General features: G+C 36.6%; 1 protein-coding gene and 1 non-coding gene across 7 annotated transcripts; both read left to right on the forward strand.

The window, feature by feature from the left end:
• The first annotated feature begins 20,663 nt into the window (after nucleotides 1–20,663).
• On the forward strand, nucleotides 20,664–20,770 carry LOC122274815. The gene has a single exon (XR_006228359.1). It is a non-coding gene; the product is annotated as a small nucleolar RNA R71 (small nucleolar RNA).
• A 12,141-nt stretch (nucleotides 20,771–32,911) lies between these two features.
• Nucleotides 32,912–38,291, forward strand: LOC122318394 (putative pentatricopeptide repeat-containing protein At1g12700, mitochondrial). 6 transcript variants are annotated; one of them, XM_043135690.1, is made up of 4 exons: nucleotides 32,912–36,561; nucleotides 36,798–36,870; nucleotides 36,964–37,100; nucleotides 37,766–38,291. In XM_043135690.1, the coding sequence occupies exon 1, from the start codon at nucleotides 33,324–33,326 to the stop codon at nucleotides 35,160–35,162; it is 1,839 nt and encodes a 612-aa protein (XP_042991624.1). In that variant the 5' UTR covers nucleotides 32,912–33,323; the 3' UTR covers nucleotides 35,163–36,561; nucleotides 36,798–36,870; nucleotides 36,964–37,100; nucleotides 37,766–38,291. The 6 variants fall into 6 exon arrangements, with proteins under 6 accessions (XP_042991624.1, XP_042991621.1, XP_042991622.1 ...); XM_043135687.1 differs by having other exon boundaries at nucleotides 32,912–36,870; XM_043135688.1 differs by having other exon boundaries at nucleotides 36,728–37,100.
• The last annotated feature ends 33,798 nt before the right edge of the window (nucleotides 38,292–72,089 follow it).

Here is a 72,089-nt window from a genome sequence, read left to right on the forward strand (position 1 = left end):
ACGCCCCCAAATCCCCATGCATAGACACAAGAAAATCGAGACGTTCGGATGATGACATCACGGGTCATCATCCTATCGACGAGTGTCAAGTGTGTGTAAAAGCAACAAATGTGCAAAAAGAAATAGGCAGCGGGTAACGAAAGTCATGACTAAGTACCAGAATTTTTCTTGTTTTAATACAAAGCTGTTTAAAACATACATAATAAAATATTACAAAATACAAATATTATTTCAAAGCCAAATACAAAACATAAACTCCACTCAGAACTCCTCGGGCTCAGCCTCCTCCTCCTCCTCGAACTCTGCACCAAAATCTACGGAACCAAAAATGGTACCGCAGGTAAGTAAAAACCAAACACCACTAGATAAAAACATATTAAACTCCACAATATGCATGAAAGAATACAATGCACATGCTTCATAAAATCATAATTTTTTCACGTACGCCAAAAATCCATTTGGCCCAAAAACATTACCATTAAAACCATTCATCGCCATTATCCCAGATAATGGCCCAAAATCGCTACCACCATTTTCCCAGAAAATGGATCAAAAGTCCCAACACTTCCTCGCCATTTTCTCAAAAAATGGCACGTATCCGAAAACCATAAAAACCATCCAATTATGCATGCACCATGATCTCCCCTAGGGATCATCCACACATCCTGGCTCTGTGCCACACCGCAGGTAACGACTACGCATGTGACACCTAAACGAGCGATGCCCAGACTCGTGCCCCGCGCGTACCTGGCCAGGCCATCCTCTAGTCCCCGCCACTCTAGGGACCACGGAGTCGACACGATAGCGTTACCGTATCGTGAGATCCGGTCATTGCCCTGCGACAATCCAGGGGATGTCACTCAGTATTATCCACTCCTGAATGACCAGAGGAGCTCCACTTAGATAATAACCCATTCCGGCTTGGGCTCGTGAGACACACACACCCAAAAACCATTTACGCCACTAAAATGGGATTTTCTCGATTAAAATAAAATGCACAAATATGCAATATGCAACGCACGCCTCATGGCACGAATAACCAACCAAATCACAAACAAACATAACCGAGCACTCCGTCCTCAAACTATCCGACCCCCGAACTCCTCAGACTCAGTCCGGAATCAGCCAACCAACAGATAAATATTTATTGAATGAGCAAAATATATTTAAATCTAAAAGTAGGGTTTGAAAAATACTTACAACGCTATATGGTATTTTTAGAAAGCTCGCGGCGTTGTAAACGGCGGAAGAAAAGCAACGTAACAATGAAATTTCACTGTGGCCGTGGGTTGTAAAATACTCACTTTTGAACGGGAACAAACCAAAACTCGGGATTGATAGGGAATAGCCTAAGGATGTGATGACCCGCTTTCGCGTGTATTTTCGCTGAAGGGTTGTTTTTATTTTAATTAATATTAGTTTATTTATTTTAATTTATTGTGTTTTAAAATTGGTTTTAAATTATTTGATGTTGTGTTTTATTTATTTTATTTTAGTCGTTTTACTGTTTTTAATCTCGTTTCGGCGGATTTGTTTTGTTTTCCCGGAATGAGGATTAGACCTCATCTTTTTTCCTACATCTCTTTTTTTCCTTTTTCCTTTTTTCTTTCTCTTTCTTTTTCTTCTTTCTTTTTCTTTTTCTTTCTTTTCTTTTTCTTCTTTTTTTTTTCTTTCTTCCCCGTGCACGTCGACCCCGTCTCTCTCTCTCTCCTCCTCTCCCACGCCGTAGCTGCTTTCTGCCCTCGACCCGCCGCCGTGCGGCACACCGCCCATACCGTTCGAATCCCCTCCCTCTGGCGCAACCCCCCACCAAATCTCAGCCCCATCCGGCCAGCCGTTTGGCCGGAAAACACCCTTAAAGCCCCCACGGTTTTTTGCTCGATCCGCCGCCGTCGCTCCACCTCCGGCCACCATTTCTTCACCACTTCATCACCGGTCCCTTGCCGTCCTAACCCACCTATTCTCGGCCTCCAATGGTCACCGGAACAGCTCCCACGAGCTAGCTTTCCTTTTTGGGAAATCCGGCCTCTCTCCGTCGTTTCTGCCGCCACCCACGGCCAACCACCACTTCCAATAGCTTCATAATCATCCTTAGACCATTCCCTATCAATCTCAAGCCCAGGTTTGTCCCCGTTCAAAAGTGGGTATTTTACAACCCACGGCCACAGTGAATTTTCACTGTTACGGTGCTTTTCCTCCGCCATTTGCAACGCCGAGTGTTTTCTAAAAATACCGTATAGCGCTGTAAGTATTTTCCAAACCCTATTTTCAGATTTAAATATATATTGCTCATTCAATAATTTTATCTGCTGGTTGGTTGATTCCGGACTGAGTCCGAGGAGTTCGGGGGTCGGATGGATGGAGGACGAAGTTGCTTGTTTTATTGAATTATGTTGGTTGATTATTTTTGTGCATTGATATGGCATTACATGGTGCATGCACATGTGTTTTTGTTTAAGTGTGAAAAGCCTGTGTATTGGCGTAAGTGGACTTACGGGTGCGTGTGTATCACGACCCCAAGCCGGGATGGGGTATTATCTCGGTGGAGCTCCTCTGGTTACTCGGGAGCGGAATAAACTGAGTGATGTCCCCTGGGTCGTAGCTGGGCGACGACTGGAGCGGGGCTAGGGGGTGTTTGGCTACGAACGCGCTGGGCGAGGAACCGGGCATCGCCCTACGCACCGACTCCGTGGCCCTTCACTGGTGAGGGCTAGAGGATGCTTGGCTACGAACACGCGGGGCGTGGAACTGGGCATCGCTCATTAGGTCTCACATGCGTGGTGGTACTCTGCGGTGTGGCACTGGAGCCAGGGTGTGCGGATGACCCCTAGGGGAGGTCATGGCGCATACGGATAAAATGGATTTTGGTTTGAGACGGTTATAGAGGCCAAATGTGACTTTTGGCGTGGTTTTTGGAAAAGAGGTGTTTTGGGCCAAATGGAATTTTTGGCGTGTGTGGAAAATTATGTTTTTGGGTTTTGTGCATTGGGCATGCTTCATGCATTTTGTTTGAGTTCTATGTCTTTTTATCTGGTGGTGTTTGGGTTTTACTTACCTGCGGTACCATTTTTGGTTCCGTAGATTTTGGTGCAGGTTTTGAGGATGAGGAGGAGGAGGCTGAGCCCGAGGATGCGGCTTCGCCGGGTTGCTGATGTTATGCTTTATAGTTTGGTTTAAAACTATATTAGTGTTTTGTAATATTTTATTTATGTATGTTTCAAACAGCTTGTATTACGTTAAGAAAAATTCTGGTACTTAGTTATATGGCATTCGTTATCCGCTGCGTGTTTCTTCGTGCACATATGTTGCCTTTGCACACACTTGGCACCCGTCGTTAGGGTGGTGACCCGGGTTGTCACCATCCAGACGTCTCAATTTTTCCGCGTCCGTGTGTGGGGATTTGAGGGTGTCACAGGTGGTATCAGAGCGGTTTGGCTCTGGGTAAAACCACATGTCCCGTAGGTAGTACCAGAATATTTTTTAAAGTTGTGTTTTTAAAAAAAAAAAATTATGTTAAGTAAAGTTATTTGATTTGTTTTATTTGTTTTATTTGTTTGAACTTGTTTGTTTGTTTTTATTTATTTTGTTACGTTTTTGCAAGTTGGTTTCTTTTCTTTTTTGTGATGTGGTGTTGGTCTGTGGTTCTGTTTTTGTTTGTTGTTGGTTTTATTTGTTTTTATTTTCTGAAAGGGGGTTAAAGGTTGTGGTGACAGCAAAAAATGGGGAGACCAAGGAAATCTACTCAGGAGCCACGAGACAATACCTCAAGGGATGACTCCATAGCCGAAGCAATACGGCAGATGACGGAGTTTATGCAACAGAATGTTAGGCCACAACAGACAGGGCCTTGGCCACAACAAGGACCTTGGCCGCAACAAGGGGGTCCCTGGCCACAACAAGGAGGGCCTTGTCCACAGTAAGGAGGGTTTTGGCCACAACCAGGAGGTCCTTGGCCACATCAGGGAGGGCCTTGGATATACCTGGGAGGGTCCAGTAGCATGGTGCAAGCCGGATGCACCTATGAGCGCTTCCTGGTGCATAGAACCCCACACTTCACTGGAGAAGAGGATCTACTTCGAGTTGGAAAATGGATCAAAGACCTAGAAAGAACATTTGAGGTATGTGGTTGCACCGGGGCGCAACAGGTACTCTATGCCAGCTATCTGTTGCAAGGCACCGCGTCTGATTGGTGGGATACCAAGAGGGTGATGCTGGAAACAGAATTGGGATCTTTCGCTGCGGTGACCTGGCAGCGCTTCAAGAAGGAGTTTAATGACCGCTTCTTTCCCGCATCGGTAAGGAAGCAAAAGGCAAGAGAGTTCTCAAATCTGGTCCAAGGGGGCGCGACAGTGGAACAGTACGCCCGGAGATTCATAGAACTTGGGCGATTTGCTCCTCACCTTATCGCCACAGAGGAGATGCGAGCTGGTCGTTTTCAGGAGGGACTACGCCATGACATACGCCGTATGGTGGTCAGCCATCGGATATCCACTTTTCAGGAATTAGTGGATGTGGCCACCCTTGTGGAGTGAGAAAATAATCTGAGTATGGGCTCCCTTCCAGGACATAAGAAGCGAAGTTTTTCTGGCGAAGGAAGCAGCTCGGGTTCGCCCCAGAAATTTGTTCAGCGGACCGGAACTCGACCTCAAACATCCTCAGGTGTTTGTATGGGAGGACAGGTGCCAATTTGTGAAGCTTGTAATAGAGCTCATGAGGGCGAGTGTCGGCTGAGTAGTGGACCCCAGTGTTACCGATGCGGCCAAGTGGGGCATATTGCTCAGGATTGCCCCGTCAGAGTTCAAGGAAGCCGTGGAGGTGGACACGATGGAAGAACCAACCTGAGACAAGCAGTGCAAGCCCGGGTTTATGCTGTCACACCCGAAAAGGTGGATGATGAGGCGCCAGCGACCCATGATGCTGGAGTAATTACAGGTATGGATTAATTTAATTTTAAGTTGGATTTAATTTTTGGTGTATTTGGTTTCTTCTTTGTTTTTTTTGGATTTCATGGGTTGATGTGTTGGTTCAGGAAGAGTTCGTTTGTATGAGTTTTATGCTTGCACTTTGTTCGATTCTGGTGCGTCACAGTCGTTTGTATCTTCCGCTTTTGCTCGGGTGTGTAATTTGGTCACGGAACCGTTACCAAAGTCTATGGTAGTGGCTCTACCCGATGGTGAAATGGTGTGGTGTTCCAAGGTTGCTTTGGGATGCCCGTTAAATTTTGATGGAAGGCTCTTGGATGCTGATTTGGTGGTGTTTAAGCTGTTGGGTTTTGATATCATCCTCGGGATGGATTGGCTATACCGATATTCTGCGAATATTAATTGCAGAAGTCGGATAATTAGCTTTCAGCTTCCAGATGGTGATTGTCTGGAATTTGCAGGGAGTAAGTTAAAAGAAAAGCCGATAATTATATCGGCAATTCAAGTAAGAAGAGAGATTGCATGGGGAGCGGATGCATTCTTGGTTCAGATGGTGTCCACGCCGTCCGAGGAGAAGTCTTTGGCAGACATTCTAGTTGTGGAAGAATTTCCCGATGTGTTTGCGGATGACTTGCCCGGACTACCCCCTGTGCGGGAAATGGAATTTGTTATAGACTTGGAACCTGGAGCGGCTCCTGTGCATAAAGCACCTTATCGCATGGCACCGGCTGAATTAAAAGAGTTGAAGACTCAGTTGCAAGAGCTGGTAGAGAAGGGATTTATTCAGCCTAGTACTTCACCGTGGGGTGCACCAATTTTGTTTGTTAAAAAGAAAGATGGAACCCTCCGTATGTGCATAGATTATCGGGAATTGAATAAGGTGACCATCAAAAATAAATATCCTCTCCCCGCGGATAGATGATTTATTTGATCAGCTTCAAGGAGCAGCCGTGTTCTCTAAAATTGATTTGAGGTCGGGATACTACTAGCTAAGGATCAGAGACAAGGATTTTGCCTAAAACTGCTTTCAGGTCGAGGTATGGGCATTATGAATTTAAGGTGATGCCGTTTGGGTTAGCTAATGCCCCTGCTGCTTTCATGGATTTAATGAATCGAGTATTTCGACCTTATCTGGATTCATTTGTGGTAGTATTCATCGATGATATTCTGATTTATTCCCGAGATGTGGAAGAGCATGTGTATCATCTTCGTCTAGTACTTGGGAAATTGAGAGAACACCAATTGTACGCCAAGCTCAGCAAGTGTGAATTCTGGTTGGAAGAAGTTAAATTTCTTGGGCATGTAATTTCCCGAGACGGAGTGGCTGTTGATCCTAGTAAGGTAGACGCCATTTTGTCATGGCAGCGCCCGACTACAGTGCGCGAGATCCGGAGTTTCTTGGGGCTGGCCGGATACTACCGAAGATTTGTGGAGGGATTTGCTCGCCTATCCGGACCTCTCACAGCTTTGACTCAGAAGAATACAGAATTTGTTTGGTCAGATAAGTGTGAGAGAAGCTTCCAAGAATTAAAGAACAGGTTGACGACAGCACCAGTGTTAGCGCTCCCAGAACCGCATAAGCCATTCGTAGTCTTCAGTGATGCGTCTAAGTTTGGTTTGGGTTGTGTCCTTATGCAGGAAGGACGGGTTGTTGCCTATGCATCTTTTCAGCTAAAGGACCATGAGAAGAATTATCCGACGCACGATTTAGAATTGGCTGCGATTGTTTTTGCTCTCAAGATCTGGCGGCACTTCTTGTATGGGGAAGCTTGTGAGGTATTTACTGATCACAAGAGCTTGAAGCATTTGTTTTCCCAGAAAAATCTGAACATGTGGTAGAGGCGGTGGCTAGAGCTAATCAGTGACTATCAGTGTGAGATCAAGTACCATCCGGGGAAGGCTAATATAATTGCTGATACTTTGAGCCGGAAGTCGCACTTAGAAGATGAAGCCGAGCCGTCAGAATTGGATTCGTTGCTTTGTGGGATGAGAAGGCTCCTTATTGAAAGTTCACAGCAAGAAAAGATTTTATCTTCAGTTATGGATATTCGGGTAACCGATTTTGAAGAATTGAAGACTCTTCAAAGGAAGGATCCGAAGCTGCTGAATATCAGAAAAAGAGTCAGAAAATCTCGAGGGCCGTTGCATTATAGCATGGATAACGATGGGATACTTCGGTTTCGAGATCGCAGAGTGGTCCCTAAAGATTCAGAATTCAAAGAGCGGATCATGGCAGAGGCTCATGCGGCCCCTTATTCAGTTCATCCCGGCAGTACAAAGATGTATCGGGACTTGAAGAAAAATTACTAGTGGGATGGAATGAAGAAGGATATTGCCTTATATGTTGAGAAATGCCACACATGCCGTCAAGTGAAGGCCGAGCATCAAAGACCTGCAGGTATGCTCCAACCCCTCCCTATTCCTGAGTGGAAATGGGATGACATCACGATGAACTTTGTAGTGGGTTTGCCGAGAACGCCTAGTGGAAAAGATTCTGTTTGGGTGATTGTAGACCGGTTAACGAAAAGTGCTCACTTCCTGCCTGTTAATAACACCGATTCCTTGGGCAAGTTGACACGCTTGTACGTGAAAGAAATAGTGCGGCTGCACGGCATACCAAAGAGTATAGTGTCGGATCGAGACCCGAGGTTCACGTCGCAGTTCTGGAAGAGTTTGCAGGCAGCTTTGGGTACTAAGTTGAAGTTCAGTACTGCATATCACCCGCAAATAGACGGACAATCAGAGCGCACCATTCAGACCCTTAAAGACATGTTGCGAGCATGTGTCATGGAATTTCAAGGGAGTTGGAAAAACCATTTGCCGCTCATCGAGTTTGCATATAATAACAGCTTCCATGCGACCATTCAGATGGCTCCCTATGAGGCTCTTTATGGGAGAAAGTGCAGGTCGCCCTTGTGTTGGGATGAAGTCGGGGAGAGTAAGATAATTGGACCCGAAATAATTCAAGAGATGCAAAGCCAAGTCCGGATCATCAGAGATAAAATGGCGGCAGCTCAGAGTCGCCAGAAAAGCTACGCTGATACCAGGAGGAGGGAGTTGTCTTTTGAAGTTGGTGACTGGGTTTATCTCAAAGTCTCTCCCATGAGAGGTGTTAAGCGTTTTGGTAAGAAGCGGAAGTTGGATCCGAGGTATGTCGGCCCTTTTCAGATTCTGGAGAAGGTAGGGTCCGTCGCCTATAGAGTTGCTCTGCCAGGATATTTTGGGGATATTCATGATGTCTTCCACGTATCATCCCTGAAGAAGAGCTTTGGACAGCAAGAGCCACGCTTCGTCGACCCAGAGGGTATTCAGTTGCAACCGGATCTCACTTATGAAGTTGTTCCGTCGCAGATCATGGATTGGAAGGAGCAACAGTTGAGGTCCAAGACGATACCTTTGGTTAAGGTGGCTTGGGGAGATCCGTTAGCTCAAGACTTCTCTTGAGAGCGAGTAGCGGACATGAGGGAGCAGTACCCGTACTTGTTTGGAGGATGAAGGTATGTATCCTAATCTTGGTCACAGATGGTTTATGTGTTTTTATGTGGCTTCTTTAAGTTGGTGGTTGATCTTGCAAATTTCGAGGACGAAATTTGTTTTTAAGGGGGGGAGGATGTGATGACCCGCTTTCGCGTGTATTTTCGCTGAAGGGTTGTTTTTATTTTAATTAATATTAGTTTATTTATTTTAATTTATTGCGTTTTAAAATTGATTTTAAATTATTTGATGTTGTGTTTTATTTATTTTATTTTAGTCGTTTTACTGTTTTTAATCTCGTTTCGGCGGATTTGTTTTGTTTTTCCGGAATGAGGATTAGACCTCATCTTTTTCCCTACATATCTTTTTTTTCCTTTTTCTTTTTTTCTTTTTCTCTTTCTTTTTCTTCTTTCTTTTTCTTTTTCTTTCTTTTCTTTTTCTTCTTTTTTTTTTCTTTCTTCCTCGTGCGCGTCGACCCCGTCTCTCTCTCTCTCTCTCCTCCTCTCCCACGCCGCAGCTGCTTTCTGCCCTCAACCCGACGTCGTCCGGCTGCCGTGCGGCACACTGCCCATACCATTCGAATCCCCTCCCTCCGGCGCAACCCCCCACCAAATCTCAGCCCCATCCGGCCAGCCGTTTGGCCGGAAAACACCCTTAAAGCCCCCACGGTTTTTGGCTCGATCCGCCACCGTCGCTGCACCTCCGGCCACCATTTCTTCACCACTTCATCACTGGTCCCTTGCCGTCCTAACCCACCTATTTTCGGCCTCCAATGGTCACCGGAACAGGTCCCACGAGCTAGCTTTCCTTTTTGGGAAATCTGGCCTCTCTCCGTCGTTTCTGCCGCCACCCACGGCCAACCACCACTTCCAATAGCTTCATAATCATCCTTAGACCATTCCCTATCAATCTCAAGCCCTGGTTTGTCCCCGTTCAAAAGTGGGTATTTTACAACCCACGGCCACAGTGAATTTTCACTGTTACGGTGCTTTTCCTCCGCCATTTGCAACGCCGAGTGTTTTCTAAAAATACCGTATAGCGCTGTAAGTATTTTCCAAACCCTATTTTCATATTTAAATATATATTGCTCATTCAATAATTTTATCTGCTGGTTGGTTGATTCCGGACTGAGTCCGAGGAGTTCGGGGGTCGGATGGATGGAGGACGGAGTTGCTTGTTTTATTGAATTATGTTGGTTGATTATTTTTGTGCATTGATATGGCATTACATGGTGCATGCACGTGTGTTTTTGTTTAAGTGTGAAAAGCCTGTGTATTGGCGTAAGTGGACTTACGGGTGCGTGTGTATCACGACCCCAAGCTGGGATGGGTTATTATCTCGGTGGAGCTCCTCTGGTCACTCGGGAGCGGAATAAACTGAGTGATGTCCCCTGGGTCGTCGTCGGGCGACGACGGGAGCGGGGGCTAGGGGGTGCTTGGCTACGAAAGCACCGGGCGCGGAACCGGGCATCGCCCTACGCACCGACTCCGTGGCCCTTCGCTGGTGAGGGCTAGAGGATGCTTGGCTACGAACACGCGGGGCGTGGAACTGGGCATCGCTCGTTAGGTGTCACATGCGTGGTGGTACTCTGCGGTGTGGCACTGGAGTCAGGGTGTGCGGATGACCCCTAGGGGAGGTCATGGCGCATACGGATAAAATGGATTTTGGTTTGAGACGGTTATAGAGGCAAAATGTGACTTTTGGCGTGGTTTTTGGAAAAGAGGTGTTTTGGGCCAAATGGGATTTTTTGCGTGTGTGGAAAATTATGTTTTTGGGTTTTGTGCATTGGGCATGCGTCATGCATTTTGTTTGAGTTCTATGTCTTTTTATCTGGTGGTGTTTGGGTTTTACTTACCTGCGGTACTATTTTTGGTTCCGTAGCTTTTGGTGCAGGTTTTGAGGATGAGGAGGAGGAGGCTGAGCCCGAGGATGCGGCTCCGCCGGGTTGCTGATGTTATGCTTTATAGTTTGGTTTAAAACTATATTAGTGTTTTGTAATATTTTATTTATATATGTTTCAAACAGCTTGTATTACGTTAAGAAAAATTCTGGTACTTAGTTATATGGCATTCGTTATCCGCTGCGTTTTTCTTCGTGCACATATGTTGCCTTTGCACACACTTGGCGCCCGTCATTAGGGTGGTGACCCGGGTTGTCACCATCAGGATGTCTCGATTTTCCCGCGTCCATGTGTGGGGATTTGGGGGCATCACAAAGGATGTTTATGAAGCTAGTGGAAGTGGAGTTTGGCATTGGGTGGCGGCGAAAATGGTGGTTGAAGGGCTGAAATACCCAAATCAGAAACTAGCTCATGGGAGCTATTCCGGCGACAGTTAGAGGCCAGAAATGGGTGGGTTATGACGGCAAGAAGTCGGTGATAAAGTGGTGAAGAGGTGGTGGCCGGAGGTGGAGCGATGGCGGCAGATCGGAACAAAAACCGTGTGGCTTGATGGGCTTTTTCCGGCTAAACGGCGGCTCCGTTGGCAATGGAAATTTGTGGGGTGGTTCATCGGAGGGAGGGGAAGAAAATGGTGGGGGTGGTGTGCCGCACAGTGGCCGGCAGCGGTGGGTCTGGGTGATAGGGGCGATCGGCATGAGAGAGAGAGAGAGAGAGAGAGAGAGAGAGAGAGAGAGAGAGAGAGAGAGAGAGAGAGAGAGAGAGAGAGAGAGAGAGAGAAGACGCACGGGGGGGATCGCATGGGAAGAAAGGGAAAAAGAAAGAAAAAGAAAAAGAAAAAAGAAAGAAAAGAGAAAAAAAGAGAAAAAGGAAAAAGAGAAAAGAAAAGATGGAGGGAATAAATGAGGTCCAATCCTCACTTCGGAAACCAAAACAGATCCGCCGAAAACGAGATTAAAAATCGTAAAACGACTAAATAAATAAAACACAACAGCAAATAAATAAAAACCAATTTAATACGCAATAATTTAAAATAAATAAACCACTATATTAATTAAATTAAAAACAACCCTTCAGTGAAAATACACGTAAAAGCGGATCATCACACTAAAGACTCTGGCCTCCACCCCTCCCAACAGTTGACGAAAACATCCATCGTCCTGACAATGTCACACCTTGAAACAGTAAAAGCAATTGGATGTAGAAGAGTTTTGCTACTTATCATATTCACACATCACAGTTATTTTTATTTTTTAAATTAATTTTTATTTTATTCTTCTTAAACTAATTGAGTTCTTCTACTCATCATCTATATACAACACATTTGGTAAGAGAAAAAAATAAAAAAAAATAAAAAAAGTATAGTGTGTAGGGATAATGAGTAGAGTTTTTGGATACAGAAAACTAAACTAAGAAATACCAAATTCAATACTTTAAGAATCAAATAACAAGGGGTGTAAAAAAAAATAGAAAACTGGTTGCACAGAACTAGACGGGATTGAACTGTGAGTTTGGTCCAATTTGTAAGCAGTCTAGTGCAATACCGATTTTCATATTTTGAAAACCGCTTTCAACCAAAAAAAAAGGGTATATATATTTATAATTTTTTATATTATATATAAATTATATGGTAAATTGTTAATTAATATAACATAAAATTCTAATTTTATTATCCAAGTCTATTAATCTTATAATATAAAATTAATATAACATGTGATATAACCTAAAATTAATCTTCTAATTTTAATATAACATTTGATATATCATATAAATTTTAATATTATAATATAAAATTAATATAACATTAAATTATTAATATTATAATTCAAGTATGTTAATCTTATAACATGTGATATAATATAAAATTAATCTTATAATTTTAATATAATATTTGATATAACATATAAATTTTAATATTATAATAAAAGATTAATATAACATTAAATTTTAATATTATAATTCAAGTCTATTAATCTTATAACATGTGATATAATATAAAATTAATCTTATAATTTTCATTGTAAGGCACTTCGTGCATAAGCGATTCAAGTAAAGCTAACAGGGACCTCAATTTTTAGCCCATAAGTAAAATGCTATTTTTTCATTTTAGACTTTTAATTTTCAATGCCACAAATTTTAATTGACTATCTAATTATATAGTTAATTTATAAAATCACTTAAAATGATATTGTTATGTGGCTAAGAAGGCAAAATATAAGATAAAAAATTGTTTGACAAGATAACACAAAAAAAGTAATTAAACTTGAATTTTTGAATTTTTTATGGGAAAAAGGAGTTAATTTTTTTTTTTTAATTTTAACTAGATATTTTTAGTTTTTGCTTGTTTAGTTTCAATTTTTCGAACTTTTTTAAGAACTAAATTTGGGCTTGTTTCAAACATGTGTGTGTGTGAGAGAGAGAGAGACAGAGAGAGAGAGTCACTAAAAGGCTAACAGCAAGAGAGAAATAGTGGCAAAAACTCGAAGGCTGTGTAAATCTAGCCCATGTGAAAATTATCTAAAATGTGGAAAAATCAAAGTCTACTTTAGCTCAATATAAGTCTTTCTTTGGTTTGGCAAGAGGGAAAGAGAGAAAGGGTAGAGAGATCGTGAGAGTTCATGTACACAGTACTCTATGTGTGTGGGTGGTCGGTGCAAAACTGCAAGTGCACAGTATCGTAATTTTATAATAAAGTGATAAGAAAAGATCGTCCTCAGGGATTGGTACCTTACTTTTGCTAAATACTAAAATTATACTAATCTTGATTTTATCTAGAGGAATCACTAAGATTTTTGTAGTTGTAAATTAAACTAAAATCAACTCAAAGAGAAATACGCAAAGGAAATAAAACTGACGTTCAAAGATCAAATTTATGGGAAAGAAAACTTCTAGGAAATCGATTTCACCTAATTCTTCACTATGCTTTTCTCATCCAGCTAATTTAATTTAATTCTTTTCGTCTATTAGCAAATCTCTAATTCATCCAAAAGCCTCTTTCGATAGTCAATTGGAAATGACTCTTGTTTATCAATTCACACAAGAATATGCAAATTAAATAATCAAGAAAGCAATAAGATCAATGATTTAATTACTACATAGGTTCATACAAGTCTTTCGATCTCTATATTTACCTATGCTGAAATATTCAAGATCTACCCTATGATTCCATCTTTCGATAGCAAATCACAAGATTAAATATCATCTAATCATTGGCCAGTTAATTAGAAGCAATAAACTCAGAATAAATCAAATAAACAAAGAGAAAATTGTCTTAAATTAGCATAGACAATCAAGCATAGTTCGGAAATAGGTTACATCATTTTCTTAGAATAAATAAAATTTAGCTCATGTTAGAAATGGAATTCAACATAAATGAATTCACCATAATTGTTCTGAGAATATTGGAAGAAAATAAACGCTGAAAAATACTCCTCACAGCCGCAACTCGTCTTCAAAAACTCAAAAAAATGATTCAATGCTTTTCTCCCGTCTGTGTTCGTGTATGATTCCAACGTACATGCAATATATGGAATTCCCTCTCCAAAACAGATGAATTAAATCCTTCTAGCTGTATTTTTCTGTCCCAAAAAGTGTTCTTTTGTCAAAAGGCACGGCTATAGAGTGAAAAATTCCTTTTATATGGTGTGACGGCGAAAAACCCTTGATCTGTCAAATTACAATGTTCGCTCGAGCAGGGTGTCGAGCACACATCGAGCGTTCGACTCTGCCTGATTTCACTCGAGCGGCCAAAAACCTCTGCTTGAGCCATCTTTGTTTTCCTGCAACCCGCTCGAGCTCACTGTCGAACGGCAATCGAGCATTTGAATCTGCCTGAATTCGCTCGAGCGACCAAAAGCCTCCGCTCAAGCGATCTTGTAAAATCTGCAATACGAAATTTTGCAAGTCATCAATTACCCCCAAACTTACAACTTTGTTTGTCCTCAAACAAAAAGAAAAGCAAATGATAGTTTAGGCAATATCAACTCAACACCAAAGAGAAGTATCATCACTTACTAAGCTTTTATGAATTTAGATTTCATCACTAATATCTTACTCTTTTAACATCAAAGATAACAAGAAAATCAATCAAAAATTTTGCAATTTGTCAAGCAAGAGTTAGGCGTTTACTTCAACCTAAAGCTGAGACATTGAGTGTGTGTGTGCTATAGTCAATTTAACCTCAAACCACCTGCAAACTTAGATAAAAGTAGAACAACCAAAATCAGAAGAATTCTCTTAAAACTTAACCCCATAAGTCTAATTTTCAGAAATCCTCTCCACTAATGTAGTCAACACCAAAATCAGATATCAAAAGGTCTTTAATAAGGTTGTAATGATAGGCCACAGGGTGAGGGTTAAGAAAGAACTGGATATGAAAAATCAAAGCAAACTGGAAAAATACTTAGTGAAGAGAACACTAAAAGAGATACCCACATGATTTAAATCATAGCTCTTTCTTGGCAATATGCTCATACTTGTGACATTATTGTTGTTGTAATCACTGAAGCAATACCAACAATTCCTTTAACAAAATCTGAGGTGATACATACTCCGCTTAGTGACTTCTTTTTCTTTTGTTTTTGTTTTTGTTTTTTTTTTTTCACTTTTACTATCTTTCTTCTCCTTTCTTCTTCTTCTTCTTTAATCAAACAGAGCAAACATAATACGGTTCATCATGAAACCAATTTTCTCTTTTAAATGTAACTCTCCACCAAAATATTTTCTCAAACTATCAAAGGTAGATTCATTGTTTTTCAGGCTTAGAGCGGGCATGGTTTATGTAGTTCAAAGAATAAATAAAGGCTTATGAAGGCTCAAGGGGGTTGACTATGGAAACACACCATGTAATGATGGCATGATATTTAGGACGGCTGGGAAAGCTTTTTGGTTATGCCAAAGAAATGCCTAGATCATTTCTCTAATATTTGGTCTCAACTAGGATTTCGCCTCAATGACCCATCAACGGATTCTAGAGCAAAGCAAAATCGAACTTCCCTCTTTCAATTAATTCAACTTCTTCTCTTCATAAACAAAATGGAATAAGAGAAAAACGACTATGTGCTCAATTATGTTCAAGGTCAAAGATTTAAACCAAAATACCCACAAAACTCCACTTGACATAAAAGAAATTTTTGAAAATTTTTCTCAAAACTATCTTCAATCACAAATTTCATAGTCATAGAGAATTCAATCTTACTCCAATACATGCTTGGTAAGAGAATCAAACAACCCATCAACAACCCAAGACTTAGAAAATAAGAGGATCAAATGACTATAGGAGTTTACACCCCCAAACTTAAACTAAATAATGTCCTCATTGTAATGCAAAAGTAAAAAGGATTGAAGAAATAAAAAGAACTTCCCTGGTTGCATGATGAATCTTCTGAAGTTTAAAATTTTTCAGCTCTTTATTCATGCTAAATAAACCTGCATCAAAAACCAATTTATTAAAACTAAATAAATAAAGATAATAAAATAAATGAAAGAATGAAAGAAAGATCTATGGGTTGCCTCCCATAAGCGCTTGTTTTAAAGTCTACAGCCAGACTTTTCAATCATCATCAATTAGGATCTCCAAGATGAATAAATGCATAGTTCCTCTCCATTTGTTCTCCATAGTAGTGCTTCAGTCTCTGACCATTAACTCTGAAAATATTCCATGTCTTGTCCTTCAAATCTACTGCTCCAAAAGAGAAAACTTCATGAATTGTATAAGGACCTGTCCATCTTGATTTCAACTTTCTTGGAAAGAGTTTGAGTTGTGAATTGAAGAGTAAAACTTGTTGTCCTGGATCAAACTCTCGCCTAAGAATCTGTTTGTCATGCCACTTCTTCGTCCTTTCTTTATAGATCTTTGCATTTTCATATGCATCATTCTGGAACTCTTCCATCTCATTCAATTGAAGAAGTCGCTTTTCACCTGCTGCCTTCAAATCAAAGTTAAACTTTTTTACAGCCCAATAAGCTCTATGCTCCAACTCCACAGGAAGATGACATGCCTTTCCAAACACTAATCGGTATGGAGACATCCCGATAGGTGTTTTAAAAGCTGTACGCTATGCCCACAAAGCATCATCAAGCTTCTTCGCTCAATCCTTTCTATTGGTTTTGACCGTCTTTTCAAGGATGTTCTTGATTTCTCTATTTGAAATTTCAGCTTGGCCATTAGTTTGAGGATGGTAAGCAAGTGCTATCTTGTGCTTTACACCATATTTAGAAAGAAGATTTTCAAACAACTTGTTGCAAAACTGAGTCCCTTCATCACTAATAATAACTCGTGGAGTGCCAAATCTTGTGAATATATTCTTGTGCAGAAATTTGAGCACTACCTTTGCATCATTTGTTGTTGTAGCAATTGCTTCCACCCATTTTGAGACATAGTCAACTGCTAATAAGATATAAGCAAAACCAAAAGGAGGAGGAAAAGGCCCCATAAAATCTATTCCCCAAACATCAAACAACTCAACTTCTAAGATAAATTTCAGTGTTAACTCATAACGCCTTGAAATATTTCCCATACGTTGGCTCACAAGTTTTCACCAAAGTGTAACTATTATGAAAAATAGAAGGCCAAAAGAACCCACTTTGAAGTACCTTAGCTGCTGTACGAGTGGCTCCAAAGTGTCCTCCATATGATGATGAATGGCAATGATGGAGGATGTCTTGCATCTCTTCTTCTGGCACACATCTTCTAATGATTTGATCAGGGCATCTTTTGAACAATAAAGGCTCATCCCAAAGATAATAATTCACATCATGCAAGAACTTCTTACGTTGATGGTAAGTAAGATCAGGTGGTAAAACTTTACAAGCTAGGTAATTAACAATATCAGCATACCACGGAAGATTGATCTCACATGCAAACAATTGCTCATCAGGGAATGCCTCTTGGACCACTGAATCTATTTTTTCTTCCTCTTGCTCTAACCGAGAGAGATGGTCAGCCACTAAATTTTCACTTCCTTTCTTGTCTCGAATCTCCAAATCAAATTCTTGAAGAAGTAGGATCCAACGAATTAGCCTAGACTTAGCATCCTTCTTGCCGAACAAATAGCGAAGTGTTGCATGATCAGTGAACACTATCACTTTTGTACCAATGAGGTAGGATCGAAATTTGTTACAAGCAAACACCACAGCAAGCATCTCCTTCTCAGTTGTCGTATAATTCAATTGAGCTTCATTCAATGTCCGGCTTGCATAATAGATGGCTCTAAACAGATTGTCTCGCCTTTGCCCCAACACTGCTCCAATTGCAAAGTCACTTGCATCGCACATAACTTCAAAAGGTTGACTCCAATTAGGCACAATCACAATTGTTGCTGAAATTAGTTTCTCCTTGAGTGCATTAAAGGCCTGCAAACAAACAACATCAAAGTCAAATGCAGAATTTTTCTCAAGAAGATTACATAAAGGTTTAGAGAGTTTAGAAAAATCCTTAATAAATCTTCTATAAAATCCCGCATGTCTCAGAAAACTTCTGATTCCCTTCACATTCTTTGGAGGTGGTAGTTTCTCTATGGTTGCAATTTTGGCTCGATCCACCTCAATTCCTTTAGATGACACTCTATGGCCAAGCACGATCCCTTCTTGAACCATGAAATGACACTTCTCCCAGTTCAGGACTAGATTCTTATCTTCACATCTCTGCAAAACAAGAGCTAAGTTATGCAAAAAATGATCAAAAGATGTACCAAAAACTGAAAAATCATCCATGAAAACTTCCATTATATCTTCCACCATATCAGAAAAGATAGCCATCATGCAACGTTGAAATGTCGCAGGGGCGTTGCACAATCCAAAGGGCATCCTCCTAAAAGCAAACGTTCCATAGGAGCATGTGAATATAGTTTTCTCTTGATCTTCAGGAGCTATAGCAATCTGATTATACCCCGAATAACAATCCAAAAAACAATAGTAGGAGTACCCAGCCAATCGATCCAACATTTGATCAATGAATGGAAGTGGAAAATGATCCTTCCTTGTTGCTTTATTCAACTTGCGATAATCCATGCATACACGCCATCCCGTGACCATTCTTGTAGGAATGAAATCATTATTGTCATTTTTCACCACCGTCATTCCACCCTTCTTTGGTACAATTTGCACTGGACTTACCCATGAGCTGTCTGAAATAACATAAATGATTCCAGCATTAAAGAGTTTCAAAATTTCAGCTCTCACTACTTCCTTCATTGCTGGATTTAATCTTCTTTGGTACTCGATCGTTGGCTTGTAAAGCTCCTCCATTAAAATTTTGTGCATACAAATGGAGAGACTTATTCCTTTTATGTCAGAAATAGTCCATCCCAAGGCTGTTCTATGCTCCCTCAATACACACAGCAACTTTTCCTCTTCTTCGGGTGTGAGTGATGTAGCAACAATCACTAGAAATGTATCACTATCCCCCAAGAACGCATAGCGAAGATGCTCAGGTAATTGCTTCAACTCAGGAGTTGTATTTTTCTGCATCTTTTCTTTAGCATTTTCAGATTCAACCTTTGGTACCACCGGCTCTAGCTTCCTCACTTCATTACTAAGTGATGTAACCTGCTGCAATGCTCTCAAAGCAAAAACATAGTGGAGAAATTCTTCACTAACAAAAGACAAGTCAGATTCACAAACAGCAGAATTATTAAAATCAAAAGCATGAGATGAAGTGGTGATACAGCGTTCTAGGTGATCGGATGGCATATCTTCTTGAAAGGCCTCTTCTACACATTGCTTAATGACATCTACCCGAAAGCAAGTACTTGGATCTTCTAGAAATGTTTACCCGAAAGCAAGTACTTGGATCTTCTAGAAATGTTATGGCTTGGTAGATGTTGAACATAACTTCTTTCTTATTAACTCTCAATGTTAATTCACCCTTTTGAACATCAATCAAAGCTCTTCCCGTGGCCAAGAATGGTCGGCCAAGAATTAGAGGGACTTCTTCATCTTCTTCCATGTCTAACACTACAAAATCAGCAGAAAAAATAAATTTATCCACCTTTACCAATACGTCTTCTATGATTCCACGTGGATACTTGATTGATCGATCCGCTAGTTGCAAGGAAATTGTTGTGTGCTTCATCTCTCCAAGTCCTAATTTCCTGCAAATAGAAAGTGGCATCAGATTAATGCTAGCTCCAAGATCGCATAAAACTTTATCAAAAAATGAATTTCCAATAGTGCAAGGCAAAGTGAAACTCTCCGGATCTTTTAATTTTTGAGGCAATTTCTTTCGAAGAATGGCACTGCATTCTTCAAAAAGCTTCACTGTTTCAAACTCCTCCAATCTTCTCTTCTTGGAAATGATGTCCTTTAGGAATTTGTCATAGTTTGGCATTTGTTCCAAGGCATCTGCAAAAGGAATATTTATATGAATTTTCTTAAAAATATCCAAAAACTTAGAAAATTGCTTATCTAATTTTTGCTTTAGAAAACACTGAGGGTAAGGAAGTGGAGGGGCAAGAATAGGAGGATTGTCAGGAAATGAAATTGCAGGAGGCAAGTTGGTCTCTCTTAGTGTATCATTGACAATCTCCTCTTCTTCTACTTGATCTTTGTTTTGGCCATTGTTCGCAGCTGTAGGGGTGGATTTGCTCTCCTTTAATGGTGACCTCTCAATTTCTTTTCCACTCCTAAGTGTGATGGCCTTACATTGTTCCTTTGGATTCACTTCAGTGTTGCTAGGAAAGGCTCCTCTTTGTTGGGCATTGATGGTCATGGCTAGTTGCCCAATTTGCACTTCAAGATTCTTCATAGTGGCTCTCATATTGCTACAATGAGTCTCAATATTGTCCAACCGTGAATCAGTCTTTTTAAACCTTGCATTGGTCTCCTGAACAAAGAAAACCATGGCATCCTCAAGTGACATCTTCTTCTCGCTTGGTTGGCTATCAAATCCTGGAGGAGGATGAGGTTGCAACACATTCTTTGTATTTCCATATGACAAATTCTCATGATTTCTAAGCCCTGGATAATAGTAATTTGGCATAGAATTACCACGATAATTGTAGTTCCGATTGTTGACATATTGAACTTGTTCCTGACTTGCTTCATTACTTGGAACTGTTATACTTATAGATGCAACATATTCTGTACTTTGTGGTATCTTTTGTGTTGTCAAGGCTGAAATCTGATGAGATAGAGTAGCTACTTGAGCTGAAAGGGTTGCTATCGGCTCCAATTCATGAATTCCAACAACTTTCTTAGCCAAAGTCCTCTCAGTTGGCCATTGATAGTTGTTTGAGGCCATTTCTTCCAAAAGGGCAGTAGCACCCTCAACTGTCTTTGACATCAAAGTTCCACCAGAAGCAGCATCAACTATAGTTCGAGTTTGCCCATTTAACCCATTATAGAACATCTGAACTTGCAACCAATCTGGCAATCCATGTTGTGGGCAACGTCGAACCAAGTCTTTATACCTCTCCCACGCGTCATAGAGTGACTCAAAATCATTTTGCTTGAACTGGCCAATCTCACTCCTGAGTTGGGCTGTTTTTGCAGGAGGAAAGAATTTAGCAAGAAACCTCTCAGCCATGTCCTGCCAACTAATGATACTTCCCAATTGTAAAGATTGTAGCCAACCTCTAGCCTTGTCCCTCAAAGAAAAAAGAAACAATCTCAGTCTAATGGTGTCTTCAATAACAACATTGATCTTCACAGTGTCACAAATCTCCAAGAACATTGCCAAATGAATATTGGGATCATCGAGTAGCGATCCGCTGAATTGAGCCTACTGCACCATGCTAATCAAAACTGGTTTGAGCTCAAAGTTGTTGGCATTAATTGTCTGGTGTATTATGCTCAAGTAATTTCCATTCACAACTAGTCGTACATAGTCCTTCAAGGTGCGTGGTAGTACCTCACATTCTTCTTCAGCCATGACTAGTATCTTATTTCTTCTTCGTGATCTAAGAGTTATTTCAATCTCTGGATCAAAAGGAATAATATCACGAGATCTAGCACGGCGCATCCAACGTAAAAAACACACCTGTAAAGCAAAGATAAAATAAAATTCTAAATTAAAACCAAGATTACTTTATATCGATATTGACAAAAAGAATAAGAATAAACCAATCCTCGGCAACGGCGCCAAAAACTTGATCGGTGCAAAACTGCAAGTGCACAGTATCGTAGTTTTATAATAAAGTAATAAGAAAAGATCATCCTCAGGGATTGGTACCTTACTTTTGCCAAATACTAAAATTATACTAATCTCGATTTTATCTAGAGGAATCACTAAGATTTTTGTAGTTGCAAATTAAACTAAGATCAACTCAAAGAGAAATACGCAAAGGAAATAAAACTGACGTTCAAAGATCAAATTTATGGGAAAGAAAACTTCTAGGAAATCGATTTTACCTAATTCTTCACTATGCTTTTCTCATACAGCTAATTTGCAACCCGCTCATCGATTTCACCTAATGCTCTGAGAATATTGGAAGAAAATAAACGCTGAAAAATACTCCTCGCAGCCGCAACTCGTCTTCAAAAACTCAAGGAAATGATTCAATGCTTTTCTCCCATCTGTGCTCGTGTATGATTCCAACGTACATGCAATATATGGAATTCCCTCTCCCAAACAGATGAATTGAATCCTTCTAACTGTGTTTTTTTGTCCCAAAAAGTGTTCTTTTGTCAACAGCCACGGCCATAGAGTGAAAAATTCCTTTTATATGGTGTGACGGCGAAAAACCCTTGATCTATCAAATTACGATGTTCGCTCGAGCGCACATCGAGCGTTCAACTCTGCCTGATTTCGCCCGAGCGTCCTATCGAGCGCACGTCGAGCGTTCGACTCTGCCTGATTTCGCTCGAGCAGCCAAAAGCCTCTGCTCGAGTGATCTTTGTTTTCCTACAACCCGCTCGAGCTCATTGTCAAGCGGCAATCGAGCGTTTGAATCTGCCTGAATTCGCTCAAGCGGCCAAAAGCCTCCGCTCGAGCGATCTTGTAAAATCTGTAATACGAAATTTTGCAAGTCATCAGTGGGCGCACATGACTAAACTCGGGCCCATTTCAAATATCCAAACGAGAGAGAGAGAGAGAGAGAGAGAGAGAGAGAGAGAGAGAGAGAGAGAGAGAGAGAGAGAGGCCGGTGGTGAGAGGAAGAGATAGTAGTATCAATATGAGGGCTCATGGATTTTGGTGCTTCGACGGTGTATTCAAGTCCTATACATTGGTAGTTGATCTCCAGAATCAAAATCCCATCATGTGCCAAAAATGATCTTCCTCCTAGATGGGTTGGTCTACACCCACCGCTAGGGGCTCCTAGTGGGAGCTCTCACTAGGCCGAAAGATTTTTTTTATTTATTTTCACATCATTATTGAACACTTTTTAATATTTTTTAAAAAGAAAAAAAATTCACAATATTAATAAACAATATTTTTCTAATCACTAAGAAAAAAAACTAAAAAATAAAATAAAATTTAGAGCAATAGGTGGTAGGTCCAAGCAGGATCCCGCCCTAGCTTTTTCCTTCCTAATTCTAGAAAACTGAAAAGCTAACAAACAGCTAGCTTTAATTAATCATTTATTATTTATTATTATTTTTTCCATCCGTTATAACCAACTTTGAATATTTCCACCAGATTACTCTAGCACACTAATCATTGGATATTGTAAAAGTAAGAGAATTGCTGAGGCAATAAATCTCTTTCATGAAATGTTAGACAAGAAAATGATTCCCAATTTTGTCAGTTACACCACTCTTATAGGTGGGTTTTGCGGAGTGAGGGGACCTCTGGCAGTGTTAGAGCTACCCCATGAGATGCAAGCTTTTGGAGAACATCCTGATCTCCACACTTATGCCATTTTGTTCGATGGTCTTTTTAAGAACATACATTTTGTGGAGGCAATGGCATTGTTTCGAGAGATGGTAGACAAAAAGTTGGAAATTGATATTGTGATTTACAACATCTTGATTGATGCTATGTGTGATGCGGGAAAACTTGTGACTGCAAAAGAACTCTTTTGTAGTCTTTCTATCAAAGGGTTGCATCCTAATGCTCGCACTTACACTATAATGTTCAATGGACTATGCAGAGAGGGACTAATAAATGAAGCCTGCGAGCTGCTTGAGAAAATGGATGGGAATGGTTGCTTGCCTGACAAATTCTTGTATAACACAATTATCCAAGGATTACTGCAACATGATGAGACATCAAGGGCAGTAGAATATATTGAAATAATGGTAGACAAGGGTTTCTCTGCAGATGAAACAACTGCGACCATGGTGATTGACTTGTTGTGTGCTAATAAAGTTGATAAGACAATAAAAGAGTGGTTTGAGAAGCTTTTGTAAAAGGCTTTCTTGGTTTGCAATGCCAAGAACATCATTATACTTCATCGCTCCACTGGCTGATCTATAGGGAATGTTTATTTACCTCAGGTGAATTTTAAATCTCTCATTTTTATGGGCAAGATTGATCAGTCCTCGGCCTCTATTATCTTTCATCGAAATGTTTGACTGGTGGAAAGTACTTGCAGCGGAAGTTAGACTATGGGATTGTGGTGGTTGAATCTCCATTGTTTTCTGATGTGAATGTTTTTAAATTTTCCCTGATGATATTATGTTTGTGAGTAGTATGTTGGAAATGTTGTCTAATAGAAATATGTATTATGCTGAAGTGTAGTGCACTAACCTCTATGATAAGGTGCAGTAAGTACCTTACTCATTTTTAAAGCTGGGTGCCCTTTTATCATGAACTTGCTGTAACTTTTTGTATGTTGGACTGTGAACCAATCAAGACTAGTGTACATTGAATAGATTATCAACTTAAGGAAGTTGCTGATAATGGGATCTGCTTGTTTGTTCATGGGCTAGATTGTAAGCAATTTAGTTGCAGTCAGGCACAAAGGTAGCCACTTCATGATCATGAAATCCTCTACTCTACTCATTTAGGTGCAGTAAGTACCTTACTCATTTTCGAAGCTGGGTGCCCTTGTATCATAAACTTGCTGTAACTTTTTGTATATTGGACTGTGAACCAATCAAGACTAGCGTACATTGAATAGATTATCAACTTAAGGAAGTTGCTAATAACGGGATCTGCTTGTTTGTTCATGGGCTAGATTGTAAGCAATTTAGTCGCAGTCAAGCACAAAGGTAGCTGCTTTATGATCAGGAAATCCTCTACTTTACGAACATCAGAGATGCTAACTATTATAATTTATAACAAGAGTAATATATCATGGACATTTGCTGGTCTGATCTTGCATTGGTGCAAAATGTAGTCTGGTTATACCACTGTGTTTATAATCAGAATGGACAATCCAACTGTAATCAGTCTATGTTACTGTCTATCTCAAACCTTCTGATTGGCTTTGGCTTTGGTCATAACCAAGCATGAATTTTTTCGAATGGTCTGATCCTCATGATTTTCGATTGCTAACCTGTTTACACATAATGCTCTTCTTCAGTGTCACCAATGATGCTTGAACCTTGATTTATCTGATTGTCAATAGGCTAGCATTTTCCATCAGAAGGCCACAATGCCATTTAATTCTGTATCACCCAGCCATCAGAATTTAGAGTAAAGTACATAGAAGTTAGTTTGGCGCTTCTGATCGTTCCATGCCTCCATCCCTCCCATTTAGATAGAACTCCATCTCTACTGTTTAGTTCTTTGTACTTTTGTGTACATATAGGTTGCTAGATTTTCAAAATTTGTAAGTGAAGATGCAGAAATGCTGTTATCGAGCAACTGATGTTGTTTCTTCCCAACTTATGTCTCAAATGTATTCTGTAACTTTTTCTGAATTTACTTTCAGTATAACTGAATTTTGACCGCGGGAAGTGTGAAGTCATCCACCTCTGCTGGGCAATGCCAGGTGTGCAACAAGATTAAATAATATAACTCAGTAGGGGCTTTATTGTGAAATTATTGTATTCCTAAGCTCCAAGTATATTAGTTGTATCTCCATTATTTTGTCAAGTTAATTTTTTAAACATGCCCTGAAATGATATTACGAATATGGGTAGAAAATTAAAAATGTAGTTTAATGGAAATCCTCGTCATACTGAAGTGTAGTGCATTAACCTCCATGATAGGGTGCAGTGAGTACCTTTCTACATGCTTGATAGCCCTGTGTTGTTGGATCATAAGCTTCCTTTTAACTGTTTGGGTATTGGACTGGGAACCAATTTAGAGCAGTGCAGTTTGAATTGATTACAACTTTAGGAAGTTGCTGATAACAAGAGTTGCTTCTTTTTTCATGGGCTAGAAGGCAAGCAATTTGGTTTCAGTCGGGCACAAAGGTAGACTCAAGGTTTGGTGATCATGGAATGCAAAATGCAATTTCACAGTAATGATCATGAAATAAACTCTTTATAAGTCCACAAGATTTATCACTATCTTGTTCTTCACTCATGGTAGACATTCTTAAATTTATGAGCCAGCAGGCTCCAAGGTCCAATTTTAATTTCAAGATGAAATGTGGTGTTATCTCACAAACATATGAACGTGGTGGTAGTTTGTCCTGCACATTCTCAGCCCATTTTTTATTGCATTGTGTTCAAACAAGTTTTCTTTTCATTGGTCTTTCTTTTCTGTTCGACCATATCCTTTTTTCTTGTCATTAGTGATTTATGATATGAAAAGCTTGATGCTATTGTTGCTTATTATGGTTTCTACTTTCTCTGAAGTTTAATAAGCCTTAAAACGATTGAAATGTAGCTTAGTAAGTGGTGTGAGTATTAGCCTTGGATTTGTGTTGTTAATGTGGTTATTTTGATCTCTTTGATTGGAGAAATATTTTTTGCAGTCGGCAGATGCAGTCGGCGTGCAGTCGGCTGTAAAAAAAAATTAATACGGGACCTACATGAAAAAAAAAATTATTTTATAACTTTTTATAATTCATGTACGTCCCCTTGAATATAAAAAAAAAAAATTATAATTTTTTTTTATTCATTTCGTATAGCCGACTGTACGCCGACTGCATCTGACGACTGTATGTAGCAAAGCCCCTTTGATTGGCCTCCTTTTCAACAAGTTTTTTTTTTTTCTCAGTTATTCTGTAACATCCCAATCCCCAAAAAAAAAAAAATGTAATTATTATTATTATTATTATTATTTTATTAGATATATTTTGAGGTAGTAATTAAAATAAAATAAAATAAAACATTTCAGGTGGTCCCTCCTTCCGTCTTTTATAGTTTAATGAAAAATATTAACATGATGCTCATTTGTTACACTAAGAAGAATCACGTGAGGATAACATAAAGTACAAAATCAAAATTTTTAGAAAATATTTGTTACATTAACTACAAAAATAAAAATACACTTTCCAAATTTATAAGAATAAAATTAATTAATTAATTAAATGAGAAAATCAAATAATGTTTAAAACTGGAAAAAAAAAAAAAAAGAAACCCATAAAATCAGAAACTTCTTATTATTTAATAATTTCAGTTTTTTAAATTTAATTAAGTGCATGTTTGGAATTGAGGCAAGAAAAATGGCTTATAACTTTAGGGTTTAGGGTTTATAGTTGAATTACTAAGTTATACTACTAGAAAGTTATTTATTATTTGGCAACTATACATTTTTTCACACATGTTACATCTATTTAGAAACAAATTTAAAAAGTATTTTTTGAGGTAAAAATGACGATTATTTAATTTTCTTAACAATTACGATCATATCTTTGAAAGTTTTGAAAACTATAATTATCTTAAAGTTATATGTGTATTTTCACCTATTGACAATCTTTTTAAAATTCGAGTTATGTTTCGTATTATACAGAAAAACATGTTTGAGGAAAAGTATCAAAATTATGCTATTCCTAACAGAGCTTTTTGGTAGAACAAAAGAACAAGAGAAAGAGAAGCTCCCACCACTCTCTAAAGAAAAAACACAGAGCCGTCCCAAGAGGGCTTGGCTCCCTCCTCCCTTCCTCACTCTCTCCCTCCTCTTTCTGTTTTACTATTTTTTTAGTTAGCTTGTTTGTTTTGTCTGGTGTTTTTGAATAAGGTGCTGGGTGATGAACTACTATGAAGGTGTGATGTCGTGGCTCATGCGCCTAGCCCAAGATCTCGGTGGTTCATCTCTCTCTCCCTCTTTCCGGTCAAAAACAGAGTTGAAGTGCAGCTAGGGCACGCTCAAGAAGTGGAGGCAGCAGTTATGACTCTGGTGGTTAGAGAAAGAACGGGATGGCCTTCAGTTTCTTGGGGCGAGTGGCAATGCAGAACAACATTGAGGCTCCTGAGGATGTGCATGAAAAGGGAGGATGTTCTCGGTCGGTAGGGAAGTTGCTCCCGATCAGTTGGGTGCAACGTGGACTGGCAGCGTTTGGTTTTGGTTCATGCAAATGCTCTGTTTTCAGAGCATAAAACAGGGGAATAAATCCTCTTGCAAATGTGGCTGGTCTGTACAATAGACGGCAACTCCACGGTGGACGTTACTGAAAGGTAACGATGGCCTCTAGAATGGCAGTTTGAAATGCAGGTAAGGGGGGAAGTACACAGCTCCTGGGCGCGGGGCGGTTTGCGGTGCAGGACGAGATGGGTCTTGGGAGCGAGGGGGAACATATGAGCGGGAGATGTGCGGAAACGTGGACTCTCAGATGTGCAGAATCCAGTGCTCGTGTCGAAATGCAGCTCCAGTGAACTTAGTGTAGAAGTTGGTGCTCGTGCATTGGTGGGCTCGCAAAGGAAAGGGAGGCAGCGGCATAAAGAATATGATGAAACCTTAAGAGCTCCCACTTGCAAACAAACTGGGCCCATGTGTTTTGGTTTAGACTGGGCCATGTGTTTTGTTTAGACAACGTCAGTGTTTTTGTGTTTGTATTTTTATGTACTTTTTGTTTTTGTTTTATTTTATAAATAAATAAAAAATATGCTTTTGGACTTGATGTCCACAGCAGTAATGTTCCACTACTCATTTGGAGGAAGGTGGGTGATTGTAATTCTCCTCTTTGGGAGGACGAAGCGTGTTAGTACCTCTCTTTTTTTGGAAGAGAGATCGCTCAGTTCAGTTTTAACAGAGTGATTTCTCTATTAACTATTGTCAGGAGAGAGTTTATAGAAATTAAGACAATATCCATCATAAAGAAATTTGTGGGCGAGTGAGCTCTTAACAGTCGAGTAGTCTGGCTGGTAATCTGGGTTTTCCCTGTATTGATTAGTCACAGCTATAACTTCAATTTTATTGAATGAAATGAAGTCTATTTAAAAAAAAAAAATTATGTTATTCTTCAAATGTACTTTTTAGTTTATTTGAGATTAAAAAGTACTTTAATATATAACACAAACAATCTAGTTTTTCTATTAAAGAGCTTTTAAGATTATTTAAACACTTTTTACTACTCATAACACAATCCCAGGCAGGACTTAAGTGTTTTTTAGTTAATTTTCTAACTTATTTATATTGCAATTTACAATTAATATGTCTTTGTATTTCTAATTTTAGATGTTTTTAAATTTAACTTATTAAATTTTCTTGTTTTGATTTTGACTTTTTATGGTCTGTTTTCTCATTTATTAATTATTTCTTTTCTTTTGTGTTTTATTTTTAATTTCTCTAATGTGACATCCTGGTATGGCATTTTTCATTAGTTCTAATGTGATAAATTATCATCACTTTAGCATTTCTCATCTTATAATCAATAGCCATTAGATGTATGAGTAACTTTGAAATTTAGTATTTACCTCATGAATGAATAAATTTTTGTTGTAAGGCAGTTTGTGCATAAGTGATTCAAGTAAAGCTAACATGGATCTCAATTTTTCATCAATAAGTCAAATGGTATTCTTTCATCTTAGACTTTTAATTTTCAATGCCAGATAAAACAATTTTAATTGACTGTCTAATTATATAGTTAATTTATAAAATTACTTAAAATGATATTGTTATGTAGGGATGCTACCCTCACCCTACAAGGTACCTCGTCTGCATACTGGGGTGCAGGGGAGGGGGGGTCCTCCGTCTACCGACTCTACCCCCTCGCCCCCCTAATGGGCCTTTGGGCCATAAGCTATTTTTGGGACAAAACAATTGAAATGAGCCCAAAATGTTCTGCACCATCTTGGGTCTAGAAATTAACAAAAAAAAAATTCAAAAAATGAATTTACATGAATAAAAATAATATACATGATACAAATTTAGAGCACATGAGCTAATGAAGTACTACTACAAAGTACTAGTCTACTACTTAATAAATTAATAATAATGACTAAGCTATTATAAAATTTGAGACTAAACAATTACAAAATTACAAACATAAAAATGTCTAAGGAACATTGTATCAACATTACAAATAACTGCTTTCAAGGAACATTGTACCAACATTACAAATCACTAAATACATTATACAAGAATAACTGATTCAAATTTCATTGAACTAAGAGACCTGTTTGACATTTGGGACAGCCCGGGCGGGTGGTCAAGAGTGGAAATACATGTAATTAGTGTTGCATGTTGTGAGTGTGACTATGTGAGATTATAAAATCTGAAACAACATTAACAATTTAATAGGAAAATAAATTAGAATTATAAACAAGAAACAAGAATTAAAATTACAAACTTATATTACTATATTAGAAATGAAAAATTAAAAACTAAAATCTGACTAACCATGATGAGATGGGGATCAAGATGAGACATTGAGAAAAGATCATTTACATTTTAGTCCTGGGGCTTGGGATTATGATTAACTCATTGAGATTTGAGGCTTGAGATGCACATATTCATATTGTACAAACAATATGTAAATACAAAAATCAATTATATACAAAAAATTATATAAATACAAAAAATCAATAAAGGGACAATACAAATTGTACAAACCTATGAACTATGGCAAATGGCAAATTGGCAATGGTGGGTCCAATAGCACGAAATCGTACTGCAACGGAGGTAGACATCATCTGACTCATCTCATGTATTGCTACAACAATTAATTTAGAAATTAATACTAATAAAATCAAAATGAATATAAATAAATCAAAATAGTAAAATAAAATTAATGATTACCAAACCCAAGTTGATCACCACCCTCCTCCTCTCCAGTCTCCTTAAATTCAAGAACATCTGGAACATAAATTTCATTTCCCATCATCAAACTCTGCATGCATATCAGTGCCTTTACATTTTTGGCATAATCAATTATAATATATATTTTTTTGTAAATACAAGTTTACAAATTTGATCATATATACTCATATAAAAAGTCTAGAACTTATATAGATTATAGTTCTTCTATATACAATCGGTATGAGAAATCATTGGAGAGCCGGTTGATGTTAGATGATAGTTTATTAAAAAACAGTGAATGGAAGAATGAAAGAAAACCAAAACAGATGAAAGAGGAAGAAAAAAGAATGAAAACTAAAACAACCAGATCTGAGATTTTGTCCTTCCTTTGTCGAAATTCATTTCTGCTTTTTTATTTTAATTATTTTTTCTCTAAGTGAAAACTAGTTATGAGATTTTGTATTTCCATCTTTGTATAAAAAAATGATTGTGAAAATTGTTTATAGCGACAATGGGTAAAAAACCATATCTAAGATTTTGTCCTTCCACCATCTTTCTTCTTTGTCACATTTTTTCCCCTCATTTATAGTTGCAAAACGAGATTTGAGATTTTGTCCTTCCATCTTTGTAGCAAAAATGATAGTGAAAAATCGTTTATAGTGAAAATGGGTGGAAACCAAGATATGAGATTTTCTCTTTTCTCCATCTTTCTTTTTCGTCGTGTTTCTTCTTCCCATGATTCTATAGAATACCCGAAGCAAGATTCCCGATAACATTCTTAGTTGAGAGAAAAGAACCCAACTGTATTAATTTGTTTGAATAAGCTAAAAACTAGTGCTTATTTATGGTTCTCGTAATTCTTTTTGCTTGATTGGAAGCGCAGCTAAACCATGCAGGGAGCTCTAGAATGACCAGAAGAAATGGGGGGCTTCGTGAGGCGGTGACTTCGTGGAGAAGACGATAGGGGCTTCATGGGATGGAGAAGATGAAGACAAAGGCTTCTATCTTCGTGGGGATGGAGGCCACCATCCACTTCAATCTCTGCTTGGCTATCAAATTAGAAACAACATTGTTTCTAATTTTTCACATCAGACGCGAAGCCACGAGGGTTCCCCTAGTTGGTTACGAGTAGAATTTTTGTATAGATTATAGTTAAATGCAATACTATATTAGTATTTGTTAATTATTATAAAATAATGTACTTATACTATAATATAAATAGAATAATAATTTAGTATATGTAAACATTATATTATTACTAATATAGATAATCTGTAAACCAAAAAAATTTGAACGAACCAAACAGAAATCGAAAAAATCGGGAGTATTGGTTTTGATAGTGAATCTATCCGATATCAGTTTTTAAATTTTTAAAATTGGTATATATCAGTTTAATTCTAAAAAATGTACAAAACCAGACCGTACTGAATCGGTTGCACCCTTACATATAACATGAACAAGAAACCAAAGAATTAAAATCCAAACTCGATTAAGCAAAAACAAGACCATACTGTAGGAACAAAACATAAAATGGAGTAGTGAGGGACAACCAAAATTACACACAATGACACAATGGACCAAAAATAACCAAAAAATCACTGTTATTAAAGGATATCAAACATCTTATAAAGACGAAAAATGTTTCAATTTATCAAAAAAAAAAAAAATCATATAGCCACTGCCTAAGTTTTCTTAAAAGCTATGAAAAATAAATAACTAAATAAAGTTTTCTTAAAAGCTTTTGTAACAGAGCAGTGCTACATCCACCATAGCAGGAGGTTGGTCCCAAGACGAGCTTTTTTATTTATTTATTTTTATTTTTTTCATTCATTTTTTATGTTCTTAAATATTTTTTAAAAATAAAAAAATCAGTAACATTACTGAAAAAGAAGAGGTTTGCTACGGATCAGCCACTGTTCACGGCTGATCCGTAGCACACCTTACGTGTAATATATATATATATATATATTTTAAACACAAAGCCAACGTCGTTTATCCCTCCCCCTACCCAATTCTCTCTCTCAACTCACCCAACCCCGCTGTGCGCTACCGCCGTGCACTACCATCATCGCCACCGACCACCTCACCGGCTCTCCCTCACACCGGCGACCCTCCAATCACCTTCGACCTTCCACAGCAGCCCCCACCCGCAGCCCCTCCTCTCCTCTCTCGAAATGGGTCTTACATGAATTTAGTCACCATGCCGCCGCCGTATGCTAGCCCAGCCACCACCACTGAGCCCCACGACCTCCTAGTAACCCCCACCGTCAAATCCAAGTCATGGCAACCCTCTCCTCCCTCTCCATCGCATCTCACAACCCGAAATGGGTCTCTCCATCGCATCTCTCATTTGGCCTAGATGGACGTAGGGTGGGAGTGGGGGTAGAGGAGGGGCCGGGTGGGGGGAGAGGATGCCGACGCCGAGTGGTGGGGGTGGGGGTAGAGGAGGGGCGGGGGCGGGGGGCTTGGGCGACACACGGGGTAGAGAGAGGGAGAAAGGTTTGTTTTTGTTGTGGGGGTGTTTTTAGTCATTTTACTCTATGACACATAAGGTGTGCAGGGGTTGATTCCAAACAGGGCTGATGCTAATACTTTTTCTTTAAAAAAACACTTCGACTAAAAAAAACAAAACAAAAAAATAAAAAGAAAGGACTCGGGACACAAATTCGGGACCCACATTTGGTGGGTTTAGGGTTTCACAAAAAATGTTATTTATCGCGCATGGATGAACTCAGAACTTCCGGCCGTCACTACCATCTGCCACGCTCTATCTGAGATTTCTCATTTCTGCTTTGGCTTGTCATTTTCCTACATACCATATTTTGATTTCTTATTTTTGGTTTCTATTGTGAATTTGAAGAGAGTTATATCATTATATGGTGAATTAGGAAATTCTCTGTTGAAGAAGTTCTCGATGTTGGAACATAACGCAATATATTCTGGTTTCCATACTCAAAAGATTGTGAGAATGGGAAGGAGAGCCGAAGATGATGAAAATGGGTAATAGTGCTTCTACCTCTGCTTATCTCATCTGATCTGCTTGTGCTTTTCGTTCTCCTGGAAATACTGAATGGGTACAACTCCTAAATCTTTGAACTCGCTTCTTTTCTTCTTCTCGAATCATTTGATTCTTGATTATTGTCGTGTATGGCATCTTTCATTCCATTCTTCAAGCAGTTACTATCTCCGTAGTGTAGCCACCAACTCTTCCACCAGAGTTCGAGAATATAGGGAAAGCCCCAAACAGTTATTAAAATATGTAAGAGATCAATGCAAAACTGGGACCTTCAAGGATCTTGACGGTGCCTTGGGCTTATTTGATCGAATGGTCCGCATGCACCCTTTGCCTTCTGTTGTGTCTTTTACTCAATTGCTGACATCAATTGCAAGAGCGAAGCATCACTCAACTGTGATCACATTGGTAAAACAAATGGACTTGTTAGAAATTGCTCCTGCTCTTCATACTCTCAATATTTTGGTTAATTGCTTCTGCCATCTTAACCGTGTTGATTTGGGGTTCTCTGTTTTGGCAAAAATTTTGAAACTTGGTTTTCAACCCAACTGTGTGTCTATAAGCACTCTTGTCAAGGGGCTTTGTCTCCAGGGTAAAATTGCTGAAGCGGTGAATTTGGCTGATGAAATGGGGAAGAAGGGATTTAAACCTGATGAATTTACCTATGCGACCGTAATTAATGCTCTGTGTAAGGTAGGTGAAACTGATCTGGCCATTAACTCGCTTAGGAAGATGGAAGATGCAAATTTTGTACTTAATGCAGCATCGTATAATACAATCATTTGCAGTTTGTGCAAGGACGGATTGTTGACTGATGCCTTGAAACTTTTTTCCACAATGACGAGTAAAGGCATTCAGCCAAACCATTTTACTTACAATCCCTTACTTCAGGGCCTATGCAAGTTTGGCCATTGGAAAGAGGCTGCTAAATTAGTGACTGATATGGAAGAAAGGAATATCATGCCAAATGTGCGCACTTTCAATGTATGGGTGGATGCGCTTGTAAAAGAGGGGAAGATGACGGAGGCAAAAGAAGCTTTTGATATGATGACTGAGAAAGGCATAGAGCCAGATGTAGTCACGCACAACTCTTTCATTGATTGTTATTGTCAGCAAAACAAAATGGATGAGGCAATCAAAACATTTAATATGATGGTTAGGAGGGGTTGTTCTCCTAATGTTTTTAGCTATAGCACACTAATCAATGGATATTGTAAAAGTAAGAGAATTGCTGAGGCAATAAATCTCTTTCATGAAATGTTAGACAAGAGAATGATTCCCAATGTTGTCACTTACAACACTTTTCTAGGTGGGTTTTGCCGAGTGGGGAGACCTCTGGCTGCGTTAGATCTACTCCATGAGATGCAAGTTTGTGGAGAACATCCTAACATCCAAACTTATGCCATTTTGTTAGATGGTCTTTTTAAGAACGGATGTTTTGTGGAGGCAATGGCATTGTTTCGAGAGATTGTAGACAAAAAGTTGGACGTTAATATTGTGATTTACACCATCTTGATTGATGCTATGTGTGATGCGGGAAAACTTGTGACTGCAAAAGAACTCTTTTGTAGTCTTTCTACCAAAGGGTTGCAACCTGATGCTCACACTTACAATGTAATGTTAAAAGGACTATGCAAAGAGGGACTAATAAATGAAGCGTGCGAGCTGTTTGAGAAAATGGATGGGAATGGTTGCTTGCCTGACAATTTCTCGTATAACACAATTATCCAAGGATTACTGCAACGTGATGACACATCAAGGGCAGCAGAATATATTGAAATAATGGTTGACAAGGGTTTCTCTGCAGATGCAACAACTGCGACCATGGTGATTGACTTGTTGTCTGCTACTAAAGTCGATAAGGCAATTCGAGAGTGGTTTGAGAAGCTTTTGTAAAAGGCTTTCTTGGTTTTCAATGCCAAGAACATCTATATACTTCAACACTTCACTAGCTGATCTATGGGGAATGTTTATTTACTTTAAGTGAATTTTAAATCTCTCATTTTTATGGCCAAGATTGATCAGTCCTCCGCCTCTATTATCTTTCATTGAAATGTTTGACCGATGGAAAGTACTTGCAGCGGAAATTAGACTCTGGGATTTTGGTGGTTGTATCTCCATTGTTTTCTGATGTGAATGTTTTTAAATTTTCCCTGATGATATTATGTTTGTGAGAAGTATGTTGGAAATATTGTCTAATAGAAGTATTTATTATGCTGAAGTGTACTGCATTATCCTCTATGATAAGGTGCAGTAAGTACCTTACTCATTTTTAAAGCTGGGTGCCCTTGTATCATAAACTTGCTGTAACTTTTTGTATATTGGACTTTGAACCAATCAAGACTAGTGTACATTGAATAGATTATCAACTTAAGGAAGTTGCTAACAATGGGATCTGCTTGTTTGTTCATGGGCTAGATTGTAAGCAATTTAGTTGCAGTCCGGCACAAAGGTAGCCGCTTTATGATCATGAAATCCTCTACTTTACGAACATCGGAGATGCTAGCTATTATAATTTATAACAAAAGTAAGATATCATGGACATTTGCTGGTCTGATCTTGCGTTGGTGCAAAACGTAGTGCTTACTAGTTATACCACTGTGTTTACAATCAGAATGGACAATCCAACTGCAACCAGTCTATGTTACTGTCTATATCAAGCCTTCTGATTGGCTTTGGCTTTGGTCAGAACCCAGCATGAATTTTTTCGAATGGTCTGATCCTCATGATTTCTGATTGCTGACCTGTTTACACATAATGCTCTTCTTCAGTGTCACCAATGATTCTTGAACCTTGATTTATCTGATTGTCCATAGGCTAGCATTTTCCATAAGAAGGCCACAATACCATTTAATTATGTATCACACAGCCATCAGCATTTAGAGTAAAGTACATAGAAGTTAGTTTGGTGCTTCTGATTGTTCCATGCCTCCATCCCTCCCATTTAGATAGAACTCCATATCTATTGTTTAGTTCTTTGTACTTTTGTGTACATATAGGCTGCTAGATTTTCAAAATTTCTAAGTGAAGATGCAGAAATGCTGTTATTGAGCAACTGATGTTGTTTCTTCCCAACTTATGTCTCAAATGTATTCTGTAACTATCTTTTAATATACTTTCAGTTTAACTGAATTTTGACCGCAGGAAGTGTGTAGTCATCCACCTGTGCTGGGCAATGCCAGGTGTGCAACAAGATTAAATAATATAACTCAGTAGAGTTCTTTATTGAGTAATGATTGTATTCCTTAGCACCAAGTATATTTGCTACGAGCCATTCTGATTCTTGTACAAGCTGGTATGTTGGCCTTTTCCTTCCTTCTACGTCGTTGCTTCTGCCCATATTTATGTTTCTTATTTTCAAGGCTTGTTTTGTTTGTATTGCCAAAAATGGTGTTTGTACTTGCAAGATTAAATTAGAGTATGGTATTTTGAAACTTGACTGCAAAAGAACTATTCTGTAGTCTTTCTACCAAAGGGTTGCACCCTGATATTTGGACGTACAGTATAATGATCAAAGGACCATGCAAATAGGGACTTAGAGATGAAGCCTGGGAGCTGCTTGAGAAAATTGATGGGAATGGTTGCTTGCCTGACAATTTCACGTGTAACCCAATTATCCAAGAACTTTTGCAACATAATGAATCATAAAGGGCAGTGGAATATATTGAAATAATGGTTGACAATGGTTTCTTTGCAGATGTAACAACTGCAACCCTTGTGGTTTCAATAGTGGTTTGAGAAGCTTTTGTGAAAGGCTTCCTAAGTTTCACTACCGAGGAAAACTTTATAGTTCAATGCTTTGCAAGCTGATCGATAAGGGATGTCCACTTCAAGGTAATTTTGTATCTCTCACTTTTGGGCAACTTTGATCTGTTCTCTATCTCTATTATCTTTCAATTCAATGGTTGGCTGACAGAATGCAATTGCTGTGTAAATTAGTCTCAAGTGTTGGCGATCATGGAATGCAAAATGCAATTTCACAGTTTAATGATCATGAAATATACTCTTTATATGTCAACTAGATAGGTTCTTATCACAACCTTATTCGTCACTCATGGTATTCATTCTTAAATTTAAGAGCCAGCAGGCTCCAAGATCCTTGGTTTTCCAAATTAAAGAAAATGTTCCAAAGTCAAGGCGAGCTGGGTTAGTATGAGCTATTTCCTATAAAGATTTTGTTCCTTTGATACGAATAGTATTATCTTGGCCTATCATTGCAAGCATGATTTTGTTTTTGACCTCTCAAATGTTTGCAAAGTTCAATGTCGATTTCTCTTGAACTTATGAATGTGGTGGTAGTTTGTCCTGCATATTCTGAGCCCATTTTTTATTACATTGTGTTCAAACAAGTTGTCTTTTCATAGATCTTTCTTTTTTGTTGGACCATATCCTTTTTTCTTTTTGTTTGTGATTTATTGTGGCTAGTATGCAAATAGGTATTTATGATATGAAAACCTTGATGCTATTGTTGCTTATTATAGTTTCTACTTTCTCTGTAGTTTTATAAGCCTTAAAATGAATGATTTGGAGAACTTGTACGGATACAATACCCACAAAGCTGAATTGAAGAAAAGGAAGATCACAGGCGACTCTATGCTCATTATGCAAATAGAAGAGGAGACAACAGGGCATACTCTTTGGATTTGTCACTCGCAAATGATGTTAGGGGACCGAATCATTCAAAAGGTGTCAATTGTAGATGATGATTTTGGAAGTGTTGTTACCAGTTATTGGACGCAATTTCAACATATAGTCTAGAACTTGTTACTATAGTGTTTACACCAAACCGTGGATATTACTTTTCTTTCTCCCAATCTTTGGTTTGTTTTTAATTTCCTTTCTAAAATGTAATACACAGTGTACTCGATTGTTTATTTTTTATTTTTACCTGGGTCTGTAGCTTTGCAATTCTTAGTTACAATTTTAAGAAAATTTTAAATTTGATCAATGTAACTTATTTTGCAAATAGTCAAGCTATGATTAATGAACGATGATTGTCAGGGTTGTTGAATGTATTTCAGCAAATGCCTAGCCTCACCAACTGGCCTTTATATTAGATAAGGTTTATAATTATTGACAAGGTATCTATATCTCAGTTTAGAATTAGTATACCACTACAAACTAAGATTTTGAATTTCGTTCCATTCCGGCCAAAATGGCCGGAATTTTCCGTTCCGGTATAGTGTCCAATACACTTTACTATTTCATTTTGTTTCACTTCAAATTTTGGTCATTTCGATCTCGTTTAGGCCATTTCAGTCAAATTCTGGCCATTTCGGCCAGAATTAAGCATTTCGGCCCTTATTCTATTTTGCACTCTTTTTAGAATTTTCTTATATTTAGATGGTATTTTGGTAAATTTTAAATCTAAATGGTATTTAATTAATTCTAAAATATAAATATATTTAAATAATTTTAATTTTTTTATAACTTTAAATATGTCCTCTTACTCTCTATTTTTTTAGATATAATTATTTTTAATAATTTATCTATTCTTTAATTTTTTTTTCTTTATTTTTGTATCTTAACTCTAGGTTTTATTTTTTTCAACATATATTCATTTTATAAATATTCAATTCTTCTATATATATATACACATATACATGATACACACTTAAATATTATATGTATTTATTTTATTAGTTGTTAGTTTATATATGCATATAAATATTTATATACAATATATAATTAATCTTGAAATAGTACACCGAAACATACCGGTATTGAAATAATTCATTCCAGTGCTTTAATCGAAATGGTTACCGAAACAGTATTCAAAACTTTGCTACAAACTGAACATTAAAAATAAGCCTCCAAGGAGTTTCATACTGAATAATGATTATCAACATGGGTGGTTAAATTTTCTCGATGCAATATATATCAACAACTTGTCAAGTTATGATTAAATATGAAATTTGTATGTATTACTAGTTCCTTTAGTTTAGTAAATATTAACTTTGTGTGTATATATATATATTAGAAATTTTGAACCAATACACGAAGATAATTTGTTTCAGTATTGAAGCCGGAATGTTTACTAAAATGGAATTTAAAACTTTGGTTGTAATGGCTAAACCTTCGCTATCTTTTTATTAATGAACACATTTCAGTTAGAGAAGTATTACATATATAAAAAGATTTCAAAAAAGGAAACTCACAAACTAGCAGGACTTCCATGTGATCTGTAATTAGCATGATTTATATCCGTTGGCATTGACTCAACACAGTGAAGCTTAAGGAGGGAATGCCAACAAAATAGTTCTATACCAGTATGCAACAAAGAAACAGTTCCAATAGTTCATTTTAACTCTATGCGGTTGTGAGTTAACATTGAAACATTGAATCAAAGCATGTTCTTTACTGGGGTGTTATTTTGGAAAAAATTGAACCCAAGCATGTTCAATGACCCAAGCATGTTCTTCACTGGGGTGTTATTTTGGAAAATATTGAGTCTAGAGTCCTCCATCATTTGTTAACATCTGTATGTTCAGCTTTGAAATATATATATATATATATATAATGCTTTTGAAAATAATCTAGTCTGGCAGTTCATCGCAGTTCATCTTTTATATATATATGTAGGTAGTGGTCTCCGTGACATTCATTCAATAGTTAATTGTTTCAAGGATGCTTTTGATTGGGTGGAAGCTAATATTCAGGATGTGCAATACCCTATTTATTGAGTCTGACTTTGCCTGTAAAAGAGTCAAGGAGGTTGAGTCTTGTTTAATGGAACACCTCAAGGAACAAGGAGGTTGAGTCTAGTATAATGGAACACCCCAAGGAATAACGAAAGTTGCTTGCTGCATTAGTATGGATTTCTGTGAACATTATTGGGTGTTTGAATTTTTAGTAGTCTAATTACTTGTAAGGGATAACCTAGAAACATAGGAAAACTATGGGAAAAATCAAAGAATGATCAAGAACCAGAATTGGCAAGCATCAAGACTCACTTCACTTCAATTTTGTATGAGAGTTTTCGAGGAACTCTGGACCTCCACATGAAATTCTTCTACAAACACTTCGATGCCTTGATCTGCATGTAAGGTTCCTTATATACAAGATGGAACCCAAATGTACCGTTTACAATTAAATGAAGCGCAAACTGTTACACATAAAATGCACCCACTATGACTATTGAGACAACATGAAATGTGTCGTTTCATTTATTCCCTCAACACATTGTTTTATTAATTCACTAAATGCCGTGTTTTCCATTCTCTCTCTTCCTTTGGGCATTAATCTCGTTACCTTTCAGCTCTTCTCATAACAATATTTTTCCCTTCAAAGCTTTGTCCACGAGGCAGACTAGTGGCTTCTCCCAATCACAACACCTTTTCCACAAGGTGAGGATAGCAGCTGCTCAACTTCCAAAGTAATTCCCAAGAACTATCTTCAATTGGTGCTGCTAGCCACTTAACCAGAACCTTAGTTATTGCCTCGTTACCCACTCATTTCATCCTTCTATCCAAAATTGCCTCTGGTTTAGGTTGAATATTGCCTTCAGTATCCATAGGTTGTAATGTGGGTAAAGGAGAAACTTGTTCATCCAATCTTTTTTTCAAACAGGATACATGAAAAATTGGGTGAATTTTTAAACTTGGGGGTAAATTCAGCTTGCATGCCACTGCTCCAATCTTTTCACTAACCTGAAAAGGACAATAAGACCTAGGTGATAGCTTCAAATTATGTCTCATGGCGACTATCGTTTGCATCTACTTGATCTTATTTCTACTTTTGGATTTACTGCCCTCAACAGCATATAAGTTCTTCAACATTTTGTACTCAAAGTGTAGTGTCGAGGATTATTTTCTATCCACCATCACCAATTAGCTATAAACTATCAGAAAGGTCCCAAGGAATGCCATGTGATTTTATCTTCTTTTCCTTTTCTTGGATAATTTATGTTTGATTCTCTAGAATTTAGAAACCTTAATAAGGCAGTGATTGGCACCCTACCAATAGCCACGAAGTTTTGAACATTTCATGCGATTTGTTCATGTTTGTATAGGTTTCTCTCTGCCAGATGGCATGTACAGTGGGAAATGGACCTAGTGATGTGGAAGAAGTCACATTTCTTTACAAGTTGACACTTGGTGTGTTGCGCTAAAGTTTGACTCAAACTAATGAATCAAAAATTTAGAGCAATTTTACCTACAAGTATACAGGTGTTGTAGCATCTAACAGGGTTGAATCCATAAAGATTGACTTACATGATAAAGAAAATAAACTCAAAAAATGAAAAGAAATTATTAAAAGGAACGTGTAATCAAATAGAAGAGAATATTACTAAGATGAAGATTTTTAAAATAATAGAATAAAACTAAAATGATAAAATAAATCGATTTGGAGAACGACTAAAGTTTCGAGGATCCGTCTAATAATTTAGAATATTGTCTCCGATCAATTTACTTCAATTAAATTAGAATAATGATTCCGTCTAATTGAAAGATTTAGCATTTAAGGCCAAGAAAACTAATCATTAATGACTAAACATGAACAATTGATGGTTAAAACATTAACAAACCCATTTTAATCTCACAGGAATTTTTTAAGCATCCAATATATTCAAAAATCACAATGAATCAAGATAAATTATAAATAATCAAAATATCCAATAATAACATTCAATTGACTAAACTCACAATATAAACTTTAATGTTGATCCAAAAACAATGTCTAAATCATTAGATTTCACCTCTAACTCTAGTACGAAAATGTAGTCAACCATGAAAATCACAAGAGCCTTGGAAATCAAAGAAGCATTTGCCATCAAAATACTAAAATAAAAGACAAAATCCAATACTAGAAAAACAATCTAGACAAGAGAAGAAAAGTGGAAAGAAGATAGAGCCCAAAAGAACTCTCTCCGTGTCGCTGTGCTACCTTTCTCCTTAAAAACCAGCTGGGTCACATCTCTCTCCATAAGTTCTCTTCCACGTATGCCTGGTTGTCTCGTTTCATGACCCAAAAGTCTTAAGGTAAAAGAAAAAGAGCTTTGCAACGTACAAGTAAATTTGCATACTAATACTGATATCTTCATATTCAAAATTTAAATTGGTACGGTTTTCAATAAAGTCTACTTTCTAATCAATTACATTGGATGAGTGCATGTATTAGTGTGTATAATTGCTTACAACCAAATTTTTTCAAAGAGAAATCTTCCTTTCGTCTGTAAGCCCCCATACTTCCTTTTCTTTCTAAGTCCTCTGCTTTACACGAAAAATAATCCAGCATCTCCGTCCAGAAGCCCCTCAGTGTCTTAGTCTCCCAAAAAGAAAATAGAAACAAAACTCCCCTCCCTACTTTATGTTTTCTATTTAGGAAGCCCCCTCTCCTTTGTCCTCTCATTCGTAAGTCCCAGCCCCCAAATAGAAAGCCTCTCGCTCCCGTTTTCGTCTCGGCTCTGCTGCATGCAGCCTTCTATTTTTCTAGCATTCTACGTCCCTCTCTCCCCAGAGCAAGCCAATCTCTTTCCGTCTTTTTCTTTTCTCAGTCCATCCCTCTCCCCTCTTTGTGTAAGTCTGTCCTCTCACATGAAAAGGTTAGCAAGCCTTTTCTTTTCTTTTTTTTCGTTGCAGGACAAAGTCCAAAAGTGAAATTCCTCTGCCTGGTCTCTCCGTTAGGTTAAGAAGCCCAAAAAATGTGCTGCTGCCCCTACTTTTTCGTTTACCCCTGGTTCAAAGCTACAGTGTAGTGTGTTTTGAAGAGGAATCTCTATCAAAACTGGAAGAAGCAAACTACTCTCTTCGTTTCTTTCTTTCGAAACCCAAAGAGACCCAAAACAAGAAACGACCAAACATGCTTCTTGCATACATGTGTAGTTCCATCAAAACCAAAACTCCTTTCTTTTCTAATGTCGTCCAAAATCGTAAGAAACCTTGTCAATGCTTTGTATTTCCTTCATCTATTTAGCCCCATATGCTTGTGTTGTATTTGACTTTGAAATGAAGATGTAAACCCATGTGCTGCTCATTTAAATAGAAAACCAAAAATAAATTAAAAGGAAGAATTGAATATCAAAAATATATTAGGCATGTGAGGAAATATTGTCTAATTAAATCATAGGTTATAAAATTAAGCATAAACCATGATATTAACCAATTTAAATCACAACTCAGATTTATACATATTAACCATTTTTTCATCTAAAACCAATAACAATTTCATGAACATATTAAAATGTATTGATTCTAAATGTATTAAATATGCAATATTTTATCTCAATCACGGTGTATACCCTAAAAGCTATGGTGTTAATGTTGCAAGTAACCTTTAGAATAAGTACCTGCAAATTGCAAGAACATGATGAAGTTAAGCAACTCGAAGTAGGAATTCAGTTCAAATGCTCTAGTGCAGTTGCAGGGTAGAAATAGTAGCAAATTGAAAATAAATTAATTATTGTAATAAGTGTGAAGGGATATATAGATACTCTTCTGTTCCACCTTTAATAACATCAATGAAATGTCTCACAAGTAAAATGATCGTAAACTGTAAATTATCGAATACATAACTCTGTAAATGAACACCATGAATACAATAACTGCATATGAAATTTCTATGCACTGTTAGGATTATTGTGTCCACAATATAGGGCTTCACATCACAAGTCAGTCATTAAGAAAGAAAGAAAGAAAGAAAAAAACACGTTTGACTTAGAACTCCCTCTCCCAACTCTGATCTCTTTTCCCATTATTTTGATCTTCTCAACCTCTAGTCCTAGTTTAAAGCTCTCTCCCCCTTTACGTTTGAAAGTTGTCAATGTATCATAGGTCAATTTTGGCCAAATCGGAACCAATTTTAGAAAAATGTTTTTGAAGAAATTCATGTAACTTATTTTTAAGTATATTTGATATTTGTTATTTGTCTATGTTGGAAGTATTTTTGAAGATGAACTTTATTTGTCGATTGGAAGGAACCAAAGCTACAACTAAAGTCACAGTTATTTGTCTATGTTGGAAGTATTTTTGAAGATGAACTTTATTTGTCGATTGGAAGGAACCAAAGCTACAACTAAAGTCACATTGTTAGCCTTTTTTTCCCCCTTTATTCAGATGATGCATTGCTTCTGGCAACTTAAATTTCTTAATTTCAGAACTTTTTATAGCTTATATTGCCCAAATGGTTGCATCATAACATACTTATTTCTATGAAGTATAAGTATTTATGATGTCCCTTTGTAAGATGATATTGGATTTTATTAGCTTCATAAGGGACACTAATGCTATTGTTATTACTACTATTAATACTATAGAAGGGTGAATCAATGAAACTTGTTTCATTGAGTTTGTGAATTATTAAGTGTTGTGCGAATTTGAATGTAGCGGTGTCAATTCATGTCGAGTCATTGGGATTCATGTCAGGTTGTTTAGGTTTGGATCATCAATTGGTCAACTCTAACCCGACTTGAATAAAAAAACTAGTCAATCAAGTTCAAATAATTCATGTTCATGTTGGGTTAGCCATCTTTTGCTACTCTTCAAAATTTTACAAATATGTTCTAATGGATTTAATTTAAATATTTAATAATTCACTCATGCAACATCAATACTTTGCTAACATCAATGGATTAATTGTTAAGAATATAATATAAATAATAAAATCTACATATTCCCACCAGTTTAAACTTTTGAGACAACTAGTGATTTCACATGAAATTAGAGAAGAGGTCATGAATTCGAAACCCTAACTCTACACTCTACCAATTTAATTAAATATTTCACAATTTTGACCTACTCATTGAGGAAAAGACTGGTCCACACGTGAGGGAGAGTGTTAAGAATATAATACAAATAATAAAAGCTATCTCTTCCTTACTTAAGATTTCAAGAAAACTGATAATTTCACATTCATAATATATTATAAATTAGGATTAATTTAAGTTTTCATGTATTCGAATAGATATTAAGTACTAAAAATAAGACAGCTATTTTTTAAATTTAGAAAATCAGCAAACTCCTCCATAAACCAAAAACAAGTAATAGAGTACAACTATATATAAATTCTTGAGGTACTTATATATCGAGGAAGGTGACATGGGCTAGAGTGAATTTTGACTATTATCTCGCAGTAGTTAATATGCTGAAAATATGAAACTTAAATTTCAAAATTTGAATTTTAAAAGAAAACTAACAAAATGAATCTTATAAGTAAAGCTGTAAGTACATATACCACTATTCTTTCCATTTTAATGTTCCTTACAATACAAAAGTCAAAGTGATTTTCATGATTTAAAGATTCAATTTTCAACATTTGTGAACTTTTAAAGTCCATTCAATGATCATAATAGATAAATCAGATGTTTTGTCATTTGATAAATATTTAGGGTCAACCAATCACTAAAAACTTAATAACATATTATTAAGTGCCATTTGGATAGTGAGTTGAGATCGGGTGGGTTGAGATAAAAGTTAAAAGTTGAATCATTGTTAGAATATTATTATTCAATATTATTATGGTTTTGAGATTTGAAAAAGCTGAAATATTTATTATATTTTATGTGAAAATTTGAAAAAGATGTAATAAATATTACATGAGATTAGATAAAACACTTCTTATATCCAAACGAGGCATTAGACATTTTGAATGTCTGCACTATGGGTATCATGGGATATTATGGGATTATACGAGGGGGTTACTTAGGTTGTCCATATAAATGACCATTTAAAATCCGGTTTGTGTCAAATTGACTTACGTTAAATTAAGTTCGACTCTAATCTTATTATTTTGTGTCGAGTTTGTTTAAGTTTACAAAAAAATTCTGACAACCCCTATTTGACTAGCATGCATTGCTTTCGGTTTCAACTGTACGCATGTTTTTTTTTATGGTTATCGTAAAAATGAGTTTACCTGATTCTACCTCAACTAGCATTTAACGTTTAAGAATACCATAATTATATTTAATACTGTATCACACAGCCAAATAATTAGTGGGAAATGTAGAGTAGTTAGTTTAGTCCATAGTTAAATTAAAGCTTTTAATATTCCCGCCAAAGGAGATTTGAGTTGCATTATTCTTCAACAGAAATGTGTACCATGCTCCAACGGTTTTTTATTTTTATTTTTTGAGATTGGATGCAATTACTAATTCATGATTTGGCATGTATAGAATGAAAAATTCCTGTTATTTACATGGGATTCCTCTTTACTGTTATTTACATGGGATTCCTCTTTATTATTCTTAAATAGTTCCCAAGAGAAGCTAGTTGATATATGATTTCTATTTCATCTTTCCTTTATTTCAATAAATATAGGAAACACTTGTTTTATCTATTGATTCTTTTCTAATCGATTTGCAGTTGCACATCTCCCTTAAGAGTATGGGAGCCATTTTTGCTTTATGTTTAGGATTTCACTCACTACAAGAAAAATAATTTTTTTGGGTGATATAAAGTAGTTGAAAAAATCCATGTATTCATCAAAAATACATATTTCCTACAATTTTTCAATTGCTAGAACATCGCTGCAGTAGTAAAGTCTAGAAAATGATTTTTTGGCACTTTTTCCCGTGGTTACAGTTTTCTAGAAGCAGAAAGAATACTTTCTTTTTTGCCCTTTTTTCCTTTTTTCGTCTTTGAGTTTTTAATGAACTCACCTCATTTTTTGAATCCATACGATACTAACTAATATTCATATCAATGATAAGTTCTATTGCAAGTCATCGAGCCCATGAATCTATTCCCTATTTTTTTTGTATGAAATCGGTAAATACTATGTCCATCCCTCTCTCTCTTGCCTCTCTCTCTCTCTCTCTCTCTCTCTCTCTCTCTCTCTCTCTCTCTCTCTCTCTCTCCAAGGCCTCGTCTCTCCCTACTATAGAAACTCTCTCTCTAGGTTTTAAGCCTCGATTGACAGAGTCCACCGAAGCAAACCTGCACCTCTAAACGCCAAGGTATACCTCGTTCACTCTCTATCTCTCTCTTTACCTCCGCATGTTCCTCACAATCTCAAATTCAAATTTAACCTTTTTTTTTTTGTTTTGTTTTGTTTTTGGTGTGTGTTACAGATCATTAGGAACATCCTTAGACTGCACTGCCTCGCTCTCAAATAATTTTGACGACTGCGTCAATTTTTTCCTGACGGTCAATTATCACTAAAAATAAGTATTTTCTACAGCCAAAATAGCTGCAAATACATATTTTCATCACTTGGTAGCGTAGCAAATACATTTTTCTAGTGATGAAAAAGTGTTGAAAAATTACTCTTGAAGATGATAGACCATGGTTAACATTTTTTTGGGCAAAAATTTTGGGACTTTATGAGTGAAAAAGATGGCCTCTTGCAGTGACACATAATTGTAGAAAAAACTCTATAAATTGCAACTGTAGAAAAAGGTATCGAAAAATCATTTTCTAGACTGAACTATTACGTAAAGATTTGGCAATTGAAAAGTGGTAGGAAATATGTATTTTCAATGAATACATGGCTTTTTCCTATAGTGCGATAACTTCCTCCCTTGTGCGCAGAAAACCCCCCTCTCTCTTGCTCACTCTACCCGTTTCTTCTTCTTCTCTCTCTCTCTCTCTCTCTCTCTCTCTCTCTCTCTCTCTCTCTCTCTTTGCATTTTGCACCTCGCGGCTTACCCAGCGTCTTCACCTCCTGCTTATGGTCTTACACTAGTAAATACTTGATCTGTCCCTCTCTCTTTTGCCTCTCTTTATCTTGCACTCTCTCCAATGCCTCGATCTCTCCCTACTGTAGAAGCTCTCTCTCTAGGTTTTAGGCTGCAGCTGATAGAGTCCACCAGAGTGAATGTTCACCTATGAATGCCAAGGTTTACCTCAATTACTCTTTATCTCTCTCTATTTACCTCTGCATGTTCCTCGCAATCTCAAACTCGAATTTAACCTTTTTTTTTTTATTTTTTTATTTTATGTTAGAAAGTATTAGGAACATCCTTAGACAGCTGTGCTTCACTCTCAAATTCGATTAGCGACCGCTTCAATGTTTTCCCAACAGTCAATTATCATCGCAAATTAAGTATTTTCCCTAGGCAAACTCACCGCAAATAAATATTTGTGATGCTTGGTCATGTAGACTATACATATTTTTTACGATAAAGAAGTGCCAAAAATTACTCCCAGCGATGATAAACCATGGTGAACATTTTTTGGGTGAAATTTTGGTACTTTTTCCAACAAAAAAGATGGCCTCTTGCAGTGACACATAATTGCCAAAAAAACTCAATAAATTGCAACCATCAGAAAAGTGTCGAAAAATCATTTTCTAGACTGAACTATTGTAGAATCTTTCGGTGATTGAAAAATGGCAGGAAATATGTATTTTTGACAAATACATGGCTTTTTCCGATGACTTTGTTACGGAAAAAGCCATTTTGCTTGCAATGGTTCACTTCCTCTCTTGCACACAGAACAACCCTCCGCCCCTGCCGGTGCTCGGTCTCTCTTGCTCACTCTGCCCATTTCTTCTGTCTCTCTCTCACATCCTTTATCATCTCTCCTCTTGTTTTGCACCCTGCGGGTTACCCAGTGCCTTCATTTCCCATTTGTGTACCAGTAAATACTCTACCCTTCCCTCTCTCTCTCTCTCTCTCTCTCTCTCTCTCTCTCTAATGCCTTGGTCTCTCCTAACCGTAGAAGCTCTCTCTAAATTTTAGGCCACGATGGATAGAGTCCACCGGAGCAAACACGCACCTCTCAAGACGAAGGTATACCTTAGTTACTCATTGTCTCTCTCTCTTTACCTTTGTGTGTTCCTCTCAATCTCAAACTTAAATTTAACCTTATTTGTTTGTGTTAGAGAGCATTAGGAACATCCTTGGACAGCGTTGCCTTACTCTTAAACTCAATTGACAACCACTCCAATTTTTTAACACCCAACCAAATCATGCCAAGACATAATGATAATGGAGTCTTGACCATGTTAAGAGAATTAGCATATAAAGCCTCTAGAACCATAAGATTGGTTAAGTAACCTTCATCATCCTTTACCTAAGAATTCTTAAAGAGCATTCTTTTGTCAAGAAGTCCATGAGAAAATGACAAGAAAGAATTTATTACCTTGATGGGCTTAACATCTTAAGGATCTTAGCTAGATAGGGGTGGGCTTATATATATATATATATATAAAGTTGTTTTTTTTATAACGTATATATAAAGTTAAAGGATCTAACTCTTAAAAAGAGAGCCCATAATTTGGGCCGAAGGTAAGGCCCAATGAGAAACCCACCAACTAGGCCCAAATTTGAATGAGCCAAGGCACAATGAGAAGCCCACCAACTAGGCCCAAGTCCAAATGAGTCAAGGCCCAACGTGAAGCCCAAAGAATAGGCCCAACCAAATGGACTAAGGCCCAATTTGGAAGCCCAACCCAAAGTTGCCCAACTTGGAGATCAAGTTTAGGAAACTTGCACACCACCCTTGCCTTAAGAATTCAACACCTAGTGCACCTTGACCGATCTAAGTGGCATCCCAAAGACTTCTTGGCTACTAAGTTTCACTCTTCACCATAGATTCAAGAGGACCATTTCTAATTTGGCATAACACAATGGGGCAAAAACTAGGATAAAATAACAATATGTCAGCTATTTGACTTCAAATCGATCTCTTTGAGAGAAGTTTCTAAAAACTCTTCTCTTTAAATTAGATTAAGCACTAACTAATCTAAACTAAGATTAAGTAACACCACATGTCATGACAATAGACAATAGGGGACATGTCAAAGCCGAACACTCCATACAAACAACTGACTAAGTACAAACCAAATACCCTCCAATGCATGCCATTGATTGCTTAGCTTAATTTGCACAAAATTTATGGAACAAGCATAGCCCTACCTCTAGAATCAAATCTAGAAATTCAAACCTATAATGAAGACAATAGTCTACACTCTCTTACACACTCACAAGAGGAATAGTGCACCAAAAATCGAACCACGTATTATCACCTTAAACCATTCAAACGAACCAAGTTCGCACATCTTTAGGCCATATACTTTGTCCCGAAGCAAAAAGAACAAGAGTTACGAGACATTCAGATTTCCATTTGACCCCACATACTTTACTAGGTCAAGAGTTGGAAAACAAAAAGATGGAAGAAACCAAAAACACTCTTCTCGGCCGAATGACACATTTGGCACCTAAACATAATTTCTCTTCCTTCCATCTACTACCAAGCATCCACTCTTTCAAACTAGACTCCATACACGTTATCTTAAGCAAGGATGGAGTGCCAACTCATATCATGCCCTCTATCAACATGTCAAACCCGTACCCCTCACTCCAAGCATCAAATGAGTGAAATCGGGGTACCTCTTGAATGAAGCCATTAGTTTGAGTCAAGTTTGAATGAAAACTTTTGAGGTTAGAACAACCCTAGTGTAAGATATTTGATGGGAAAATCAGACTGAAGAACTAGGCTGAATCTATACAAATACAAAAGAGGGAAATATAGCACCTAGCCTCCAGCCAAGTATCATCATGAATAAGCTTACAAACCATCTTCTATTCCTATGCCATACCCTTAGTTCCCAAGCAATGATTGAAGCACCAAGGCATTCAGCCATTATTGACCCTTTGCTTGACCACAAGAACTTGAAGGAAAATTGAAGAAAGGATGGAAGAAGCCAAATGGCTCTTCTCAACTATCAACACAACACTCACCTCTCTTCCACCTCTTTCACCAAGAAGCCAAGTGTCCCTTACTTACAAGAAAGGAATCACTATTGTACCTACTAAGCCATTAGAGCCGAACTAGCTAACAGAAACTAGTGGTTTTAGGCCATGATTTTAAAGGAGAGGGAATCTGATCATGATCTAGCTATGTTCATAGAAACCTGTTCAAACTTAAGAAATTCTTACACCCTACACCCCAGAAATTCAAAAAGACTCCATCCTTAGGTAAACAAGAAATCTTGTTATCTGCACATGAAAAAACAAAGAAGAAACATCATCATAACCCCTAGCCGATTACACCATGGTAACCCTATGGGTGAGTTGTCGAATGAACCATGTTATGTGTTATTTCTTGAATATTTTTCTTCTTCAAATGAAGTCTATAAATAGCACCGCTCATGCCTTACTTCATTCCACACTACATGAAAAAGAACTTGAGTAATATACAGAGAAGTTTCAAAAAGTGAAAGATCCTAAAAGTAATTGTCTCTCTTGCCGTCAAAAGATATGCTACTAAATTCATAACCTTAGTTCACAACAACTAATAACCTCAGTCCATAAGGCCCTAATTAATCAACAATAGTGGAATTGATCAAACTATATCTCTCCCAAATTGAGTTGTTCAATGGCCAACTTCGAGCTACGTTGGGCCTAAGGTCCAATAACTTATAAAAATTAAATCGAGTCCAAAATTAGTAAATCATGACTTCAACCCTCGTTTTCACTTGGAGCATCACATCAACTTGTAGTTTAAAAATCATTAACTTTGATAAAATAATAGTGACCACCTTTCTCAATCTGAAGCTCGTAAAATTGACCTATAACACATATTAACCTCAAATCCATCAAGCTTAACGTAACATTTTAACCTTATACCTCCAACACGTAAATCTATAATTTTATAACCTTATAATTTCATACAAAGCCATAATACTAAAAATCATTACCATGACCTAAAATAAGTCATTTTTAAAAAAAATTTATCATTTATTCTAAATATGCATACATAAAAGCCCTCATTTATGAATATCTCATTTATTAAATGAATTGAGTGTATATGAGCCAAGTTCAAATTGTTCATGAGCTGTTCTGTTCATTTGCAACCCCTTAGACTGGCTGGATCCAAGGGAGTGATAGCAACCCTAGAGCTTGAAGACGAAGATGCACATAGCATGAGTCCACAATTTGGGGTTTTATAGTAATATAAAAGTCAGGTTTGTGCTTAGATTGGGTCTCACATTTGGGTTTAGTTCATCACACACACATGGCTAGGTCCAATCTTGTGGACTTTCCTCGAGTGTCCTAGCGGTTTTCCTTCGGCCCTTATTATGGCTCTAATAAATGGGTTGGGCTATTTAACGTGTCCCGCAAAATTATAGGGATTGTCTATAATTTCATGGGCTAAGTCACTAAACGACACCAACGGGTTGATCTTAAATTCCAAAAGGGTTTTTCTACATACAAGCATAGTTGTGCACTAATCTATATACGAATACTGATTTATTCATACTTAAAATTTAAATTAACATTGTTTTCAATAAATCTACTTTTTGACCAATCACATCATATTGGTGCATAGATTAGTGTATAATTATGCTTGCAACTATATTTTTCCATTCCAAAATGAGCCCAAGTTGTCAAATAAATACAAGTTTTGCTACATACAAGCACAGTCGTGCACTAATCTGTGTACCAATACTGATTTATTTATACTTAAAATTTAAATTTATACTATTTTAATAAAATCTACTTTTTGACCAATCACATCATATTGGTGCACAAATTAGTACACAATTATGCTTGTAATTATATTTTTTCAATAAATACTTTTAGGCTCTTAAATAATTCTTTGGGCCTAATACTAATTAAATATGAGCCCATTTGCTCCATAAATATTAAATGAGTTTTAATCCAGTTATTGAACTCAATAAAAACTATTAATCTACCATAATAAATTTTGGGCATGTGGCCTATTAAAAATTACCCAATAAACCTTCGTTGATCTTCCAAAAATATTGGCCCATTAATACCATTCAAAGTCATCCGTTAAATCTTAATGAGTCTTAAAATAAATTTTTTGGGCCTATGGTTCTAATTAAAATTTCTAAGTATTCAAAATAAAATATATATGGTGAGTTTATACAAAATTGCCCATTAAACCTGATTCAGGCTCAATAAAATTATCTTAATTTTGACCTAATTAATATTTGGTCAAGTTATTTCATAGCCCATTTGCCCACCCTCCCACATGAGGCTAGGCTAGCAAGCGGATCCCGCATTTAGCTTTTTATGCAGGGTAGAGTCTGGATAGGTATATCCATATGTTTGCCTGCTATTCTGGAGCCTGTTAAATAGGTTCTAGACTCTTCCCTCAGGCACCTAATCAATCTTGATCTCTCTCAACTCTCTTGTCTTTCTTAAGTCTCATAGTTGCCTGTCGTCACCACTACTGTCTCTCTCGACTCTCCACGTTCGTTGTTGTAAGCCGTCCCTCTCTCATTGTTATTGAATATATTCTTGAATTATTATGGAGTTGGGATGTGATTGTTTATGGAATATGGAGGTTCGGACTTGGGATTGTGTTGTGAAGTTGGATTTATTTGATTAAGGACTTGAAATTGATTGTTCAATGTTTTAGAGTTGCGGGTGAGATTTGAGATTTTATTTTAATTTAGGGGGATTCAATCCGAGTTAGGACTTTAGATTGAATTTTGCATTGAATTCCTATTAATTTAGAGATTCAAATTTCCCTATAAATTGCTTAGCTTGTGACACGTGAGATTATCACTTTGTGTTGTTTAGTTTGTGAAATTACGTTGTCTTCAATGTCTAATGGACAGTGACTCAGCGAGTGTGCTTAGGATACCTTATAAAACATTCCAAGTTGTCCCTCCATCAATCTATTCATATTTTAACGAAAAATATTAAAATGACACTCATTTGTTACTTTAAAAAAAAATCACGTGAGAATAATATAAAGTACAGAGTCAACAATTTTAGAAAATGTTAGATAGACTATAAAAATAAAAATAAACTTTTCAAATGAGTTTATTTTTAAATAATTAAATAAGAAATCAATTAATGTTTAAAAATGACTTAAAATGGAAAAATCAGTTATTTATTAAAAAGTTAAACTTAAAAGATGAGATAAATATTCAAAAGACTTAGAAAATTAAACTTAAAAAAATGAAAAGAAACCCAAAAAATCAAAAGCTTCTTATTATTTAATAGTTTCAGTTTTTTAGGTTTAAAAAGTGATTTTGGTTTAAATTAATTTTCTAACTTATTCAATTCATATGTTCTTTTATTTCAAATTTCAAATGTTTTTAAATTTTAATTTATGAAATTTTCTTGTTTTGATTTTAGCTTTTTAAGGTCTGTTTTCTCATTTATTAATTGTTTATTTCATTTTTCAAAATTTTCTCACGTGACATTCAGATATGTAATTTTTCACTAGTTTCTTTTTTAATAACTAGATAAATCTTTTATTCATGAACAACTATAATTACATCAATGACTCAAACCAAATAATCTGTGAAATACATTCAAAAAAAGAATCCCATCACATTATCAAGTTATCTAGATGCCAAGCATATTTTGCCAATGTGTGAGCTGCTTCATTAGCCATACGTCCCTTATGTTAAATGGAACATTTCGAGAATAACTTCATCGTATTCTTCACTTCATAAACAAGATTGCCCCATAAAGACATGGACTCACCTGCACTCTGCAGCATGCAATTCATTAACAATGAGGAGTGAGTCACTTTTAATAATAAGTTCATTTATGCCCATTGGGATGCAGACTTGTAACACTCTTAAAATAGAAAGGAGCTCCACTTCTGTAGGATCATTAACTCCATTTTCTTTCTTACTAGCAACTAGGAGCACTCTACTTAAATCATTTCTTAATATCATTCCCACAACTGCGCTCTGCTTTGATCGTAAGGAATACTCTATTCACAGGCACATTCGCTACCGATTTGAGAAATAGAACACCGTGGTAGATGACGTTAAAAATGAAATGAAGCTTTTCAGACTTGAGGCAATCGCAACATGATTGGAGCAAGAACAAATTTTTTTGAACCAAAAATAAATATATATAAATTATATTCTAAAATAATAGTTTATATATGAATAAATTATATATAAATACATATATATCTATATATATATATATATATATATATAAAATTTATAAATAGAATGGTATGAATTGAGGATTAAAAAAATGAGCTTGTAGTTTGAAAAAATGAAAAAAAAAAGTAAAGCCAAAATACTGACCGGTATAGGCCGAAATATAGACTGGTACAGGCCAAAATAAATATTTTGGGTGATATGAAACATATGTAATACCTCCCAAACCCATCTCTCCTCCCAAACCTGCAAAACTTAAGATCTGACTTTCTCTCAGAGGAAACTCGCCGCCTTGTATCTTGTATTTCACTTCTTATTTTTCTGATACGTGGTATTTCACTGCTCTTGTATCTCGGTATTCCACTGCTCTTGTATCTGCTCTTGAGAAACCGAGAGTAATGAGTGGTACTTTGTGATGACGTTGGAGGGGGGTTAAAGATACCCAGGTTGGAAGATTGTTCATTGTTGCCCAATTGAAAGGTACCCCTCAATTGCCAAGATTCCGTGCTTGGATGGACACTGGTGCTTTGTGTGAGTAGCATTTGTTAATATATTTGCACCTTTCTCTTACTTGAGTGGTTTCAACCAATGATATGATCTCGTGAATCATGATAAAAAATTTTCGGTCACCTTGTCCCGGAACAGCCGACTAAGATTATATGTGCATGTTTTCTTCCAAAACCCATGTGCTCCAATGGAAATTAAACTTTCATTATCCGCACTAAGAAGCCATACATATATGCATATAGATTTTCTGCACTTGTAAGAACCCATGTGCTCCAAAGCCATATATACTTTAATTTGTGTAATAATTAGTTGTAGTTTGCTCTATATTTTTTCTTCATGAGTAGAGTCTGGAAGTCCATAGGTTTTGCGATTGATTTCCTGAGGATAAGAAATTATGTTAGACAATCCCATTGATATGCTTTGGATGGGTAGATCTTAAAAGCGACCACACTTCCTATCAATTGTTGCAGAGACAATGGTGTAGGTGGCAAAATTGCAGATCTTTCGATTATGCTTTAGGTAAGATTTAGATCAATTGGTTTGCATATCTTCTTTGTTTATAAAATTCTATTGTAAGTGTTTACCTGATGCCACAACATTCAGTTTTTGTCTAATGTGATGGCTGTTATGGGTCAGGAATAGGTTAAAAAAAGTATCGTGCTATTATCATTAACCAGTGTAATCATTATGTTGATGGCTTGGTTTTAGAAATGGAAGTTACACAAGAATTCTTTTGATAACCATGATAAATGGTATGTTTTCCTGTTTTACAATTATTTCCAAATGAATCATGGTGTGACTGTAATAAATGATAAAGTGGGAATTTTGGTAAAATGACTATATTTTGGTGGAGTTCCCGAAGAAATGCTGGATGCAACAAGAAGTTAATGACATGCTGGAGTAATGTCCATATTAAGCTATTAAGCTATGCTCAGGGTCCTGAAAGGGTAGATAGTCACAGAAATTTGTGGTTAAAATAGAACGCAAGTTTTAGTGGATGCCAATTATCCAATCTGATCCAATAATATGTTATACTTTATTGGAGTGCTTCTGATAACTAGTGTTTTCTTAACTACATTTTATGACTGGTTCATGTTGCTTGTGATTGATATAATGACCCAACTGACAGTTGCTGTTTGAAATAACCATGTAAAGGAAAGAGCTATAAATCTGAGTATAACATGGTAAAGCAACTTATCATGTTAATTAGCATGAGTTTTATTTTGCACAATTTGCTTTATCATTTTAATTAAATGTTTGTACTGTGTGCAAGGAGAAACGAAATGTGAAATGTTCGTTTGGACAGATATACTTCACCTGCTAGATGAGAGCATTTCTACAAAAGAGAATAAAGTTTGGAAGATGTGGGATAAAGTACTCGTGCACGAGTTGGAAGTTCAGAAAATCGAAAAATTATTGTGTTTGTACCATGTTGCCACATTTGTAATAGTTGTGACTTGGTTGGGATAAATTGTATGTAAATAGAATGTTGTGTGGAGTAGATCATTTTTTAATGTATCAACTGTAATGGTACTTCTTTAAGTGTTTTGGTTATGATGTACAAAAGGGGTATCTGTAGGTTCATTAAATTAACCTTTGTAATAAAAAGTTGTATAATGAAAACAGTTTGTGCACATGGTTTTGGAGAGATTCCATTGAAATGAGAACTAGTAGTTCTTGAATTGAGTTCATAAATGGCAAATATTACAACAAATGAAACACAAGTAAACAAATATTACAGCAAATATTACAGGTCTCAAAAAGCCTAGTATGACTTTTGTTCTAACAAAAAAACAGCTTCCTTCCTTTTGATCCCAAGATCGTGGATTTGGGTGACTGTTGACGAGGTTGAACTTGCTCAAAAATAAAACCTCCAATATGCATCATGTGCAACCTTCACCCAAGTAAGAAACCTATGAAGTGGATACAAATTCATGTTACAACTGATAATTAACTACATGACAAATTTATAATGGAGGGCTATACATAGAAATTTAAAAAGAAGGAGAAACCAAAAAATCTCTGCCAAACATGGAGAGGGAAGAGGAAAGAAAATGGAGGGCTACACATAGAAATTTAGCACATTCTCATAGAAGTTAAATTACAGCTTACAAAAAAAAGAAAGGAGAAGAAGAAGAAGAGTACCAACTTAAAGCTAACTGTGCACAACCATCGCCCCCAAAAGAATATAATTCTTAATTACATCATAAACAACCCAAAACCAAATCCTAGGATCCAAAAATTAGACAGCAATTGAAAAGTACCAACTTGATTATGCAGATCATCCTTTAAAACTCCTAGTGAGAAGCTACCACATTCAGGTCGAAAAATACTTTTGAGAATATAAGTTTGGACCTTATATTATATGGTATAATTTTCTACCCCGCCTTATCCTATCGGTTTCTTTCTTGGTATTTGGGAGAAGTATCGTTAATCTTCTGCTTGAAGGATAACATTGTCTATACTATGAATTAATTTATTTGATTTCCTTCTTCTTTGATGAGTAAATTCTATGATATTGGTGGGGTTGCTTGTTTCTGGAACACAATTTTGAAACTCAAAAATATCATCATCAAATGAGATTTAATTGGGAATTGTATTAGAAACTTATTGTAGCAAAAACTAATGTCAAGCTTTCTTTTCTTTGAAACCACTTGTAGCTTGATCAACAAAAGAAACCAGAGTTTAATTATCATAATATGTGCAATGCCCTTAATAATTTGGTTCACTGTCTTCATTACTTTTCATGGTAATGTATATAGGTAAAAGTAATATGTTCCTGAATTGGAACACCAGGTTCCAGATAATAGTTGGCATTGTAAGAGGTTTGCAGTACCCTTATGAGGATTCGCACTTAAGAATTGTTCATCCATTTAGAAAATTTCTTTGTTTTCAAATTAGTGGCTTTACCCGAACGCAGCTTTACCCGAACACACAAAATTAGTGGCTTTATTCTATGCGGCAGAGTATAAGGAATTCGTAAATACAAAATCCAGACTCGCACACACGATGAGAGATAGAGAGAGAGAGAGGGGGGTGATACATACATGGAGGAGGAGTTATGAAAAACGGTTCAATGTATTGCTCCTCAAGAATCCCAATGAAAACATTAGAGTCAGCCACCCATTTGTCATCGAACTTCACAACTAGCACCTTCCCTCCTCGGATCACCTCCAAAAACCTATAAAAACAAAATCACTAGAAAACAAGATTACAACCCCCATTTGCACAGACACTTAAAATCAGTACATAACTGGCAAAAGGTGATCTTCAGGCTCTGAGTTTGTGCATGCATCTAGGTTTATCAATAACATATGAAACTTTCTTCTCCTCCAAAGTTAGGAGGACCCTATGTGAAAATGGACCTAAAAACAAAGGAAAACTATTACTCAGGTGAATTTGTAGGTCGATTGGGGCTCCTTTGTGGGTCGGCTTGCTATCAAAGTAATCTGGGTGGTAGTAGAAGAGCACAAAATGAAGAAGCACACTTGCAGACTCGCAGTTCGTATTTTTCTGCTCTTTCCATTTTCTTTTTTTTTTTCTTTTTTTTTAAAGCCTCATTAGCATTAGATGCGCAATCGGTACACAACATTGCTTGTACCTAGAAGAACTTATCATCAAATATGGCTCCATCAAATATGCCAACTGCAACTGGATAGCTTTTTGTTTTGCCTTTGTTCTTTAGCTTCTTTGAACTCTTAAGCAAGTATCAAAGAATGCTCCATCACTAGTCAGGAGTCAGGATTTTGTCTTCAAATACCTTTTGGTTTCTTCTATACCACATGCCCCAAGCCACAAAAAAAAAAAAAAAAATTGTTCTAGCTCCCCTTTTTTACCTCTTACCATGACTTTCATAGCAATATGCAAAAAATCCATCTTATCTTCAGCTATTAATAAATCATGGATGTATTGGTTCCACGACTGCCTAATTGAAGGGCAGTTGCATAAAGCATGCCCCACATCCTCCTCCTCTTCAGTACACCACCCACAGAAGGCTTCCTATATTATTTGTCTATCTTTTAAGTTCTTTAAAATTGGAAGTCCATTTTTGCAGGCTCTTCCTGTAAAAACTTTCACTCTATTAGGAACTTTCATCAGCCATAATTTCTTCCACAGCTTGCTCTGATCCTCAGTAGTTGAACATTCACCACCTTGTTTAGATTGCTCCTGAAAGAACCTATATGCACTTTTTACACTGAATATCCCATGCTTTTCATGTTCCCAAATGAGGCAGTCAGATCTCCTCTTAGGGCTAAGCATAATCTTCAAGACCTCTTTTGCTGCTCAAGGGGGTAATAATCTTATGACATTTTCCTCATTCCACCACTTTATATCCTCATCAATAAGGCTTGCTCCTGTTAAGGATTTATGGTTATACCCTTGAGAGGAACTCTGTATCAGTCTATGGCCTGGAAGCCAATAATCAGTCCATACATTTATGGACTTACCATCCCCTACTCTCCACCTACACCCTTTCAGCAAGTTTGTCTTTGATTCCCATATAACTTTCATACATAAGAGGGGCCAGACCCCAAAGTTGAGTCATTGAAGCTTGAATTTGGGAAATACTTGGCCTTAAAACATTGATGCAGCAATGTTGTCTCTTTTATCACAATCCTGCAACACTGCTTTGCAAGTTGGGCTTGGTTAAAAGTTTGTAAATCCTTAAACCCCATACCTCCATGAGTTTTAGCCTCACACATTCTCTTCCAGCTCACCCGTCTTGTCTTATTCTCCTCCATCTTTTGACCGCACCAGAACTTGACCATTATGTTTTCTTGCTTAAGGTAATCGAATTTTGAAGTAGCTTATTGTATATGTTGGGATAGCCAATGCCATAGCCTTGATCAGAACTTCTTTGCCTCCCTAAGATAGCAATTTCTCCTTCCAACCCTTTAACTTATGCCATACTTTTTACTTCAATTCTGAAAAAGCTTTCCTTTTGCCTCGACCCACCACATGAGAAAGTTCAAAATATTTCTCCAAAAAGCCATAATCTCCTCTTGTTGTTTCTTGCTAAAGACCATTGAGGTCTTCTCTCTATTCACCTTTTAACCAGAGGCTTTTTCATAAATATCAAGAAGATGTTGAATATTTAGGTTAGTCTGCAAATTTGCCCTGTAAAAGAATACATTGTCATCTGCAAACAAGAGATGATTTAGCTTTGGAGCTTTCTTACATATTTGTATGCCCTCAAGCTGTCTAGATATCTCTGCCTACTTAAATAAAGATATCAAGCCCTCAGTACATAGAAGAAACAGGTAATGGTATACAGGATCCTCTTGCCTCGGGCCTCAAGTAGGAAATAAGGGACCCTTTGGCTCTCCATTCACCAATATTGAAGAAGAAACTAATTTCCCACATAGCATCACCGAGTTTATCCATTTTTCACCAAAGCCCATCCTCTTCATAACTGCTTGTAAAAACCCTCATTCCACTTTGTCATGTTCTTTACTCATATCTAGCTTTATGGACATAAAGCCTTTTTTGCCAATTCTTTTCTATCTGAGGTAATGCACCAGTTCATAAGCTAGAAGGATGATGAGCCTTCTAGGTACAAAGACACTATGTAAATTGGAGATAATGTTTGGTAGTACATCCTTAAGTCTATTTTCCCAAACTTTTAAAATCAACTTGTAAATAACATTGCATAGACTTATGGGCATAAAATCAGAAATAAACTCAGGCTGCTTCTTCTCTGGAATCAGAATGATGAAAGTGTGATTTATCTCCCTTTGAATCTGACTATGATTAAGGGCCATTAGAATAATAGTTGTCACATCCTTTCCAAATACACTCCAGAATTTTTTTATAGAAGATTGGTTCCATTCCATCAGGCCCAGGTGCCTTAGTGGGGTTCATTTGATTCAGAGCCAAATATACTTCATCTGTACCAAACTCATTTGATATGCTCTCATTCATTTCAGTATCTACTCTACCTCTCAAACCCTCTAAGAAATTCATCTGACCAACCTCTGTAGATGCTTTGAAAAAAGTATTAAAATACTCGAGTATTAGATTGTCCCTATCCTTATTCAGTTCCACAAACCATTTGCATCTTTGAGTCCCTTAATAAAATTCTTTTTCTTTCTCTGTAAAGCTTTATTGTGAAAGAAACATGCACTAGTGTCCCCTTCCTTCAACCAAAGAGCTTTGGACCTTTGCCTTCACATAATTTCCTCCCTCTCAAGCCATTGTTGCATATTAGTTCTAGCTTCTCTATGCTTAGCTCTTTCTTGATAGTGTGTATCAATGATTTGCATAAACTGCAATTTAGCTCTAGCCTTTTCAATTCCTATTTTTACATGCCAAAATTTATCCTTATTGCAAGCTATCAGCTTCTGTCCACACCTCTCAATCTTTCTCATTACAGTATTCAAACCATTTATACCTGAGTCCCCTTGCCATGTGGCTTCAATAACCCTTTTACAGTCTAATGATTCCACCCACATAGCCTCAAACATGAATAGTCTATGTCCCTTCTTTTGATAATGATCATCTTGTTGTTTTAAAATAATAGGCATATGATTTGAGTAGATTGTTGTACCATGCTGCACACAAGCCATTGGATAATTTGAACACCATCTCAAATTAGCAAGGAACTTGTCCAGTCTCTTACTTATACAATGATTAAGCTCCCTCTTATTGCACCAAGTAAACTGGTTCCTAGAGTAACCAAGATCCTTTAATTTACATTCATCCAATATAACTCTTGTAAAGGTAAAAATTGGTTAGGATTAGATAACTATATGATAAGGTTTATCTTGTCATTATATTTGAAATTATTGGATGAATGTAAAATAATTATTGATTTATCTTTAAATAATATTGAGTCTATCTAGAAGTCTTAGAGGTTGTTTAGATAAGTCATTGAGGTAAAAATCAAGTCCATGTGGATCTGCATTATCCAAAATAGAAGCTAAACAGAAATCAGTCACTGTAGAAGAGAGTTATCGTGAAATATTAGCAATTCGTCAGAAGATGTTCTCACGACATATTCTATCCATCAGCAGAATCTTACTTCAATTGGAACTCTTTCTAGATTGTTTATTTAAGAGATCCTATTGGTTAGGATCTACAAAGATTTAGATCTATATATTTTCTAGAGCACTTTCTAGTGCTTATTTTGGTAAGAAAATTCCTTAGTGAATTTTCATATTTGTGATCTCTCTTTGAGTGTGATCATGCTTCAAGTGTGAAGGATCGTTAATTAGATTTCAGCTACTGGAGTTTCAGGAAGGAAGTCAATAGTTTGGAAATCGCCAGAAGTTCTAGCTTCTACTGTGGTAGAAGACAAATGGGTCATTTATTTGAACAAGTAAGAGAGTCAAGTTACAAAGGTTTTTTAATTGAGAATTACCTGTAATTGATTTTTAAACAATAAGATTAACTTTCCTCGATTTGGCTGCCCCGTATGGTTTTACCTTTAAAAAGTTATTTAAAGGGTTTTCCTTCATAACCAATCGTTGTGTCTTGCAAGTTTGATTATTTTTATTAAGTATTTGATTCATTTAATAATCATAATATTGAGATCTAACCAATTTGTGCAAGGAAATTGGTAGACAATTTTATGGTTTTACAGGGGTACATTTGGGAATTTCAATTGGCATCAGAGCATGGTTCACTCATTTGAGTGCGATTTGTGCTCTTGTAGATCATGTCGACATCATTATATGTTCCACCACACTTCGATAGGGAAAACTATACTTATTGAAAAGTTCGTATGGGGACTTTCCTTAAGTTTTTGGATGAACGTGTATGGCATTCGGTTGAATAATGATGGACTAAACCAGTAACATCTATGGATGCTTGGACGAAAGATGAAATCAGCAATTACAATTGGAATAGCAAATGATTTAACGCTATTTTTATGGCGATATCCCTTGAAGAATTTAAAAGAAACTCTATGTGTGAAATTACTAATGAAGTTTAGGATATTTTAAAAGTTACACATGAAGGCACAAGAATAGTAAAAAATTTAAAATTATAGATGCTAATCTCAAAATTTGAAGAGATTAAAATGTTAGAAGATGTGAGTTTTAATGATTTTTATGCTAAACTGAATGATATTGTGAATTCCAGGTTTAATCTTGGTAAGAAAGTGGAGGATTCAAGGATCGTAAGGAAGATTTTGATGTCTCTACCTGAAAAATTTCGGCCTAATGTTATTGCCATTAAGGAAAGCAAGGATTTAGATACAATAAAAGTTGAAGAGCTGGTCGGTTCCTTTCAAACGTATGAATCCTCACTTCCTCAAACAAAAAAAGGTAAGTCTATTGCTTTAAAAATAGTAAAAGAGGTTCAAGATGATTTTTCTAATGAAGAAAATTTTAACAATGAAGATATAGATCTCATAGCAAGAAATTTCAGAAAAAGCATCTTTAATAAAAAGTCTAGTGGAAAGAAAAAAAGAGGTAAATAATTTTCTGCAAAGAAATATTATTCTAAAAAATAGAATAAAGAAAAATCTGATAATAATGATAATGTAAAGTGTCATGAATGTTCTGGTTATGGTCACATAATAATTGAATGTCCAAATTTTAAGAAAAGTAGAGAAAAGTATTGAATATCACATTTAGTGACAATTCAGAATCTGAAACTTTAAGTTCATTAAATGATGATGACAATCTTTTATGACTTTTTCTACATTGTTAATGATTTTTCTGATATTGAGTTAACAAAATCTGAAAGTGATGATGATGTTAGTGATTTGAAGTTGCTCTAATTGTGGTTGATCATGAATTAAGTTTACAAGAGAATGATTCCCAGTGTTGTCACTTACACCACTCTTATAGGTGGGTTTTGTCAAGTTAATTTTTTAAACATGTACTGAAGTGATATTATGAATATATTTATTTATCAAAAAAAAAAGAATGATATTACGAATATGGGAAGAAAATTAAAAATGTAGTTTAATCGAAATCCTCGTCATACTGAAGTGTAGTGCATTAACCTGCATGATAGGGTGCAGTGAGTACCTTTCTACATGCTTGATAGCCATGTGTCATTGTATCATAAGTTTTTATTTAAGTGTTTGGGTATTGGACTGGGAACCAATTTAGACCAGTGCAGTTTGATTACAACTTTAGGAATTTGTTGGTAACCAGAGTTGCTTCTTTTTATGGGCTAGAAAGCAAGCAATTTGGTTGCAGTCGGGCACAAAGGTAGACTCAAGGTTTGGTGATCATGGAATGCAAAATGCAATTTCACAGTAATGATCATGAAATAAACTCTTTAGAAGTCCACAAGATAGGTTCTTATCACTACCTTGTTCTTCACTCATAGTTATAAAATAATGATCTTAAGCTATAATATAAATAGAATAATAGTTTAGTATATGTAACATCATATCATTACTAATATAAATAATCCATAAAATTATAAAAATCTGACTAGATAGGAATGAAATCGGAAAAATAAGAAGTTTCGGTTTCGGTAGTGAATTAGTCCGATATTGGTTTTTAAATTTTTAAAATCGGTATATACTGGTTTAATTCTAAAAAATGTATAAAACTGGACCGAACCGGTTATACCCCTACATATAACACGAGCGTGAAATGAAAAAATTAAAATCCAAACTCAATCAAGCAAGAACGAGGTCATTCTGTAAGGACCAAATATAGAACATAGCGCTAAAGACCACAACCAAAATTATAGACAATCACACAATGGTATAAACTGAAAGTAAAAATGAACAAAAAAACATTGTTTATTAACATATATCAAACATCTTATAAATACAAAAAATGTTTCAAATTATCAAAAACAAAAAAATTTCAATCGTTGGAAATGTTGTCTAATAAAAATATTTATTATGCCGAAGTGTACAACATTAACCTCTATCATAAGGTGCAACAAGTACCTTACTCATTAGATGATGCATTATCAATTATCACTGTCAAACCTCCACTCCTTTATTTGAGACCTATAAGGCCTTCCCAACAGTCTCAACCTTGTAATACGTTATTTGACAAAATTTCACAATCTTTTTGTGAAGTATCCAATCACAATCAATGAAATGTATAGTCAAAGACATGTAATTAAAATTTTGGACGGATGTTCAATTATCAGTAGTGAGGCAAACTATCGAACTCACCAATTGGCCCCTCAACAAATCTCTTGCTGTTGTATACTGTTTTTTAATATCCTTTGCCACAGTGTGACAAAAGGGAATATTAAATGTAGGTTCCAATGCATAGGAATATTCTTAGAACCCTCTCCCCTCCACAAATTGAAAAGCTAGCTCATCTATGATAACCATACGAGCTAACCTTCTTCTACACTCATCGGGATCATACTTAGTATACCCATTCAATGTTGAACCCACACTACTCCCATCCGGCATTTGTTTTAGTCCAATCTCTAGTATAAATTGACTCTTCTCTTGTAAGGATCTTAATATTGGACTCTTATTGCATTGTTCTTCTAAGTAGACCTTTAACTGGGATGTACCATGTTTCCTATAATGAAATCTATATATTTTACCACAGTAGTTACACTTTGCTTGGAGGTTATTGGGGTCACCATCCTCTAATTTGATAAAATGAGACCAAACTATGGAAATAGGTTTCTTCCTTTGTGTGGGCTTGGGGGCAAGGCAAGGTATAGTCTCCATACGGTTAGGAGTAGGGTCCATTGGGTTAAGTGTTAGGGTAGAGGTAGGAGAACTATCACTGAAATTTGTCGGACTAGACATTCCTAATTCCCCAACACAATAAAAGATCAGAATTGAAAGCAACACAAGACACAAAACATGAAAGTAACACAATACACAATACATCTAACATGAAAGCAACACAAGACATCTAACATGAAACCCACATGAAAGCAACACATGTAGTGAACATTCTAAGCTTATAAAATCGGTTTTTTTTTTTTTAATCAAAAGAATACAAGGTACTGCAGCTGATCATACTTTAAGGATCTTAACATATTTTTTTAATTAATTTGGGAACTTTTTAGTTTTCAAAGTGTTCTAAGAACCACCAAAAGTGGAAGCCAACAAATTCTAGAAGGAAGAGATTGAACTTCAAAAATTACCATCAGTTAAATGCATGCACTAATCTACAGGAAAAGAAAAGATGAATATATATATATATATATAATATTGGTAGTGAAATGAAAGGTTTGTAATTTTGTAAGTCTTATTGTAGTTTTGAAGAAAGATAAAACTGTAATTGTACGCATGCACATGAATGTTTCCTCTTCTCAACCTTAGCTAGCTAGAGATCATTTCTACATTTGAATATTTCAACAATATTCAAATTAAGAATGGTACAGTGTACTGAACATAGTGATTTTACATAGTATGTCAGATTAGCAAATAAAAAAAATGCTTTAGGAAAAGTTCTTTAAGTATTTTACATTGTGTGTTATGAGTATTATCACCATTTCTTTTTCCTAACAAAAAAAAAAAAAAAAAAAATTATCTCCATTTCTTTTTTTTTTTTCTATTTTTAAATCTTTGGTTTACTTAAACAAGATGATAAATAAAGAAGATATACCACTTAAACAATCATTTTATATAAAATTCATGTCAAAAAAAAAAAAAAAACAACCTAGGGGTTTCAATCTTTCATCATTAAAACCCCTAAATTAGTTAGGGTTCCAATCCGAAACCTTAAATTAGTTAGGGTTCCAATCCAAAACCCTAAATTAATTTAAGGGTTTCAATATGAAATCCCTAAATTTGATTGAAACCCTTAAATTAAACCCTAATTAATATAAGGTTCCAATTCAAAACCCTACAAAATTACACAATCACATATCAAGATTCAAAACACATGTACAATCAATTGTCCACAGCACACAATTCACAAACACAATCCCATCCTCCATCTTCGATTCAATCCAATCATTCCTCCAATCTCCATTCCAAAACTAAACAAAAATAAAAATGAAATCAAAATACTCAGTAGTGAGGTTCGATTCTTACCTTCGACGATGGAGATGCAGATAGGCGATGACAACTACAATGAGCGATGGCTACGGAGATGTGAGGGAGATGTGTGTGTGTGAGAGAGAGAGAGAGAGAGAGAGAGAGAGAGAGAGAGAGAGAGAGAATCTGATGGGGGTCGCGGGGTAAGGGGAGTTCTTAACCCCACCATACCAAACAATGTCATTTTCTCATAAACAAAACGGCGTCGTTTGGTATGAGGGCTTCTTATAAAAAGCCCCCAAGGCATGAAATGACACTGTTTTGTCTATGACAAAACAACGCCGTTTCATCCCTGTTGGGAGGGGGTTATATATAAAAATAATATTATATATATTTATGGAGCAGGACTGAACCCCCCCTCCATCTCCCACCTCTGTAGGAGTCGCCAGATGTGGGAAGGGCCACTTGCCCCCCGCATTTGTGGCATGGATACCTCGCCCCGCATGGGTGGGGGCGGGGTGAATGGGGCATAGCAGTGGGGTGCGGGGCTCCATTGCCCACCCTATCATTATGTGACTGAGATGATAAAATATAAGATAAAAAATTGTTTGACAAGATAATACAAAAAGAGTAATTAAACTTGAATTTTAGAATTTTTCAAGGGCAAAAGGAGTTAAAAAATTTGTTTTAGATATTTTTAGTTTTTGCATGTTTAGTTTCAATTTTTCAAACTTTATTAGAATCTAAATTTGGGCTTGTTTCAAACATCCAAACTGGGGGGGGGGGGGGGGGGGGGGGGGGGAGACACACACACACACACTCACTGAAAGGCCATCAACGGGAGAGATATGGCAGCAAAAACTCGAAGGCTTTGTAGATCTAGCCCATGTGAAAATTATCTAGCACGTGAAAAAATCAAAGTCTACTTTAGCTCAATATAGGTCTTTCTTTAGTTTGGCAAGATGGAAAGAGAGAAAGGGCAGGGGGGGGAGAGAGAGAGAGAGAGAGAGAGAGAGAGAGAGAGAGAGAGAGAGAGAGAGAGAGAGAGAGAAATTTTGTGGGGTGCATAGAAAACATCAGCCTAACGAGAAACAACAACGTGAAATAGTAAGCAATTAGATCTAGAAAACTCAATTAAGAAAAACCAAATTCAACACTCTAAGAACCAAATAACTAGGGGTGTAAAAAAAAAAACTGAAAAACCAGATGAGCTTAATCGGACCAGACCAAACTGCTAAGTTTGGTCCAATTTGTAAGCTGTCTGGTGCAGAACCGGTTTTCATATTTTGAAAACCGGTTTCAAACGAACCAGACTGGTATATATATTTATATTTTTTTATATTATATATATTATGCTCTAACATGAAATTCTAATTTTATTATTCAAGTCTATTAATCTTATAACATAAAATTAATATAACATGTGATATAACATAAAATTAATTTTATAATTTTAATATAACATTTGATATATCATATAAATTTCAATATTATAATATAAAATTAATATAATATAAAATTCTAATATTGTAATTCAAATCTATTGATCTTATAATATATGATATAACATAAAATTAATCGTATAATTTTAATATAACATTAAATTAATATAACATGAAATTCTAATATTGTAATTCAAATCTATTAATCTTATAAGATGTGATATAAAATAAAATTAATCTTATAATTTTAATATAACATTTTTTTTATGGCAGAATAGCTCTATTCAATACTTAGAAACAAATTACAACATAGAATCAGACCAAATAACTTGTGAAATACAATTAGGATAAGAATCCACCAAATTATCAAATCATCAATATTCCATGCATGTTTAGCAATGCCATGAGCTGCAGCATTGCCTAAACAGCCAATGTGTTGTATAGAACAGTTTGAAAATCTCTGCGTAAGTTGCTGAATCTGCTGCACTAGATTTCCATGAAATGATCTTGGGGCTCTTACATTCCAAACTTCATTCACCATAAGCAAAGAGTCACTCTCAATAACAAGTTGTGTTATACCAAGAGGAATGCATATCTGGAGGCCTCTTAAAATTTCTAACATTTCAATCTCGATAGGATCATTAATCTCATACTCTTTCTTACAAGCTGACAAAATAACACCACCATTGTGATCCCTTAGAACAACAACTGCCACCCCTGCACGTCTTTGGTCTGCAAACACTGCCCCATCCACATTTAACTTTAGAATTCCTTGAGTAGGAGGAACCCATCTACAAACTTTTCTTTTCTCATGAGGTTCATGGACTTCCAGGTGAGCTATATAGGTTATCAGAGCATTATCTGCTACCTGCATAGCAGTAAGTATCACATCTTCATCTAGCATCTGATTTCTTCTAAACCACATGCCCCATGCTATCAAGAACATCTTTTCCAATTCTCCATTATTACCTCTGTACTGTATCTGCATTGCAAGCCTCAACAAATCTGTACTGGAGTCTTTTGTGAATAAGTCTGGAAAGTGATGAGACCATACTTCTCTTACAGTTTTACATTTTAGAAGAACATGAGTAATATCCTCCTACTCCTCATTACACCACCTGCAAGAGGCTTCAATAATAACTTTTCTACCTTTTAGATTCTGCAATGTTGGTAAGCCATTTCTGCAAGCCCTCCATGCAAAGACCTTAACTCTATTTGGCACCTTCATCCACCACTACTTTGGCCAAAATTTCCTCTGGTTTTGAGCCTCTAAGCATTCCCCCAATTTTTCATCATTCCTTAGTGAATTGAAGAATCTGTATCCACTCTTTAACACCTATACACACCACTTTACTCATGTTCCCAAATTAAACAATTTGGTGCAGGTTATGAACTTAACAGGATTTTGAAAACTTTGGCTACTTGTTGTGCAGGAATTATACTCTGAACTTTAGCAACGTACCACCACCTTGTTTCTCTATCAATGAGGCACTCAAGTGTTTCGTGCTGATTCACCAAAGTAGTTTCTGCAGGTTTAGGAATAAGCTTATGCTCTGGCAACCAATAGTCAGTCCATACATTAATAGACTTCCCATCACCCACCCTCCATCGACAGCCTTTTAACATCTATTCTTTAGCCTCCCAGATTCCTCTCCAAACAAAAGAAAGATTTGCTCATATTCTAACATATTGAAACATGTTCTTAGGGAAGTATTTGGCTTTAAAAACTTTGTGCAACATAGAATCCTCTTCAGTCATAATCCGCCAGCTTTGTTTTGCAATAAGTGCCAAGTTAAAAGTCAGCAGATCCCTCACACTCAGTTGCGTCGTCCACTTTTTCTTCAATTTTTCCTCTCCTCGTGTCCTTCCAGGTGTTGCCTTCTTTTCTTTTCTTTTTCAATCCTTCATTAATTCACCTCTTCCCGTCGTATGGTGGTAGGTAAGGTTTCATGTTTTTTTTTTTTTTTTTTTTTTGAATTTCCAGCCTTGCCCAGTTGCCAACGTCTCTTCAAATGAAAGGTAAATTAATTCCGTCGTGCGTTCAAATCCAAGCAAATAAACAAATAACTCTGCCCACGTCTCTTGCGCCATAACAGCGTAACTCTCAACAACCCAATTTTTTGCGCGTGCGTCTCGCGTCCAAGAGAAGGCCCGTGTTACATTCAGCTCAAAACTCAACAAATGAAATCAGCCCCTTCTACGTATCCGTTCATGCCGAGAGATAACAGTTTGGATGTTTCTCTTTTATTCAACAGCTCTTATATTTAAATAAAATCTTCATTTAAATAAGAGAGACTCCTATACGATAGACTTCTAAAATTTAGATTTTATTTTTTTCAAATATAAAATAAATTTAAATGATAACAATGAATTCTAAAATCAACAAAAATAAATAAAATTATATTAAAGTTTAAAGTTAAGAAGTGATAAAATATAAGAAATTATGCAAGTAATCAACCTTGTGCACAGCAAGAAGAGATAAGGGGATATGAGATCCCCTTGTCTCAACCCTCGAAAATGAATTATTGGGCCTTTAGTTACTCCATTAACTAAAATTGAGAAATTAACTAAAACTGAGAAAGAGATCGACTTTACACACATCACAACCAGTTTCCACAATGTTCATTGAACCCTATCTTTATCATCACCATTTCAAGAAAATTCCATTCAATTTTATCATAAGCTTTGTTCATGTCTAAATTCAAAGACATGTAGCCATTTCTACCCTTTCTTTTTTGCCTCAGACAATGAACCATTTCATATGCAACCAACACATTATCAGTAATAAGCTTTCCTGGAACAAAAGCTGCTTGAGTTGGTGAAATCACATATGATAATACTCCTTTTGAGTCTATTTGCAATAACTTTTGATATTAACTTGTAAAGCACATTGCACAAGCTAATTGGTCTGTAATCAGACACCTCCTCAGCCTTTTTCTTTTTAGGAATCAGGGTTATAAAAGTGTGATTAACCTCTGTTGAAAATTGCCTAGAATTGAGTGCATTTAGAATTGCTTCAGTCGCATCCATACCCACAACACCCCATAATTTTTGATAGAAAATAGGTGCCATACCATCAGGCCAGAAGCTTTTGTTGAGTCCATTTGATTCAAAGCCAATCTTACCTCTTCTACTGTAAAACCTCTAGTTAAAGAGTCATTCTTATCTTGACTAACTCTCCCTGCAAGCACCTCCAAGAAATCAATATGACCTTGTTGATCAGATGAC

Source organism: Carya illinoinensis, chromosome 8 (assembly GCF_018687715.1).
Source record: "Carya illinoinensis cultivar Pawnee chromosome 8, C.illinoinensisPawnee_v1, whole genome shotgun sequence".
NCBI classification, from domain to species: domain Eukaryota; kingdom Viridiplantae; phylum Streptophyta; class Magnoliopsida; order Fagales; family Juglandaceae; genus Carya; species Carya illinoinensis.

Bases quoted from the DNA above. Each gene is read 5' to 3' on its own strand.
- LOC122318394 (XM_043135686.1), top strand. From the start codon at position 33,324: ATGGGTACAACTCCTAAATCTTTGAACTCGCTTCTTTTCTTCTTCTCG.